General features: G+C 51.0%; 1 protein-coding gene across 1 annotated transcript; it reads right to left on the reverse strand.

The window, feature by feature from the left end:
- Window positions 1–12,496: 12,496 nt before the first annotated feature.
- Window positions 12,497–41,266, reverse strand: LOC112664939 (uncharacterized). Its single transcript, XM_035700965.2, has 5 exons — window positions 41,259–41,266; window positions 31,556–31,793; window positions 14,992–15,128; window positions 13,522–13,682; window positions 12,497–13,053 (listed from the first exon to the last, which is right to left on the reverse strand). The coding sequence occupies exons 1-5, from the start codon at window positions 41,264–41,266 to the stop codon at window positions 12,956–12,958; spliced, it is 642 nt and encodes a 213-aa protein (XP_035556858.1). The 3' UTR covers window positions 12,497–12,955.
- Window positions 41,267–71,274: the final 30,008 nt, after the last annotated feature.

Below are 71,274 nucleotides of genomic sequence, written 5' to 3' on the forward strand. Positions count from 1 at the left end.
ATCAAAATCCTAGAGGAGAACACAGGCAACACCCTTTTTGAACTTGGCCACAGCAACTTCTTGCAAGATACAATTATGAAGGCAAAGGAAACAAAAGCAAAAATGAATTATTGGAACTTAATCAATATGAAAAGCTTCTGCACAGCAAAAGAAACAGTCAACAAAACCAAAAGACAATCTACAGAATGGGAGAAGATATTTGCAAATGACATAATCAGACAAAGGGCTCATATCCAAGATCTATAAAGAACTTGTTAAACTCAAAACCCAAGAAACAACCAATCCAATCATGAAATGGGCAGGAGACATGAACAGAAATTTCACCAAAGACACACACATGGCCAACAAGCACATGAGAAAATGCTCCACATCACTTGCCATCAGGGAAATACAAATCAAAACCACAATGAGATCCCACTTCACACCTGTGAGAATGGGGAAAATCAACAAGACAGGAAACCACAAATGTTGGAGAGGATGTGGAGAAAGGGGTACCCTCTTGCACTGTTGGTGGGAATGTGAACTGGTGCAGCCACTCTGGAAAACTGTGTGGAGGTTCCTCAAAGAGTTAAAAATAGACCTGCCCTACGACCCAGCAATTGCACTGCTGGGGATTTACCCCAAAGATACAGATGCAGTGAAACGCCGGGACACCTGCACCCCGATGTTTCTAGCAGCAATGTCCACAATAGCCAAACTGTGGAAGGAGCCTCGGTGTCCATCGAAAGAAGAATGGACAAAGGAAATGTGGTCTATGTATACAATGGGATATTCCTCAGCCATTAGAAGGATGAATACCCACTATCTGCTTCAACGTGGACGGAACTGGAGGGTATGATGCTGAGTGAAGTGAGTCAATCGGAGGACAATCATCATATGGTTCCACTCATACGGGGAATATAAAAAGCAGTGAAAGGGATTATAGGGGAAAGGGGAGAAAATGAGTGAGAAATATCAGATAGGGTGATGGAACATGAGAGACTCCTAACTCTGGGAAGCAAACAGGGGTAGTGGAAGGGGAGGTGGGGGGGGGGGACGGGGTGACTGAGTGATGGGATGTGAGGGGGGGCACTTGATGGGATGAGCAGTGGATGTTATGCTATATGTTGGCAAATCAAACTCCAATAAAAAAATATACCAAAAAAAGAGCTAAGCCAAACAGGAACATTAAACATTTTCTCTTCCTCAGCCACCCTAAAGGACAGCATTGCAGACTGCCCAGCTGACCGACCCATGAATCCAGGAGGAAGTGAGCATGCCTCTCCACAGGTCAATCTAGAACTGTTTTCTGAAGGAGACTTGCTTATTCGGGTACTGTATGACATTTTCCAAATCTATCTCCTGTCAGTGGTTATGATAATAGCAGAATTGGGGCCTCAGAGGTTTTCAAAAAACATTTCATTTCAAATCTTGTTGAATTTATCTTTAATTATCAAGTCAATTTTCTGGTTGGATAAAGTATTCTATATCTATTCCTTCCATTTTTCAGACAATTCTATAACCAAAGCGCCATGTGGGTGAGAGTCACACAGGGCAGAGTCAGAAACCCTTGATGTCCATCCCTGAGAGCCAACGGCTAGTCAAAGAGCAGCCACCTCTCCCCACAAGGGTGATGCTGCATGTGTCCTATCTGTTTCAGGAAGTGTGAGACTCAGGGGGAGGGATGTATGTGTAAATCATACCATAAGCCATCAAACACAAGAAAGGAAACAAACGTACAAAGGAAAAATATCTTTTGTGTATATGGAAATATTAGCAATATTAGCATACCATATTTCATTTTTACTAACTTTGGGCACTTGAACATTTTCTTTCTCTGAAATTTTCTATCTAAATATGATATGTTGGGCAGCCTGGGTGGGCTCAGCGGTTTAGCGCCACCTTCAGCCCAGGGCCTGATCCTGGAGACCCGGGATCGAGTCCCACATCGAGCTCCCTGCATGGAGCCTGTGTCTCCCTCTGCCTGTGTCTCTGCCTCTCTCTCTCTTTCTCATGAATAAATAAATATTTAAATAAATAAGTAAGTAAGTAAGATATATTGCTGGTACCTTAGCAAGGAATCCAGGTTCTGGGTGGCTCAAATGTAACAGATCTTTACCTGCCAAACCAGAAGTACAAAACTTCCACAGACAGTTCAGGAGGAACATGCATCACCACTGGGTGAGTGGCCACAGAAGAGGCGGGGTCTCCTCTTTAGGAAAGAAGGGGTGGCATGAAAGATCACCGCATCTTTATTTGTATGGTAAGGGCTTATCTAACTATTGAGACAAATCATCACTTTTCTCAGAGTAACTTAAAAGTCAATCTGTGATCTCTCCCCACTCTCAAGCTGAAATAACTACATTTTTAATGCTTCAGATCTTAAAAAAAAAAAGAAAGAAAGAAAGAAAGAAAGAAAGAAAGAAAGAAAGAAAGAAAAGAAAAGAAAAGAAAAGAAAACTCCAAAAGGCGTTTCGCCAGGGGAAAAAAATCCTGACCACGTGCTCTGGGCAGGGAAGGCAGGGCTCCTAACCTCGGCGGGAACCAGAGAAACAAAGATACAAGTGACTTTGTCTAGGAAATAAACACAATCCCGGGGTGGGAGTAAGGACAAGGAGAACCGTGTGGGACCCAGAAAAGGCAATCGAATGTGAACGGAGGCTCACCCTTCTGGAAACACGCAGCCAGCACGGAGCGGCGGGCGCGACCGCAGGCCCCAGCAGCGCCCGCCGCGCACGCGGAGCAAAGGGCGGGGAGTCTCGGGGCACGCGCTACCGCAGGGGCTCCGTGTTTCAACAGAAAAACCACTTCCGCCCTCCGCAGAGGCTGAATCTTGTTCGTATCCCAAGAGGCCTCATCCACCAGGGCGGCCTCGGGCCCGGGGTCCCCAGGGCGGCCCTCGCGGGGCGGGCGTCAGGACGGACACGGGCCGCCGCCGGCAGAGCACAGGACTGGGCGGGGCCTGCGCGGGCCGCAGCGGGACGGGGCGGCGGAGCACTCGGCGGCCGCGGGCACGAGGGCCCCAGAGCGCGGCGCCCCGGGGTGGAGGCGCCTCCGCAGCAAGCCGGCGGGACCCAGACGCGGCCGCTCGCGCCCCCCACGGCACCCACGGGGGACCCCGACTCGTCGCTCCCCAAGGCGGCGTCTGCGCTGCGGGCTGCGTCCTCGTCGCTGGAACGAAGCCGCCGCAGGAGCCGCCGAGCCCCCCGCGGCTGCCCTCGCTCTCGACCCCTGCCGGCGCCAGAGCCGCGCTCCCAGCAGGCAGGGGCTCCGCGACGCCGGCACACGGGCCCCAGGCACCCGCGGTGAGCGGAGCCCGCGCCGACCGAGGGACACCGCGGCCCGCAGGACGAGGGGCGGAGGGAACGTCCAGGGGCCCGCGTGGCGTCGGGCTGCCGGGCACGGGGGGGGGGCACCTGCGGCGACCAGCGCGCACCGGGTCTGGGCGAGCGGCCGCGTGTCCTCCGGAGAACTCCGGGCTCCCGGGAGGGTCCCGAGGGCGGGGCGGGAGGACGGGCCGGGCACGCCCCGGGCGCTGGGAGAGGCCGGGCAGCTCGGGGACACCGCGGGGGCCGGGGCGGCCGACGGGGCCTCTCAGGGATCCGTGTCCGGCCTCGGCCCCAGGTCTGCGGCGACCGGTCAGGCCCTGGGCAGGCGCACGCGGGGGCGGGGGCGGGGCCCTTCCGGCGGCTCAGGCTGGCCCCGGCCCCCCGCAGGCGGCCCGGCGTGGTCGGCGCTGGGCACGAGGCCTCCAGCCCCGGGGGAGGCTCCGGCGGCGGCGGCGCGGCCACGGGGACAAGCGCCGCCCTCGGCCGGGTGGGGCGCAGGGAGCCGCGGGGCGGGGCGGGGCGGGGCGGGCTGCACGGCGGGGCCTCACCCCTGCGCCCCCGAGGCCGAGGCCAGGGCTTCCCCCGACGGGCCCGGCTCCGGCCCCACTCCCGGGGCTGCAGGCGCGGGCCTCGCCGGGCGCTCGGGGTCCTGAGGGCGCTGATCCCGGCGACGCGCCCGCCCCCGCCCTCGCCCCAGGCCCGTGCTTCGCGGCGAGGACACGGGCCGCCCGACAGGGACGCGGAACACGACGCAGCAGCCACGGCCCGACCCACGGGGAGCCGCGGCCGCCGAGGAGCGTCGAGGTACGGGCGGCTTCGTCCCAGCTGCAGGCGGCGGCGGCCGACACCGCCACAGCCGGGCACGCGGGGCCACGCGGGGGCAGGACGTGCCGGAGCCGCGCCGCCGTCCCCGTCCCCGTCCCCGTCCTCGTCCCCGGGGGGCCCCGAGGGCCGCTGCGCCGGGGAGGGCTCCCGCGGCGGCCACGGGCGGGCCCAGGGGGGCGTCTGGGAGGCCGGCCGGAGGCAGACGGGGCCGCGGGACGGGCGCGCCACGGGCTCGGGGCCCAGGTGCCTCCACCCGCACAGCTCGAGGCGGAGGCCGCGTGCTCCCCCTGCCCGCCCCGCGGCGAGGCCCCGAGCTGCTCCGCCGCCCGGCCGGAAGCCAGGGCTCCACGGGGCCTCCGCGCCTCCCCTGCTGCTGCCCCGGAGCCGGAGCCGGAGCCGAGCCGGAGCCGAGCCGAGGAGACCTCGCGGGAACTGCCGTCGGGACAGCCTCAAGCGGAAACCGGCCTCACCCGGCCCAGGGCGGCAGGAAGCGCCAAGACTTCCGGGCGGGCCGCCGCCACGCTCAGCCAGTGAGAAGCCGCCGCCATCACCTGCAGCCAATGAGAAGCCACCACCATCACCGGCAGCCAATGAGAAGCCGCCGCCGCACTCAGCCAGTGAGAAGCCACCACCATCACCGGCAGCCAATGAGAAGCCGCCGCCGCACTCAGCCAGTGAGAAGCCGCCGCCGCCCTCCAATGGGCTTTCCTTCCATACAGCCCCGCCCACCCCCCTCCATATAAAAGCGTTTCCCGCCCGCCGCTTCCAGGCTGCAGCGCCTCTGCTGCTCCTGGGGAAACCCGATTTGCCGGTAGAATAACCGTTTTATCTTGCAAGGTCGACCCTTTCCGGCCTGCGAATCCTCCAGCCCTGCGTGGGAAGCGAAGAACCCAGCTCGAAGACTATCTTTCCTCTCACGGATCTACGTGGCGCCCTCGCCCGAGGAGGCCGTTAACCCCGTGACCCGCCCTAAGTCACTAAAAGCCATTTTCGTGGGCTCCGGGGCCCCGGAAGCGACCAGTAAGGAATTCTGTTCTTCAAAAACCGTTTCTGTTGCTCAGAAGCCAGTTTCCGTCAGATGTTGATTTGGGCTTTGCAGACTGTAACCCACGCCCTGGGTTTCCTGACAAAACACCGTGTTCTGGAGGACGCGAGTCCCAAGGAGTGGACCCGCCCCCCCCGGCCGGACCCCCGGGCGGCCTCGCGCTACCGAACTGTGCCCGTGTCAGGTTGTACTTGAGAAAAGTGCAAGACATTTTTGAATATTTTCTGCGGAGTTTCATGAATATGCTTTTGCGACGACTTAATGTGAATCTTTTGTAACCTGCCAGTAATCTTAATGTGCGACCATACTGTATTATCAGGCTTGTAAAATGTATGGACTATAAAAAAGAAATTCTGAAAAGATGCAAAACTAATGCTGTACTCATGCATTAATTACTTAAAAGTTGCACTGGCTCATCATTCCATTGTTGAATGGAAGCGTCGTTCAAATTTATGAAATGACTATTCACGACTCAGTATTTTCTGGCAAGAAAAACAATTATTCATTCAACAAATATTAGTGTTAGAGGTGTTAGGGTGCGTCACTGAAATTCTGCCCTGTAGAGACTTCGGTCCTAGAGCAGAGATGGGAATGCAGAAGGAACAGCTGGCTTATTAATGTAACAGCTGAGGAAGCAGACGACTTTTATCTTGGATACAGAGAAAGTATAAGGTGCACTTGGAGGATGCTGAGAAGAATTTCAGCAATACAGTTTTACCAACACAAATTCAAATTGTTATGTACGTTTTTTTATATGGAAAATCATAATGTTTTAATAGGCTTATTTATATTTATATATGTAAACATGCAAATTCTTAATATTTAATAGGTTTATTTATTGTATACTTTTATTGATGAAAGCATCTACACATACACAGAATAGAGCAGTGGACTTCATACATGTCACCCAGCTTTGGCAATCATTAGCATTTTGCCATACTTGTTTTACTGATCTTCAGTTTTCTTTTTGCTGGAGTAATTTCAAAGAAAACCTTAAACACGTCATTTCACCTGGAAAACCATCAGTCGCATCTCAAATAAAAAAGGCATTTTCCAGGGCTCCTGGGTGATTGTCTGACTCTTGGTTTCAGCTCAGGTCATGGTCTCAGGGTCTTGGATTGAGGTCAGACTCTGCCCTCAGCAGGGAGTCTGCTCGTCCTTCTCCAAGCCCTTCCCCATGCTCTCTCTTGCTTGCTCGCTCACTCTGGCTGTCTCTCAAATAAATAAAATCTTTTAGAAGAAAAGACATTTTCTTACTTGTGGCATTTTCACACCTATGAAAATTCACCATGATTTCTTTTTTTCTTAAATATTTATTTATTTATTTATTTATTTATTTATTTATTTATTTATGATAGACATAGAGAGAGAGAAAGAGGGAGAGACAGGGGAGGAGGGAGAAACAGACTCCATGCCGGGAGCCCGACACGTGACTCGATCCCAGGACTCCAGGATCGCGCCCTGGGCCAAAGGCAGGCACTAAACCGCTGAGCCACCCAGGGATCCCCTCTCCATGATTTCTTAACGTCAGTTTGTGCCTATTTCAAATTTAAACTTGCCATTTCTGAAAAAGAAAATGTTCCTCCACAGTTGGGTTTTTTTTTTTTTTTTAGTTTATTTATTCATGAGAGATACTGAGAGAGAAGCAGAGACATAGGCAGAGGGAGAGGCAGGCTTCCTGCGGGGAACCTGATGTGGGACTCGATCCCAGGACCCTGGTATCATGTGCTGAGCCAAAGGCAGATGCTCAACTTCTAAGCCACCCAGGGGTCCCTTGACGGTTGGTTTTATTCCCATCAGGACTCAAACGTGGTGCACACGCTGTATTTTGTTCCTGTGCCTCCTAGACCTCTCTCTCAGCCTACCCTCTCTGAGTGGAGACAGGATCTGTGCTGTCACTGCCACAAGTGACTGAGCGGTGTATCCATCCCCCAGAATTCCCCAGTTGGGACCTGGCGTCAGTGGACTGCTGTTTCACTAGACCTTCTACCTGCAGAGTAGAAGTCAGCTCTAAATGTTTGACTAGGGATCCCTGGGTGGCACAGTGGTTTGGCGCCTGCCTTTGGCCCGGGGCGCGATCCTGGAGACCCGGGATCGAATCCCACGTCGGGCTCCCGGTGCCTGCTTCTCCCTCTGCCTGTGTCTCTGCCTCTCTCTCTCTCTCTCTCTGTGACTATCATCAATAATTAAAAAAAATAAATGTTTGACTAGATGCAGGATTCTTTTGTTCAAGAATATTTTAAAAACCAAATATATATTTTTTTAAATGAGTGACACTTGTGATGGTTAATTTTGTGCCAACTTGGCTAGGCCTATTTAGTCAAACGTTCTAGATTTCTCTGCGAAGGTATGTTCTAGATGTGATTAACATTTAGATCATTAGACTTTGAATAAAGCAGACGAGGCTTTCCAGTGTGATGAGCAGTCACATGAAGTCACTGACTTCATGCAGTCAGTTGAAGGTCTTTTTTTTTTTTTTTTAAATTTACTTATGATAGTCACAGAGAGAGAGAGAGAGAGGCAGAGACACAGGCAGAGGGAGAAGCAGGCTCCATGCACCGGGAGCCTGACGTGGGATTTGATCCTGGGTCTCCAGGATCGCGCCCTGGGCCAAAGGCAGGCGCCAAACCGCTGCGCCACCCAGGGATCCCCAGTTGAAGGTCTTAGTAGAGATGAGACTGACCTCCCTGAGAAAGGGGATTCTGATGGCAGACAACCTTGACCTTCGGACTCAAGCTGCAGCATGACGTCTCCTGGGTCTCCAGCCTGCAGGAGAGAGGCATGATCCACATATACAGATAGTGATGAAGGATAAACATAGAGACGCTGTAGATCGAGAGAGATGACGTGGGTAGCGCACGTAAATCCTATTGGTTCTGCTTCTTGGGAGAACCCTGATAAGACTTCTTTTTTTTTTTTTTTTTTTTTTTTTTTTTTCTGATAAGACTTCTTAAGGGAGAATATTTTAGGAAATACAGCTCCCCAAAATATAAAAAGGGCAACATGAAATGTCAAATTAACAAAAAGTAATGCTGAAAATATTGAAGTTATGCTTGCCTCCAGTTTCTCTCTTCTGTGTTCAAACTGAACTTTGATGAATTTCAGAAGTGAGCTGTTGCTCTTGGATGGAAAAGAGTAGATTGTGGCTGGCTACAGCCACATTTTCTTAGTTAGTTAGTTTACACGTCATTTAATATTAATTATGTTCTGGTACATTAAAAACAAACACATTTATTCCTGATAGGGCCCCCACTCAACCTCCACTTTTATGTATTTTTTAATATGTAGCCCATTTCTTTTTTGTAAAATTGGCACTAATACCTATTTTGGGATGCTGCATAAAGTCTGGCCCAAAATAGCAATAAATGTCAATGGTCATTATCACCAGCATCACCACCGTTTGCTTTGCTCTGAGTCCACGTGGAGCTCCTCACACAGCAGAGAATGCATTTGCTTCCAGGGTGAGTTTATGAAATGACATTTTAAAAATGGGACTCATTTCCCAGGCCTCACTTAACAGTACTCCCAGCTGATACGGTCCGTCTCCCCCAAAAGCCGACCCTTTGCTTCCCCCAGAGGTCCCAGCTCCTCCCGGATTATTCACGGCCCTCTGGGCTGTGCGCAGTGGGGCAGAACAGCTCAAATGAGGTTCGTGCATTAGGGAGAAAGCTGCAGGGCAGTGAAGAAGCCTGCCCATCCCTGCCCCTTCCCAACCCACAAGGGGCCTTCTTTTAACACACCCGAAGTCACCATCCAGTGCCTGTCACAACACATGGTCATGCCGGCACCTGCCTGGCAGCTGCATAACCTTGGGGAAACCTCTTAACCTCTTCAAGTTCCATTTATTAGTCTGACAAAAGAGGGACACTGATTTCGGGGCTCTGTGAGCATCTGCATGCGTGAGCGTGAATGAAAGCTCAGTAAAGACAATAAATAGACAGACGGATGGATGGACAGATGGCTGGCTGGCTGGAGTGTGTCTCTTACAGATCCCAACACACTTCCATATACCTGATCCTCGCCACATCCTTGTGATGTGAACAGGGAAAGTAAAGTCCCCTTGACAATGAGGCAAACGACGCAAGACCCTGGCAGGATGGAAGTGGGTGTCAGTTTTCACAGTAAAGTGCAGTTTATCCTGGTTGCCTCTCACCATGGTGCGAAGTTGAGGTCAGGTGTCTTGTGTCAGGTCACTATTTCCTGCATGAATAATGTATGGACAATTTCTAAAGAAAAAATTTCTATCCCACTATGTCAACCTAAATTATCATATACCTTAAATATAGATTAGTGTAAACTCCAAGCAAATGTATAAACTGACTATCTATAGAGCCCTATGCCGGTGCCTCTGGCTGCCACCAGCGCCCGGGGCAGGGCTCCAGGGGGGACTCACCCCGCCGGCGGCCCCCCACCCCTTGCTCAGTCCAGGCCAGGCCCCAGGCTCCACTTGCTACTTTCAATATTTCCTGTGGAAGCAGAGCGGCCAGGGAGACCAGCTGGGGGCAGGATACAGCAGCCATCCCGGGGGCTTCTCTCCACGCGGGGCCATTGCAAGGCCGAGGTGCTGAGCTTCGGCTCCCCAGGGGCGGCGAGCAGACAGACCGGGGCAGCCCAGCACCCAGGCGCCCGGCGCATCCGGGCCGAGCCTTGGCTTCCTCCCGCCGTCTGCTCACCGCCCTCCCCGCTGCTGGGACGGTGGCCCGGTGTGTGCCCGGGGCAGGGGTGCCTGCAGGCCTCTAGGGGCGCAGCAGTGGGGACAGGGCCAGGAGGCTGCAGGGCAGCAGGCCTGGCCCAGACGCCACACCCCTCCCCCGGCCCCCCGCAGGCTCCCCGGGATGCACCGGCCTCATTCCCCCTCGGTCTCCTGCTCCTGCAGTGCCTGCCACGTGCCAGGCCCCGTGCTGGCCTCAGAGGGGAAGGCTGGGAACGCTCAGAACCCGGGCTGGCTGGGCTGTGGTGGCCGGAGGCCGGAGCCTGGAGGCTGGAGGCTGGAGGTCAGAGGCTGGAGGCTGGAGGCCAGAGGCTGGAGCCTACCCTCAGGGGCTCCGATGCCACAGCAGGGGCAGCAGGCCACGCTGCATGCCCACGAGTCGCCCCCACCCAGTCTGGGCCCTGGGCACTGCCGCACATGGGCACAACACGTTTTGTAAAAAAGCAGACAGATGCAGGTCAGTCAAGGTCTTCCTGTTGCAACGATGACCTTGCCTGAGCCTCCAGGTCCACCACGGGGTCAGCTCCGGGGTGCAGAGGGCACGGGGTCAGGCCAGGGGGTCGGCCTGGGGCTGCTCCCCCCACCCCCCCACAGCGGGGGCAGCCCCGCTGAGCAGATACCCCTAAAGCCACCCCACCCCGAACACAGGCCAGCTGCCAGGCCTCCAAGAGGCGCCGGGATGGGGGCTGGCAAGCTGGTGGCCCTGTGAGCAGTGCGGGGTGGGGCTGTGCCACAGGAGTGCCAGGCGCCCCCACAGGTGCCCCTGACATCCCCTGTGGCCCCCCATCATTCAGGGGTCCCCAACATCCCCTGCCGCCTCACCCCCCCATCATTGAGGAGCCCCTGACATCCCCAGAGGCCCGCTCAGCAGTGGGGGTTCCATCCCAGCACGGGGATGTCGGGGGTCACAGCAGGGCCCCGCAGTGTGACTGCATTGCAGATCAGGGCCTTAAGGACATGGGTCAAATGAAGCCGCCGAGGTGCAGCTGTGTCCTCGGAGGCCCCGCTCCCTCCCTTGGCGACTGCCTGAGGGGACGAGGAGGCGCAAGTGGCCCAAGCATCGGGCCCGAGCGAGCAACACTGCTGCCCGAGCCGATCCCGGCGACATGGTGGCCTCCGCATCATCCGACAGCATGACGCACATTCAAGTCCTTGTGACCTCAGGGGAGTGAGATCACTCCGGTCGTCTTCTGAGCACAGTGACATTCAGCTAGAGATTAATAAGAAAAAATACCTAGAAAATTCCACCTTTGGAAATTAAGCCACAATTTCTAAATAGCCCTGGGACAGCAGAAGAACTCATAATGGGAATTAGAAAATACTTGGAACTGGGAGATACTGGAAATAAATCAAAATATGCTGTTGCCGCCGCAGCAGCTCTAGAGGAGAAAGCAAGGGTGCGCGCAGCAGGAGAGGAAAGAAGCTGCAACTCCACCGCCGGAGCAGCCACCCCCGGGGACGCGAATCCCGAGCCCGCCCAGACGGCCCGAGAGAAACCGAGGCTGGGGGCGCTGAGCTGTGCGCCAGGGCGACCGACGGAGCCGTAAACGAAGAGCAGATTCCTTCCACCGGATGCAGCAAGTGTATCCTTAAGGAAAATAATGTCGAATCGGACAAAATTAACACTTAAGAACTTCTGTTTATCAAAATAGAGAGAAGACTAAGCCACGGAGCAGGTGTTTGCAGAACAGGCCTATGAAGGGCTTCTAGCCGGGCCCGCCAAGGACGCCGACGCTGAGGACCCGGGCTCCCGGGAGCCCCACGGCGGCCGTGCACCCAAGGGGAACGCGCGGGCCCACACGCACCACCTGCCGCACCTGCCGGGGCCGGCCCGGGAGGCCACCCACTGACCACCCGCTGACCACCAGCGGGGCAGGACATGGCGGGAACCTGCAGCAACACGGGTCGGGGCTCACAGGTGCCCGTGAGCTGAGCGACGCCCACAGCGAGGGACAGGGCCCGGATGGCACCAGCCCGGCGGCTTCAACGGCCCGGGGGCTGGAAGTCCCCCAGCCCGGCCGCCTCCCTCCTGGGACCTGGAGACCCGGCCCAGTCCCCGGGCAGCCGCCTTCTGAGGGGCTCTCCCCCGGAAGGGCACGAGTCCGTCCTGGGGGCCCCCCTCGAGGCCTAAGCACCTCCCAAACACCTGCTCCTAAGGGCGCCCCCCGCCAGGAGCCTCAGCCTAGGAGTGTGAGTGGCACAAGCTTCAGGCTCCAGGAAGCAGCCTGTGTGCCCCACCGGCCCCAGGAAGCTGCGCGTCACCGGGGGCACCACCCTCGGAGGCACTGCGTGCTGGGCACTTGGGGCAGCCGCTCGTGGCTGACGGTCTCGGTCGAGTGCTTGTTACAGAGAGATGCACACCTGCACACCCGTCACTCACGCGGTTGGGATATACCGTTCATATTGCAATGTAAAGTCAACTAAAAATCAAAACAATACACACCAAAAGACGTAGACCTGGACCTACAGGCAGGGACGTTCCTTCACACCAGGTGAGAAAGGCTACAAAGCAGCACACGCGGTACGATCCCACGCTTGCCGACACAGCACACGCACATGGAAATGGGATACACGCCAACACTCATTTCTTTAAAATTATTTATTGAGTATGTGCTATGCGCCAACACATAATTTACGTGGAAGACATCTCTACGACTGTACTATCCATGCAGAGTCCCGTCACATGCATCACCGCCTCCAGGCCCTGCACGGCTTTGGGGAGCCCACCTTCGCACGACAGGGAGGGACCCAGGCAGCAAGGACACCATGACACATGATACGTGAACAGCCACTTTCACAGGAGTACGAGGTTGATGCACGTGTGCCCTACGAGTTGAGATCTAGACCTAGCTTAGGGACACGGTGCCACCGACTCGGCCACGAGCCAGACTGTGGACACCTGGGGACACAGCCTACTTCTAGAGCACAGACACGGGCAGTGACAGGGGTGAGGGGTCCCCACCGAGCCCCACGCGGCGCCTCTGGAGGCCCCGAGGAAGGTAGCGTGCACGCACACGGGTGTCCTGCCGCCGGGCAGGGGAGCTCTCAGGCCACAGGAACGGGGGCTCACATCCAAGCGCGTCTCCGCCCGGGCTCGTTCCTGCAGCACCTGCTTCCCACAACTTCGACCGTCATCTCCAGATGGGAAAGACCTTCTCTCCAACCTGAAAACAGACAAAGCAAATCAGTCATAATAAACCGCTTGAGTGTGACTCACACGCAGCACCTCCTGATGACGACTCAGGATGGCACCCAAGAGCGACTTCCAGGAGGAGAAGTTTTCTTAATGACCAAGATTAAGACTTTGACATAAAATTAGCACAAAGCAGGTAGGAGACCAGAGGAGAACCATCGCGTCCCCTCTGCCATCCTGCACCAGGTGTGGGAACGGCAGCCCGGCCCACTCTCCACCGGGGCCTCCTGGACACGGGAAGGGTGGCCTTGGGCTGGGCCCCTGCCCTCAGACTCACCTTCCTGCCCCCGTTTCCTGTTCTACCAATAACAGCACCCAATTCCCGTGAGGAGGGTGAGAAAGCAGCGCAGGCGCGCGAGGCCGAGGCCGTGGCATCGCGACCGCCACGCCCGTCTCCCAGCACCAGCGCCCAGCACCCGCCCTGCAGCACAAGCCTTACTTTCTGCGATGTGGGGTCTTGTGTGGAAGCTGAGCGCCACGGACATGTGCCTCCTCCACACGGGGTTTCTCTGCAGCACAACCAAGCCTGTGACCACATCTCCCGAGACCATGGACATGGGTTCGTCCATCATAAACAGCACCTGCTTCCAGTGGGTGGTTCTGCAAGACACGGGGCACGCATCACCTCTGTGGGGTGGACCCCCAGGATCCCCCGTGGGGCAGATGCACCAGGCCCACGGCGAGGCCTCTGTGGGCGCCAGGGACTGGGCCACAGCCCAGTGAGCACGCTGCTCTAGGTGCTCCCAGGCCCCTAGACGGGCGTCTACCGCATCCCTGCCCAGTCCCTAGGCTGCCAACGCCGAGTTCTAGTTTCCGCAGTGCAGGAAGGCCACTGCCCCTGGGAGTCGGGCTGGAGGGGGTGTGGCAAGTGCGACATCTGGGACAAACCGTCACGTTCCGCGCTCTCTGGGTTCTGCAGGCCCTGAAGACACGGCTCCACGGCCTCACGTCCCTCCGACCCCAGCCGCTGTGAGGGCCCCTGTCCCCGTGTCCCAGAGCGCTGCCCGGGCTCGGCACCTGCCTGCCCCACCCCACCGTGTGCGGGCGCTCGACTGCCCGGGGCCTGAGTTCCCGCCGTCGACGGGCGACAGCTCGCATCTGTGCGCCGGGACCGGGAAGGGCAGCCGGAGGCCTGGCCCCGCCACCTCCACGGACGCTCCGGCCAACAGCCTGGCTCCTGTGGTGCGGACGGATGCGAGGCCCTGAGGACCCCCACTGCGGCCAGTGTTGACCCGAGCAGCGCGGCTGCCCGCCCCGGCCCGGGCACCTACCGCGCAGGCCCACGGAGGCCCCATGAAGGCAGCTCTGCACCGGGCTGCTGGGTCCAGCTCCGAGGCAGACCGCAGCGCCCAGCGCGCCTGAGCAGCTTGCAGCATCAAAATGCTACTGCACAGAAGTGTCCCAGGGGCGGCTGGGGGCTCAGTCCGGGGAGCGTCTGCCTTCGGCTCAGGGATGACCCCGGGGCCTGGGATCGAGTCCCGCATCGGGCTCCCTGCTCAGCGGGGCGTCTGCCTCTCCCTTCCCCGCCCCGCCCTCTGCTCATGTGCTCTCTCGCCCACTCTCTCCCTCAAATAAAATCTTTAAAAAAAATTTGTCTCAAGAAACACTGACCTTCCTCAAGAAAGTCTTGGGGAGTTAAAAGCCCCTACAATTCCATGGGTTGTGCTTGTATTAGACCATGGGAAGCTGAAGCAGCGTCCAGGGCAACTGAGGCAGGCAGTGTGCTCCGCCCGTTCGTGCAGGGGTCAGAGGACAAGCAGGGCAGCCCAGGGCAGGGGCGAGTGGGGCACGGTCCCGGTCCCCCGCCCACCGCCCACACACGCCACTGCCTCCCCAACGGCTGCGCGGCAGGGAACCTGCACCCGCTCCTCCCGGGGCAGCGGAGCCCCTGCGGGTGCTGCACACTCACGGGTGAAACGGGCCTGTGCTCGGCACCAGCTGCGGCTCGTCCTCCTCCAGGCTCTGGAACCGGACACTGAACCAGGCCGTGAATCCATGCAGCGTGCCGGCCTTCCTGATCTCAAAGTGCAGCTCGCCTTTCACGGTCTGTTCAGGCAAACGATAAGGAAGGGACGCGGCTCCCGTGAGCGCGTGACAGCAGGCGGCGAGGGCTCCGGGGCAGGAACTAGCAGCTGTCCCCGCCAGCCCCGCTCAGATGCAGCTGCACTGCCCGGCCCCACGTCTAGTCCAGTAACTGTGGATGCAACTTGCTAGTGTCGCCAAACACAGCAAACCTGCTCCTCAGGAAAGAACTACTAAAGCTGGCAGCACAAATTCACATGCTGCAGATAATCAGAAAAGGTTTCAAAAAAAAAAAAAAAAAAAGGAAGAAAGAAAAGGTTTCAAGCAACGTGGGCCTCACTTGCCTCATTTTCTGGCCCCATATTTGAGTGGAATCCTATTTCTTCTCAATTCTTGGCATAAAGAACCAGGCCTCTCTATACTGCGAAACTAAGTGCAGAGCCAACAGCTTAGCTCCCGGCTGAGCTCCAGGGGGTTCCAGGGACCCGCTCCCAAGCTCTGCACCTTGCACCTCCGAGCACACCCTTAAAATGAGACCCTCCTGAATGCACACGCGCCACCTCGTGGCAACAGGGGGAATGTAAGAGTGAGAATTAAGAATTTTGTCATCCACGGTAGCACAACTTAGAAAAAAAATTTTTAACTTGAAATCCTTGAAGAAACTAGATATAATTTATTAGAATCTCAAGATGCTGAAAATATTAAACATAAATATAAAAATGACTGATTATGTTAAAGAGGTCCGTGAAAAAATAATGTAAAAATATAAAATCAGAGCATAAAAAAGACAAGACTCGGGGAAAATCAAAGGCAAGGTTCCTCAATCTGTTTATTCGCACAGAGTCTGGTACGTGCGCCGCCCACTTAGCCTCCGGGGCTCTCACCTCCAGGTCAGCGATCTGCACGGTTCTCCTGCCCAGCTGCAGGATGGTGCACGGTTCAGACAGTCTTCTAGCTTCAAAATGTGGTTGTACTTGGGCTTTGAAAAAAACTCCTTAATCACTAAAGATCTAGGGAAAAAGTAGGAGTCGCTCAGAGGCGTGAACCAATAGCTCAGGTTCTGACACACAGACTCGCTTTGTCTCCAGCGTGAGCAGGAATTCCACGCCACCGTGTGCAGCACGAGGGCCCCAAGGCAGGGCCGGGGGGTCCCTGGGGCGGCCCGCTGAGCGTGCACGGTGTGCGAGCACACCTACGCCCTCCTCACGGGGCCTGAACACACCAACACCCTTCCCACGCAGGCTGCCCGGCCCACCCCACCGCCGTGGCTCCGGTCACTGCGGCCCCCTCCCGACACGTGGACAGGAGGTCCATGGGAGCCGAGCGCCGGGTCACCGCGTAGACACTTGGTTGTCTCATGGCACAAGCAGGGTGAGGACGGTGAGATGTGCACACATGGCCCTGTCTAGGTGGCTCCGTAAGAAATGCTCTGAAGTGGCAGGACTACGGGCCACGGGCCGATCGGGGCAGCCCTCACCCTGCGCCGGGTGTCCTGCCGCCGTCACCTGCACTGCCCGGCACTGCCCCTGGGTGCAGACGGGTGGGGTGGCTGTGGGGCCAGGGCCTCAGGGCTCTGCGTCTCTTGCCTTCCAGGGACAAGGAGCTGCCCGGCCCCAGCCCCCGCGAGGCCAAGGTGAGAGCCTGTCCTGGGCCCCGGGCAGGACGTGGCGGGGGGGCTGGGGCCAGCTGTCTGCACCCTGTCCCCCAGGACATCCCCGGGCGTCTCCCCAGTCCCCCGTCCCAGCAGTGCACGGGCTGCCAGGAACGCACCCCAGACCCGGAGCCGTGGTCCGCGGGGGGCCCTGTGCCTTCCTGACTCCTCCGGGTCCCGCGGGGGACTGGACGCGGCCCGAGTGCCCACCTCCCGGGCTGGAGCCTCACCTGTGGCCCCCGCTTGTCCTCTTCCAGAAACTCCACCAGGAGACCCGGCGCGCAGACAAATGGATAAAAATGCTCAAGCGATGGGACCACTACCTCCCCAGCGAGAAGGTGGGGCGCTGGGTGCCCCCGAGGGCTCTCCGTCCTGAGGGGCTGGGGGGCCGCCCTCAGTGTCCTCCTGCCCTGTCTCAGGGGAGCCCCCTGCCTGGGGAGAGTCTGCTGGGAGCCCGAGCCTCCCCAGGCCCTGGGTCGGCGGTGGGGGAGTGTCAGGTCGGGGCCACGGTCCCTGCTCCTCGTGGGGGACGGGGCCCAGCTCCAGGGAGACCCAGCCTCTCCACAGACACCCTGGAGCCGAAGCTGGAACCTTCTAGATGCCTCGTGCTCCCTGGGCTCCAAGGGGCCGCCCTGGGCCCCTCTCACCAGCGCTGCCTTCCTCCCCGCAGCTGCGATGCTGAGTCTACAAAGGGGTCCCGCCCCAGGTGCGGGGACAGGTGTGGCTGCGATTGCTGAACGTCGACCAGGTTAAGGCCAGGAATGCCGGGAAATACCAGGTGGGGCCCGTCCACTCCCCGTGGACCCTCGGTCCCCTCCCTGCCCAGGGCTGACTCTCCATGTCCCCTCCACACCGGGCTGAACTCCCGCGTCCCCTCCCCACCCGGGCTGAACCCCCGTGTCCCCTCCCCACCCGGGTTGATCCTCCATGTCCCCTCCCTGTCCAGGGCTGACCCCCCATGTCCCCTCCCCACCCGGGCTGACCCTCAGTCCCCTCCCTGCCCACGACAGCTGGGCACAGGCCCTCACGCAGGCCCCGCGGGCACGGTGGGCACTCCCGCCATCCCCGGCCCCCCAGGGGAAGGGTGGAGGTTCCTGCAGGACACACTCCCATGGTGGCCCCAGGGCTCCCTGCCCAGGACGGCAGCTGTTGACAGGTCGGGGTCTGTGTCCCTGACACCGGCTCCTCCTCCCGGGGTCTCCCCGCAGGAAATGAAGGAGGAGGCCCTGGTCTCCTCCCGGGACATCATGCAGATTGACCTGGATGTCAACGGGACGTTCCGCAGTCATACCATGTTCTGGGAGGGCTACGGGGTCGGGTGAGGTTGTTGGGCCTGCGGGGTTTGGGGGCCCGGGAGAGGCCCGGGGGCTTCTGTGCAGGGGACACGGGGTCTCCGAGGCCAGGGGGAGCGACGGCAGCAAACAACACACTGCCACATGGTAGGGTGCTGGGGATGACCCCCGTGCCCCCACCCCCAGGGTCTCGGGGATGGGGAGGCCCCGTCCTGGGGTCACCGTCTGAGCTGAACCCCAAGGGGGTGAGGGGCAGACCCATGAAGAGCAGGGGTCGGGGTGGGGGCGTGGGGGGCAGGAAGGGGACCTGGGGGCCAGGGTGCATGGCCGCGGCTGGACCGGGACACATGGACCCGACGAGGGTCGGACAGGTCAGGGTGACACCCACCCTCGGTGCTTTATGTACTTCTGAATTCTGGGCATTTTATTTTAGACAATTTGCAGTTGGTGAGCACACATAGCATGACGACCCCCAGATGCCGCCCCGGTCCAGGCAGGCCCTGCGCTGAGCACACGGGGCCCCAGGGGCAGAGGCAGGGGTCACAGCAAACCCCAGACTGGGGTCGCCTTTATCTGTAGATGTCTCTGTGTGCACCTTAGAGAAGGGGGTGCCCTGTGTCTGCAGCCCCCCACCCCATCCCCTCAACCAACGCCCCCATGCCATCCCCCACATCTCCCCCATACCATCCCCCACACCCCCACACCCCCACACCCCCAACCCCTACACTATCGGTTCCCCCCCCACAAGGACGCAGTGCAGCTGCCCCATGTGGGACATGCTCAGCCTCCCCGGCCACCTTGACGTTCTCTGGACGGCCTGCTCCCGTCAGAAGCCCGGGTGTCCCGTAGAGTCCCCAGGGGCCGCGGGGAGGTGGGGAAGGCAAGGAGCCCCCGACAGGGGGGTGCCGGTGGGTGGACCAGAGGGTGAAGCTACCTCTGTGCGCAGCGGGCAGGGTGTGTGGGAGCCCGGGACCCCAGGGGTGACCTGCAGGGGCGCCAGGGGCAGGGCTGGGGGGCTACCAGGCAAGGGTGGCTGGGCTTCCCAGGGGGCCGCTCGGACCGTCTCCCCACGAGAACTCGGTGCTCCTCCCTGCAGGGAACCTGCTGCCCCCTGGGGCCCCCGTGGCCCTCAGAGCGCGGCAGGGTCAGGCTGACCTGTGACCCCCGGCCCAGGGGGAGCCGGCCTCCAGCAGCCCGGGCCCAGGGGCCGCGGAGCCGGGGTGCAGACTCAGGCTGCCATGCGGGGGGCATCCGGCGGCTCCTGGCAGCGCTGAGGGGCCGCACCCCGTACCCCCCGTGCTCAGATAGTGACCCCAGGGGTTCGCAGCCTGTATCCGGGTCACACCTGCACGACGTTCCCTGCTCTCCTCACAGTGGCTCAGACCTGGAGCCCCGAGATGCTCTGGGATGGGCGGGCCCGGGGTCCCCCCCACAGAGTCCAGCCCAGGGACACCTGGGAAGGCGTGGGGGTGTGCTCAGGGCCACGGATGCCCCGGCTTCGTGGGCTCGGGGCAGGGGCCACGTGGGGCTGGTGGTGTTCCCGGGACACGGGGCCAGGCCAGGCCAGGGCAGGGGAGGAGAGGCGTCAGGGGCTTCGGGGACCGGGGCAGGGGGAGCGCTGGCTCCCAGGGGGCGTGCAGGGGGGCCGCTCCAGGGCTGGAGGGGGCGCTGGCGGTGCTCGGGGAATCCAGAGCTGCACACCCCATGGCGGGAGCCTCTCGGAGGCGTCGGACACCCCAGGGTGCACTTAACCCCAGGCACGCTGCACGTGTGAGGTCGCCGCCTGTCCCCGTGCACAGACCTGACCCCAGAGATCAGCCCCCGCGGAGGGGCCCTGCGTGCCGCGGGGCCTGCAGGGCGGGTGTCGGCACCTCGGTGGTCTCGCTGGGGGGGGGGGCTGACTGAGCAGAGCCCCCCGCTGTCCCCCCTCCTAGGCAGCGAGCCCTGTTCCTCGTGCTGGCGGCCTACTCGGTGTACGACACCGTGAGTGTCCCTGCCCCTGCCCCCTGCCCCGCAGGCGGCCTTGTTGTGCTGGTGACCAGCGGGACTCACAGTCAGGGCCCCAGCTCCACGGCCCCGAGATGCCGGGGAGGGTCTCTCTCCTCCAGGACGGGCAGGGGGCGGGGTGCAGACCTCCCAGGGGAGGCAGGGCCTGCGTGCCCGAGGGCCGGGGCTGCCCGGGGCCCCCGCGTGCACCGCGGCCGTCCTAGAGCTCGGGTCTGGACCCTGACAGACGGCACTACTGACGAGAACCCGGGCGAGGAAGCCTCCCACTACCCTGAAGGGCACGAGGCCGAGGCGCCCACGAGGCCGCCCCCTTCCACGGCGCATTCCAGAAGGGTCCCCGAGGACCCCAGCTCACACACTCCCCGGCTCTGCGGGGTGTCCTGGCCCAGCTCCCCTCGTGGGACATGCCAGGGGCCACAGTCAGGCCCGCAACCTGCCCTCCGGGGGGTCTCCACCCTGGCGGGTCCCCTGCAGCCTGGCACAGCTCACGGAGGCCCCTCCTGCTGGTCTGAGGACAGGGACCCTGGCACGGCGGCCACAGGGCTCGGTAGCGGGGCCTGGGGTGCTGGCGCCCGAGCTGGTCCGGGTGGCCCTCACCTGCCCCCCACCCTCTGGGAGCCCCCTCCGGGTGCCTGGGCTGTGAGGGAGCCGGGGGGAGCCTGACGCCCGCGGGGAGGGCTCAGAGGGGGCCTCGGGGCGCACGCCCTCCGTGGGGCTCTGGCTCTTGCAGGAGGTGGGCTACTGCCAGGGCATGAGCGAGATCGCGGCCATCCTCATGTTCCTGCCCTAGGAGGACGCCTTCTGGGCGCTGGCCCAGCTGATGACCGACGACAGGCACGCCATGCACGGTAGGGGCCCGCCGGGCCGCCGGGCGGGAGGGGAGTCGGAGGGCCTCCCTGCAGGCTCCTGCATCGGGGGGCAGGCGGGGACCCCCCAGCCCGACCCCCATGGGCAAGGGCCCCGCCTCCCTGGAGGCCTCGGGGTCCCGGAGCCACGGCCACCTGCCCCACCGTCTGCAGGCCTTGCACTCCCGCTACTCCCCCAGCCTCCCGCCCGGCTGCCTGCTTGCCCCCCAGGCCCCCCTGCCAGCCCATGGTCACACGGGGCCCAGGGGGCAGCGTCTCCCCCTCCCGGGGGCTCCCAGCCTCACTCCCAAGCCCCACAGAGGGCCGTGCACACCCATCACCCTCCCCGTGGCCTGCACCCGCTGCCCCTCGGGGCTGGGGACCCGCCTGTCCCCGCGGCGGCCCCTGCAGGAGAGAGGGTGCTGGGTCAGCCGGGCCTGGTCCTCAGCCCCCAGCCCACGCCCCGCGTGGTCTCTGTGAGGACGAGGGTCCCCGGGCCCCGCGCCCCCGGCCTGGGAGGCAGCCCTGCCCTCTGGGAAGAGCGGGTCCAGTCAGGGCTCCGAGGGCGGTGGGCACACGGGGGTCAGGGCGTGGGGGGGGGCCCCTGCCCCAACACCCCCCACCCCGCCTGGTGCAGGAGGAGGGCCTGACCGTGGGGGCCTGGGGCCTTCTCAGGCTTCTTCGTCCCGGGCTTCCCGAAGCTCCTCAGGTTCCAGGCTCATCACGAGCGCATCCTCCAAAGAGCTCTCCCTGACCTGAGGAAGCACATGGCGAGTGGGAGCTCCTGAGGCTCCATTCCCGGGGCCCGGGGCAGGGGGTGGGGGGCACGGCCCTCCGAGCTGCCCAGAGTTGGGGTCACGTTCCTCCCCCTGGGGCCCAGGGGCGCCCTCGGGGCTGGGCTGGGCCATGGGGAGCGTGTCCACCCGGCTCCAGGGCCCGCGGCGTGGGGCCTGAGCACCTCCTGCCCTCCCGCCAGGACGAGGAGCAGATGTCCACCGGCATCTATACCCCAAAGTGGTTCCTGCAGTGCTTCCTCGGCCGGGTGAGGACCCCCGGGACCCCCGCTCCCGGACCTGCCCCCTGTCCCCGGGGAGGGCCCAGCTCAGTCCCACCCTCCAGACGAGCCAGGCCCGACCCCGGGGCCCTGAGGCTGAGGCTTGCAGCCCAGCCCATCCTGGAGAAGCCCAGAGGGTCCCTGGACGAGGTTCCGGGGGGCAGGCCGTCTCTGCCTCAGCTCCCCCGGGGGAGGCCGGGTCAGCCCGGGGTGTGGACGGGCCCTCAGCCCATCGGGCGGCCAGCCTGGGGTCCTCTCGAGGTGTGGTGTCGTCAAGTGCGGGCAGAGTCTGTGCCCCCAGGGGTGCGGGAGGTGCTGGCCAGGGTTGGAACCCGGAGCGGCCAGGAGCCCTGATCTCCCTGGGAGGAGGGCACGCACAGGGGGGCTGTGGGGCCTCGTCGGAGGCAGCGGGGGGCAGATGGCAGGCCTAGCCTAGCCCCGGGGGGCTGTGGGGCCTTGTCGGAGGCAGCGGGGGGCAGATGGCAGGCCTAGCCTAGCTCCAGCCGAGCCCTCCAGGGGCCCTGCTCAGGCCGCTCCTCCCACCCCGCTGTCCCCTAGACCCCCTTCTCGCTCACCCTGAAGCTGTGGAATGCCTACGTACTCGATGGGGAGAGGGTGCTCACGGCCATGGCCTACACCATCCTCAAGGTGCACAGGAGTAAGTGAGCCCCTGGGAGCCCAGGTGTGCCGGGGGCGGGGGGCAGGGGCGGTGACCCTGTGCTCTGAGCAGCACCCAGACCTGGGGCGGGGGGACGGCGGGGCAGGCGGGTGCAGGGGGGCTCCCTGAGAGGAGCAGCAGGCAGGGGCCACCCCGGCCAGTGCACTGCCCACGGCGCTCCTGGGCACAGCGGGACCCCAGCCGCTGGCCTGGGGGCACTGGGGGCCCCAGGGCGGGGCCCTCTGGGTCTGACTCTCGCCCACCGCCCAGAGCGCCTCCTGAAGCTGCCCCTGGAAGGGCTCCGGGAGTTCCTCCAGGACTCTCTGGCCCAGCCCTGGGCCCTGGAGGACGAGGCGGTGCTCAGACACCTTCGGGCCTCCATGACCCAGCTCCGGAGGACGTGGTGCGACCTGCCCCCCCCAGGTGGGCTCAGGGCCCCGGCCCCTCCCGACTCGGCCTGCTGGGGCCGCCCACAGGGGACAGAGCCCCTGGGGCCCCGTCCTCATCTCTGGGGCTCTCCTCTTCTGCTCCAGCCTCGGGGACCCCAGGCCAGGCTGGGTGGGTGGGCACCCACTGCAGGGCCCGGGCACCAGTGTGGGGGGCTGAGCACAGGGTCAGGCCGAGGGGCCACGTGGGAGCCGTGAGGACTCCCAGGACCCCTTGTGGGGGACACACAGCCTGCTGGAGACGCTGACTCCGTCGGCCTCTTTCCAGCGGGACCTTTCCAGCGAGGCCTCTGGGCCTGGAGCGAGTGTCCCCGACGCCCGGGCCTCTCCTCCCTTCTCCGGCCTCTGAAACACCGCCCAGGGTGGAGGAGCCGGCCTCCCCGGGCCCAGCCACCCAGCCTGAGCCGCCCGGACCCCCTCCCGGCCAGGCCATAGTCCAACCTCCCCCCCAGCGATGGAGCTCCCTCCCCACCCTCCCAGTGCAACAAGACAGTGCAGGCAGGCGGCCCCCGGACATGGTGGGCTTGAAGACAAAAAACGGGGTCCTCCCTTCGGCACCTGCCTGGGCCACCCCAGAGGCCCCGTGACGGACCAGGCCCTGGAGCACCCCCGGGACTCCCATCACGGGGTCCCCCCAGCCCCCTAGGGACGACCTGTCGGGTCCAGGACACCCTTCCTGCCCCGCGGCCACTGCAGCTCGTGCCCCTCGCTGGGCAGTGATGGGCACAGCCAGGGCAGAGCCAGGGCTGCGCTGAGCCCCCTGCCCCGAGGCCCCGCACAGGCCCGGGACCCTCTGCCCTCCGCGTCCACGGGGCAGCTCGATGCTCGCGGGCCTCGGGGGCAGAGCGTGGCGGTGAGGGCGGGGGCCCGGAGGCTCTGGCCCGCCGTCACCGTGCCCTGCCTCATCTTGCTGTCCCTCCCGGAGGGCGGCACCCCCCGCACAGGACACCAGCCCCTGACCCAGAGGGACCTGGGCTGGCCTGGCCCTGGGCTCTGTGGGGGCAGGGGCGACTCGAGCCCCCCCCCCCCAGGCCCAGCACTAATGGGATCCAGCGCCTCGGGGCCCTGGCCAGGCCTGCGTTCTGGCCCCGGGCTGAGCGAGCCCTCTCACCGCCGGATGTGGCCTCCTGGGCCCTGGGCGTGCCCCACAGATCCAGGTCGCTGACCTAGGGCAGCCCTGGGGATCCCAGGACACCCCAGGGCAGGGCAGCAGGGGCAGGCCCGTGGGCCCCACCCACACCCACACCAGGAGGCAGGCTCCTCCACGTGCTGGGGCTCCAGCAGTCAGTCCCCCGGCCCCAGGGGGCCCGAGGCCGGGGTCCAGCTGCCCTGTGGGGACCCAGCGCAGGAGCCCATGGGCCGCAGGTCCACGTCAGCCCTGCTATCCCCAGAACCACCTCTCAACGCCCCAACCTCAGGACACGCGCCCCCACCCAGAGTCGAGTCCGCACAGGCTCCCAGGTGGGGGACTCCGGCACCCGCACCCCTGTGGGATTCCCGCTTTCCTCTAAGGACAGGAAGGTCTCCCAGGCCTGGCCGCTCGGTGTGGTTCGTAAGAACATGCGACTCTTGTTCTTGGGGCGGAGAGTTCAAGCCCCATGTGGGTGTAGAGATGACAGAAAAATAAAATCTTAAAAAGAAAATCAGTCAGTCTGGGGGAGACACAGACCGGGATCCCACAGAGGGATCGGGTCCCACAGAGCTGACGACGGGTCTACGCACAGTATTAGAAGCAGCAGAGCACAAAGTCGGAACTTTCAGAAGTCTGCTAGAGTGGGGGACACGCCGGCCTTGACGGTGCTCGGGAGGTGAAATGGGGGGCGGCCCTTGGAGCGACAGGGTGGGCTCAGGGTCCCCGGGGTCCCAAGGACGGTGGCGCCAACGGTTCCCAGGCCCAGGAGCGGGGACCCCAGCCGAGAGCCGCGGGACTAGGGCCAGCTGTCTGCCCTGTGTGGCCACAAACTGCAAACCCCTGTGCAGTCACGGGGCCACGTCCCTGGGCCGGGCCAGCAAAGGCCAGAAGTGGGAGGAGACCCTCCCGGGCGGGAGGAGCACGGGTCTCCTCCAGGGCAGCCCCTAAAACTTGGAGGTGTGAAACTCAGTCACTTGTCCGAGATCAAAAACCAAACAGAAGCTGGGCCGCAGGCAGGGTGAACGCAGGGTCTGCAGAAGCGGCGGAGGCCCGGGGCCCGGGGGCTCCTCTGCGGAGGCCCCTGCAGACCAGGGGGGGGGGGCGGGATGCTCAGCCCCAGGCCCAGGGGACCCGGCGCCCCTGCCGCATCCCGCCCTCAGCGCCGCCGAGGCTCGGGGGCAGCACAGCGCCGCCCGCGGGAGGCCAGACTCCGCCTCTGACCCGCAGGTGCATCGCCCCCAGGCAGGTGGATCGCCCCCGGAGGCAGGTGCATCGCCACCAAGGCGGTGCGCACCTGACGTCAGCGCCGCGGCCCCGCCCCAAGACCCCGCCCCGCCCCCTCGCTGCCGCCAGGTGGATGGACCGCAGAGGAGGCCGCAGAGCTCCAGCTCCGCAGGGAGAGCGGGGTCGAGCTTCCTCTGTACTTTGTGCTTGCTTTATTTTCATTTCTTTTCTTCGATTCTTTTTTATTAATTGTTTGATTTTAATTTTTATGTATATACCTTATATATTACTTATTTTTGTTTACTTTCATTGTACTTTGATTTTCTTTCTTATTTTGGAATTTAGATTCTTTTAACAAGCAGGCCAAAACACACACAGGATCTAGTGGGTTTTTTGGGGGGTGGGTGGTTGCTGTTGTTGTTATTTTTTTTAATAAAATAATTTTTATTGGTGTTCAATTTACCAACATACAGAATAACACCCAGTGCTCATCCCATCAAGTGTCCCCCTCAGTGCCCGTCACCCACTCACCCCCACTCCCCGCCCTCCTCCCCTTCCACCACCCCCAGTTTGTTTCCCAGAGTTAGGAGTCTTTATGTTTTGTCTCCCTTTCTGATATTTCCCAAACATTTCTTCTCCCTTCCCTTATATTCCCTTTCACTATTATTTATATTCCCCAAATGAATGAGACCATATAATGTTTGTCCTTCTCTGATTGACTTACTTCACTCAGCATAATACCCTCCAGTTCCATCCACTTTGAAGCAAATGGTGGGTATTTGTCGTTTCTAATGGCTGAGGAATATTCCATTGTATACATAAACCACATCTTTATCCATTCATCTTTCGATGGACACCGAGGCTCCTTCCACAGTTTGGCTATTGTGGACATTGCTGCTATAAACATCGGGGTGCAGGTGTCCCGGCGTTTCATTGCATCTGAATCTTTGGGGAACTTCTTAAACTCAACACCAAAGAAACAAACAATCCAATCATGAAATGGGCAAAAGACATGAAGAGAAATCTCACAGAGGAAGACATAGACATGGCCAACACGCACATGAGAAAATGCTCTGCATCACTTGCCATCAGGGAAATACAAATCAAAACCACAATGAGATCCCACCTCACACCAGTGAGAATGGGGAAAATTAACAAGGCAGGAAACCACAAATGTTGGAGAGGATGCGGAGAAAGGGGAACCCTCCTGCACTGTTGGTGGGAATGGGAGCTGGTGCAGCCACTCTGGAAAACTGTGTGGAGGTTCCTCAAAGAGTTAAAAATAGACCTGCTGTTGTTGTTATTGTTGTTTTTCTTGTTTTTTTCTTTTTCTTCCTTCTTTTTGGATAAAATAATGAGATGGAGAAATTCACCTCCAAAAAAACCTCCTAGTACCCACAGCCAGGAAGTTCATCAATACACATATATGATGTCTGACTAGAACTTAAAACAATGATTATAAAGATAGCAGCTGGGCTGGAAAAAGAGCACAGAAGAAAACTCCAGAATCCCTTACTGTAGAAATAAAAGAACTAAAATCTAGTCAGGCCAACGTTAAAAATGCTATAACTGAGATGCAGTCCCAAGTGGAAGCCTTAAAAACAAGAAAGGTTATGGACCACAAAGGCAGACGTAGGGAAGTCAGCCACTTATTAAAACAATAACATTCATATCATAGGAGACTCAGAAGATGAAGAGAGAGAAAAAGGGGCAGAAGTTTTTTTTTTTTTTAATTTTTATTTATTTATGATAGGCACACAGAGAGAGAGAGGAGAGAGGCAGAAACACAGGCAGAGGGAGAAGCAGGCTCCACGCACCGGGAGCCTGACGTGGGATTCGATCCCGGGTCTCCAGGATCGCGCCCTGGGCCAAAGGCAGGCGCCAAACCGCTGCGCCACCCAGGGATCCCAGGGGCAGAAGTTTTATTTGAACAAATTATGTAAACTTCTTTAACCTGAGGAAGGACACAGACACTGAAAACGAGAGCACAGAGAACTCCCACTAAATTCAACAGAAGCCGACCATCGCCAAGGCACATTGTAGTCAAATTCACAAAATACACAGACAAGGAAAGAATCCTGAAAGCGGCGGAGGCGGGGTTTGTGGGAAGAGGGAGTCCTTAACCTACAAGGGAGGATGAATCGAGTTTGCAGCAGATCTGTCCACAGACTTGGCAGCCCAGAAAGGAGTGGAAGGAAATATTCAATATACTGAATGGGAAAAGTATGCAGCCAAGAATTCTTTCTTCAGCAAGGCTGTCATTCAGGACGGAAGGAGAGATAAAGAGTTTCCCAGACAGGCAAAAAATAAAGGAGTTCATGACCTCTAAACCAGTCTGGCAAGGAATTTTAAGGGGGACTCTTTTAGTGGGGGGAATAAAGAGACCAAAACCAACAGAGACTAGAAAGGACCAGAGAACATCGCCAGAAACACCAACGCTACCGGTAACACAAAGGCACTAAATTCATCTCTTTCGATAATCACTCTGAATGCAGATGGAATAAATGCTCCAATCAAAAGATATAGGATATCAGAGTGGATTTAAAAAACAAGATCCAGGATGCCTGAGTGGCTCAGGGGTTGAGCCTCTGCCTGCGGCTCAGGGTGTGATCCTGGAGTCTGGGATCGAGTCTCATATCGGGTTCCTGGTGGGGAGCCTGCTTCTCTCTCTGCCTAGGTTTCTGCCTCTCTCTCTCTCTCTCTCTTTCATGAATAAATACAATCTTTAAAAAAAGAAACCAAGATCCATGTATATGCTGCCTATAGACACTCACCTTAGACCTATAGACACCAGCAGATTGAAAGTCAGGGGATGGAAAATCATCTATCATGCTAATGGACATCAAAAGAAAGCTGGAGGACCCATACTTATATCAGACAAACTAGATTTGAAACCAAACACTGGGGACACCTGGTGGCTCAGTGGTTGAGCATCTGCCTTCGGCTCAGGGTGTGATTCTGGGGTCCCAGGATCGAGTCCCATATCGGCCTCCCCTTGGGGAGTCTTCTTCTCCCTCTGCCTATGTTTCTGCCTCTGCTTCTCTCTGTGTATCTCTCATGAATAAATAAATAAAATCTTTAAGTTAAAAAAAGAAAGAACAAATACTATAAGAAGAGATGAAGAAGGGCATTATTTCATAATTAAGAAGACTATCAATCTCTGATTATCAGATCAAACAACTGTAAATATTTATGCCGCCAACATGGGAGTACCTAAATATAGAAACCAATTAACAACAAACATACAGAAACTCACTGATAATAATACAATGACAGGGGATTTTAATACCCACTTACGGCAATGGACAGATCATCTACGCAGAAAATCAACAGGGGAACAATGGCCTTGACTCACTGGACCACAGGGACTCAACAGATATAGTCAGAACATTTCATCCTAAAGCAGCAGAATACACATTCCTTTCAAGTGCACATGGGACATTCTCCAGAACGGATTTCATCATGGGCCACAAATCAGCCCTCAACAGGTACAAGAAGATTGAAATCATACCATGTACATTTTCAAACCACGACACTATGAAACTCGAAGTCAACAGCAAGAAAAAATTTGGACAGACCAAAAATACATGGAGATTATGAGCATCCTACTAGAGAAAGAATGGAGCAATCAGGAAATTAAAGAGGAAATTAAAAAAAAAAAAGAAACAAATGAAAATAAAACACGTTTCTCCAAACCTCTGGGATGCGGCAAAGGCAGTCCTACGAGGGAAGTACATAGCAATACAGGCCTACCTCAAGAAACAAGAAGTCTCCAATACGCAACCTAACCCTACACCTAAGGGAGCTGGAAAAGGACAGCAACAAAGCCTAAAGCCTGCAGCAGAAGGGAAATAATAAAGATGAGAGCAGAAATAGACAATACAGAAACAACAAAACAGTAGAATGGAATAGCGAAACTAAGAGCCGGTTCTTCAAAATACTTAATAAAATGGATCAAGCCCTAGCTAGCCTCATCAACAAGAAAAGAGAAAGGAGCTAAATAAATAAAATCACAAATGAGAGAGGAGAGATCACAATCAACAGCAGAAAAATAAGACAATTATAAGGGAATACTATGAAAGATTATATGCTAACAAACCGGGAGACCTGGAAGAAATGGACAAATCCTTAGAAATGTGCAAACGAGCAAAACTGAAATAGGAAGAAATAGAAAAAGGGGAACAGACCCATAACTAGCAAAGGAATTGAATCAGCAAGGCACCTGGGTGCCTCGGTGGTTGAGCGTCTGCTTTGGCTCCAGTCAGGATCCTGGGGTCCTGGGGGATTGAGTCCCACATCAGGCTCCCTGCATGGAGCCTGATTTTCCCTCTGCCTGTGTCTTGGCCTCTCTCTCTGTGTCTCTCATGAATAAATAAATAAAATCTTTTTTTTTAAAAGAAAGAAAGATGAGAAAGGACCCAAATAAAATCACAAAAGAGAGAAGAGTAATAAGAACAAACACCACAGAAACACCAACGATTATAAGAGAACATTATGAAAAATTATATGCCAGCAACTTAGAACCTGGAAGAAATAGATCAATTCCTAGAAATGGATAACATAGCAGAAATGAAAAAGGAAGAAATAAGAAACTGGAACAGACAGATAACCAGCAAAGAAATTGAATCAGCAATCAAAAATCTCCCAACAAACAAAGTCCAGGACCAGATGGCCTTCCCGGGGCAATTCCACTGGACATCTAAAGAAGGGTTAATATCCGTTCTTCTCAAATTATGCCCCCCCTAAAAAAAAGAAAAGGAAGGAAAACTTTCAAATTCATTCTATGAGGCCAGCATTACCCTGATACCAAAACCAGAAAAAGACCCCACTACAAAGAGAGAGAGAGAGAGAGAGAACTAAAGGCCAATATTCCTGATTAACAGAGATCAAAAACTCTCGATAAAAAACTAGCACAGTGAATCCAACAATACATTAAATAAATTACTCACCATGATCAAGTGGGAATTATTTCTGGGTTGCCAAGATGGTTCAATATTAACAGATCAATCACTGTGATACACCACATTATTAAAAGAAAGGATAAGAACCAAGTGACCATTTCAACAAATGCAGAAAAAGCACTGACAGGGGATGCCCAGGGTGGCGCAGCGGTTTGGCGCCTGCCTTCGGCCCGGGCGTGACCCTGGAGACCCGGACCGAGTCCCGCGTCGGGCTCCCTGCGTGGAGCCTGCTGCTCCCTCTGCCTCGGTCTCTGCCTCTCTCTCTCTCTCTCTTCTCTGCGTATTCTCATGAATAAATAAATAAAATCTTTAACAACCACAAAAACAACAACAACAAACCACGGAAGATCGAAAATAGCCAAAGCAGCGTTGAAGACAACCAGAGCTGGGGTTCCAGGTTTCCAGTCCTCGTACGGAGCTCTGTGATGCAGACTACGGCGCGGGCACACGAGGGAGAGCCTTAGGCCAACAGAACAGAGTGGAAAACCGGAACGAGACACACTGTGACTCCACGGTCAATCACCCTTCAACAAAGCGGCAAAGAAACCCGCTCCGCGCACCGACCGCGACCAGAGCAACCGGGCGGTCGCGTCGACGGCTGCATCCGAAGGAGCAACCGCGGAGCAGCGTCAAGCCGGCCCGCGCCTCTCCCCGACCCGCACCCGGGACACACACCCGGGGAGACGCGCGCAGCGACCGAGCCCCGAGGCCGGGGCAACAGCGCTCCCGAGGCCGGCACGCAGCGCGGGCCTCGCGACCTCCCGGCGGGGCCCCGCACGGAGCCAGCGGCCCAGCGGTGTGGACGCGGGGGGGGGGGGGGCGGGCGGAGGCGGCGGCGGCGGGAGCCCGGACTGCGAGCGGCCTGAGCGCGCGGGAACCAGACCCGCCCAGGGGATCCCGAGCCGAGACGGGGAATCCCCCACCCCCGGGCACAGCCCCGCGCGGGACCCCAGGTCACCGCAGACACCGCCCGGAAACCCCCGCGTCCACGCAGCGCGCCTTCCTCCGGGGGTCCCGCGAGCACGCCGCCCCCTGCAGCCTCCGCTCGGGGCTCCTCGCCTGCTCCGCCCCGGCGGGTCCCGCGAGGGCTCCCGTCAGCGTGGATCCAACCCACCTCCTCCCAAAGCCTCCACAGGGGACCCGAGGAAGCCCAGCTCCTCTTGGCGTGGACACAGCCTTACATGCTCCGCAGTGGGCTCTGGGGAGGCCCAGCTCCTGCCGGCGTGGACGCTCCATCTCTCAGCAGCCTCCGCGGAGGATCCTGGAGGCTGGGCTCCTGTCACGAGGGGTGCGCTCGCCTCCCAGCGGTCAGGGAGCCGGGCACAGGGCGCCCCCTGTAGGCGGTGCAGGTAGTGCAGGGTGTGGTGACTCAGGTGGGTGGCGGCACCTGTCCTCCACCCCACCCCTGGGCAGCGCCGGCTCGCAGGGAGGGGCACCTGGAGGCTGACAGTGCGCTGGGTTATATGAATCCACCCGTGTTTGCTGAGTGCCCTTGGTCGGGGCGGTGCTGAAGCCTGAGGCTGCCCAGGCAGAGTGGGGGCAGCAGCGCCTTTCCCAGGTGAGGGAGCGGAAGGATCCCCGAGAGCTCTGAGACCCTCCATACCCTTGACTAAGGTCGAGCTGGATTTGAAGCAATCAGAATCCAGGTGGATATTTCACCGAACTTCTATCAGAGCCCGACTCTGAGGCAAAACGCAGTGCTCCCGATCAACCCTGATGCACATGTGACCATGACCAAGACCTGTACATCCTAGACGTCCAGAGACATGGAGGAGAAGCAGAGAAGAGACAGGAGATAGGAAAGAGGCCGGCTAAAGCTAACCCTGGCCCAGGCCCTGACCTAGCCAAACACTGACCTTGACTCTGACCGAGGATGTAAGGCCCACACAGAGCCAAACTGAGACACTGAGCAGAAGCTGCCCCAGACCCTGTCCTGGAGTCTGACACTGAGCAAGACCCTGAGCCTGATCTCAAGCCTGTCCCTGACCTGAACCCATGACCCCAACCCTTAACCCTGACCCTGACCTTAACCCTAACTTATCCTTGACCTTGCCCCTTACCCTGTCCAACAAATATGGAATATTGAGTGGGAATAATGAGAAACTAGACTGTGAAACACAGGTGTAGTTTGGATTGCGGAGATTCAAATGTCTGGCTGAGCATTAGGGGCAGTGATGTTTGAGCAAAACCACTAAAGGCCCTCCATGGGGGTGAAGATGTCTCATATGCCAATGTTTCCAACTAGGGATGGATGGAGACCTGGACCAAAGAGTCTCTATTCTGGGTGATTTCCAGAAGGATAAATCAGCCATTTCCACCAACGTACAAAGACAGACCGTCTTACAATTGTGACCTATGGGCAGCTCTGCTCTGCCTCATTCTCTTCTCAGTGTTTTAGGAAAGCATATTGTGCTCTTTATAGACCTAAAATTACTAAGCTATCCTCAGAAATTTTTTTAAAATTGTATTTATATATTTGACAGACAGAGAGAGAGTGAGAGAGAGAGAGCACAAGTAGACAGAGCAGCAGACAGAGGGAGAGGAAGAAGCAGGCCTTCCACTGAGCAGAGAGCCAGATGCAGGCCTCAGTCCCAGGACCCTGGGATCACGACCTGAGCCAAAGGCAGACTCTTCACTGACTGAGCCACCCAGGTGCCCCAAGGTCCTCATAGATTTGAAGAATCTAGTGACTAGAGGATCTGAGGCCAATGGCAGTGCTCAGCCATGTGTGTTCAGCAGCAAAATGACTCATACTCGCCAGGACTTGTTCAACACAGATTTTCTGCAACATCGGTAACACGTAAGGTTTGCCCTGCTGGCTTGTTCATTAACTTAGGGGTGATCCAGTGAGTCACAGGGGGCCAGGTGAACCTCAGCAAAATAAAGACTCATAAAAAAATCCATTGCCTGGAGAGGTACCTAGATAGCTTTGGATTTCACTCTGGATTTCAGCTCAGGTCATGATCCCACGATGCTGGGGTCCAGCCCCATGTCAAGCCCTGGTTCAGACTCCACGCTCAGTGGAGTGTCTGCTTAAGGATTCTCTCTCAGCCTCTCCTTCTGCCCTTCCCCCCACTCACATGCTCTCTCTCTCTCTCAAATAAATACATCTTTTAAAAAAACTATTGTCTGGAGATGACAGTTTGGGCAGTGCTAAAACATGTCTGGAGGGCAGCAAAGGGAGGAGGAGACATGTGGGCCTCCACAGAGGGGTGAGAATGTTAGGGTCACTAAAGATCACTTTGGAGAATGTCCACTCAGATCTGTTGTAATAAAGAGAGAAACTAAAGCTGAGCCATAGGCTACAACTGACCTGACAGTCAGAGGAAAGCAGGGCATAGAGAGGTTTGAACACTTGCCCACTAAAAATAATGCTAGAATTCATAAAATTGATTCCAAGTAAATAATAATAATCAATAACAAAGGATCTACAGTAGGAACTGAATAGATCTCACAAATGGGTTTCAGCTTGGAAGGAGTTTCTCTGGCTCTACTTTATCTTCACATATTTGCATTGTGTGTGTCACAAAAGAAAGCATAGTTTGGTTGTGAGAAAGTTATTGGATTCTCTAAGAAGTCTGGGACTCCACTGCTGGAAAGAAAAGTTTGAGAAACACCGAATTGGAGCAGGCCGTCCCTGGAGTGGGGCAGAATGTTCCTCAGCAGTCTGCTTTTATGCATCCTGGGCTGGGGTTTAAGCAAAGGTCAGACTACGTTATGTGTGAGTGGGGCTCTCACTGTTCCCTGACTTCGGTGGACAGACAATGAATAGACTAGTTTTTCTCCCTCAGAACACAATTCACATCTACGAGTACCCAATCTCTGAAGGGATGTAGCTTACTCATTTTCAAGAACTCCGTTTTTAAAAATAAACATTCTCATATTGTTTCCCTTCAGCAAGACAGAACTTCATGTAATTGCTTAAGAATCTAAGAATGACTGAGATGGATTTTGGGGAACAAAATAACACCAGAGCTGTAACACTAAGCTGCAAGAGAATGGTGCTGTATTGTAACTCTAAGCTTTAGATGAAGTTATAGATACACGGGTTTGAAAGAAAGAAAATGTCAGGTGTAATTTTGCTATGAAATAAAAAGAAACTGGAAATAGAAGCAACCAGGCCATAGCTGTGTTGGAAATATGTTTGCTCACGTGTCACTGAGATTAAAACAGGAAACCACCAGTACAAAGGATGTGGCTCTCCAAAAACTGGCCCATAGGAGGCACATAGTAGGCAGGTAGTGGGCCCTAAAATGTCACCCCTGCTGGGCCCATTTCATCGTGACTTCCACGGAAATGCTCATCCTTGCCTGCATACAGACACGGAGGCCATCCTTCGAAGAGAAACATGCTCCAATAGCCTTGTACCTGGGAATTCTGAACAAAAGTATCTGAGTGGGATCAAGAGAGATGACTCACGAGTTTTGGTCTGAGGTAGAGAAGCTGTGATTCCTGCGGTTTGTGGAATTTAAGTGCGCTGCTGGGATCTATCAGGACTGTGTTTCCTACCTCCAGGAGTCCAACCAGCTCCTCTCCTGAGAGCAAATTCAGCAGTTCTCTCCACTCACTGAGAGACGAGAGTTGGGCCCATGTAGGAGGTGCTTTTCCTTAATTCAGACACTATTTAGCTAAATCTTACTTTTGAGAATACTGGTTCACATAGTACATTTTCAAATTTTTCTCATGTTATCGGAGTTGTAGCTACTGTCAATTGCTTGTGAGATAAGAAGGCTGTTTTTAAATAATTTTTATATATTTTTATTGGAGTTCGATTTGCCAGCAAATAGTATAACACCCAGTGCTCATCCCGTCAAGTGCCCCCTCAGTGCCCGTCACCCAGTCACCCTCACCCCCTGCCCACCTCCCCTTCCACTACCCCTTGATCATTTCCCAGAGTTACGAGTCTCTCATGTTCTGTCTCCCTCTCTGATTTTTCCCACTCATTTTCTCTCCTTTCCCCTTTATTCCCTTTCACTATTTTTATATTCCCGGCAGGAGTGAGAGGACCACATCACCATGTTACACATCTTAATGTTCCAGGTTACAAACTGGCCAACTGGAAAGTACACAGGCCCTCTCCCAGCCCCATCTCCCACCGACAAAATACCTTTCTTTTCATTTTTTAGACCTGGAAATTGCTGACTGGCTGTGGGGGGCCAACAAGGCCAACAAGGCCAACAAGCATCTTTATCACTCAGGCCACACAGGTGACAATACGGCCTGGGGCAGCATGGATGCTGAGGTGGAAGCAGCCGACCTGGGTTCTAGACTCTCTCTCCCTGTCTCTCCCCTCTGTGTTTCTGCCCCTGCCTCTGTCTCTCTCTCTCTCTCCCTCCTTCCCTAATTTTTACATTGTCATCTGGGCATAGCACAGGTGCCTCAGATGTGGGGCTCGGGAGTGCATCTCCTTCTGGACAAGCACACTGGCTTCTCTGAGCTTATTTATAATAATTTACACATCTGCAACAAACGAGTTGCCGCGCGAGAAGCCTCTTATAGTGTTTTTCTGATACTTTGAATATAAGATCATATGTTTCCCCCTGATTTCTGAAAAATCACCAGTTGCACAGTCAACACTAGAGCCAACTTTAGTTTCTATGATCTGTAGGCTTTGGAAGACGGGGGTCTACATGCCCGGGGCAGGTGGTTCAGCAGCAACGGCATATGTGCAGGTGTCAGGCCACTGCCTGGCCCCTATCCCGTCGCACACGCGGACCTGTGGCCGGAGCACCTCCGCGCCCTGCTCTGGGAGGGGGCCTTCCTCAGGTTAGAACATGGTGGTTTGATCCTGCAGCACTGATCCTACTCAGCAGGGTTTTTTTTTTTTTTTAAGATTTTTATTTATTTATTCATGAGAGACACACAGAGGGGGAGGGAGAGAGAGAGAGAGAGAGAGAGAGAGAGGCAGAGACCCAGGCAGAGGGAGAAGCAGGCTCCATGCAGGGAGCCCGACGTGGGACTCGACCCTGGGTCTCCAGTATCAGGCCCTGGGCTGAAGGCGGCGCTAAACCACTGAGCCACCGAGCTGCCCACTACTCAGCAGGTTTGTGCAGTGTGAGTATAACCAGCCGGCAGGTCACAAGGGCTTAGCCATCACCCATCCCCAAAGGCAGATGGAATCACTCCTGTTCAGCATCCCCAGCCATGCATTCTTTACCCAGCCCAAGTGACCAAGAAGAGTTTCTCATCAGAATGCAATCTCAGGGGATAGTGGGGACTCACAACTGTGTTTTTCCCAGTCACATTTGTACCGGGCTTTGTATCTTCTAGAGGCAGAAACACCTGCGCTCTCTCCAGAATGCTACGGCTCAGTCTCTGGGTTCCAGATGTAGTTCTGGGTGCTCAGCATTGGCAGAGAGCAGCTCATCTCCAGTGCAGGGCACACAGATGAGACCGCATCCCCCGTCTCTATGTCTGCACCACCTGCACTAGGCGGGTACTTAGAAGGTACCAGCTAGTCAAATACCAAAAACAAAGCAAAAAATGTGTCTCCACTACTTTTGAAATCTACTGTTACCTAATTTTTAACTGATTTAAATGAATAAACTTCCTGTTCATCTTGGCAAGGTGCGTGATCAAGTCACAAATATTTCAAGCCAAAATTGTGCCAAGAGAAAAATATATTTTATGTGTTTTTAAAGATTTTTTTTAAAGATTTATTTTTGAGAGAGAGAGAGGGAACATGCACAGGAGTTGGGGGGAGGGGACAGAGAAAGTGGGAGAGAGAATCTCAAACAAACTCCAAACTTAGCGTGGAACCCAACACGGAGCTCGAACTTACGACCCTGAGATCAGGGCCCGAGCTGAAACCAAGAGTCAGATGCTTAACCAATTGTGCCACCCAGGTGCTCTGATGTTAGTTTGACTTTTTAAAAATCATTTAGTGATTTTAAGGTAAGAAAATTGAGAACCCTATGTCTCTAAGAATCCTTTAATATAAATATTTCTCCATTTTGAAAAAAAGTCAGTATATCTTCTATTGTACATGGACATCAATTAACTAATGATAACACACAGAAGATTTTAAAACGGCCTTCATCCTGGGATTTCATGGGCTACAGTAGATTGCAAGTCCTCGGTACACCAGGCAGGGCCAGTGCATCCCGTCTCTCCATCCAGCTCACACACACACAACTTCTAACAAGCCTGTGGAACGCTCAAGGATTGTTGCGTGGTGACGGTAGACTCTGGGACCCTGAGGGTGGATGTTCAGAGGGACCAGGGACACAGATGAGCTAATCCAGGTTGTGGGGAGGTGATCACCCAGACACCACAGAAGCCTGGGGCTGCCTGCCCTACAGTCTGTGGGACTCCCCTCGGTTGGGCTGACTCTGGGCTCCCTGACAGCTACTGCCGGGCTCCAGGAAGGCCTGACCCCTGCAAGCTCCTGCATGAGGCTGAGTTGCTTGCCTCGGCTGTTCTTTCACAAAGGCTCCACGTGGTTTCCTCTTCAGAGAGGCTGTATCCCACCCTAGAAGAGAAGGCCCATCTTTGCACTCAGATGGTGGTGCTGAAGCCAACAGAGGATTGGTCTCACTTTAGGGACAATTTTCCACACACACTGAAGCCTGGCCACACTTCCAAGCAGAACACCTGGGGGGCTGGGCAGGGGCCTGTCTTGTTCCGCTTGCCCTCCCTGTGCTAATGCCCCAGGCTGTGAAAGGGCCCCGGCCAGCTTGAGGACAGGTGACTCTATCGCCTGCATGACCTCATGAGAGAAATGAGGTCCTCAGAGCAGCCACGTTGTTAGCAAAGGATCTTATCGACTCATTAGAACTTTCTTACTTGTCTCAGACTTCTTTTCTGGTGGGCAGCCTGGTTGAAAGAGGAACATGCTTAGGAAGCGAAGGGCCCAGCATTCAGGAGACACCTGCCTCTGTGAGAAGCCAGGCCGCCCTTCCTCTGCCTGGTTGCTCATCAGGAGCGTCCTCTCCTTCCCCTATTTCCAGTTTGGATGCCTGGAAATGCTCTCTAAACAGTGACTTCCTATCATTGAAACAGGATATATTCTCTCTGGAGGGCCTTTTACATGTAGAAAAAGAGTTATTGAAAACTTATCACCACTAAAATTTTGGTAACTATTATTCCCGTTTTTTAAACCATAAAGAGAAATCTAAAACTACACTACAAATAAAATTTTCTGTTCTCTATTTTTTTTCCACTCAGTATTAGATCATGAGCATTTATATGCCATTTAATGTATCTGTAATCAGCAATCTCCCTGCTGCATACTCAGCTTAATCCTTCTTATGCTGTTAGCCGTTTACATGATTTCTCCCTTATCACAGGAATAACATTTTCAGTGTGTTATCAACCTCATATACAAACCATTTATAATCTTGTTGAGCATTTATTTATGATCCAGCTCTTTTTTTAAAGATTTTATTTATGAGAGACAGAGAGAGAGAGAGAGAGAGAGAGAGAGGCAGAGACACAGGCAGAGGGAGGAGCAGGCTCCATGCCGGGAGCCCTACATGGGACTTGATCCCGTGGCCCCAGGTACCCCCTGAGCCGAAGGGAGGCGCTCAACTGCTGAGCCACCCGGGCTGCCCTATGAGTCAGCTCTATATGGCTGAGCTGATGTGGTCGTATGTTTACATGCTTATTTCAAATAGAGTAAGACCAAGGAGAAAGTATGCGGGCTTCAAGACGAGAGGCAGCCAGCCCGCATCCACGTCCCCCCTCCTGCTGTAGCTAAGCCTCAGTGTTCTGACCCAGAAAACGAGGCCTATGCCATGTGCCTCCTGATGGCATTGTGAAGCCTACAGGGGAAACTGCAGGCGTGTGTTGAGCAGAAGGCATGGTAAGCACAGCTGGGTCCCTTCCCTGCCTCTAGGACAGACTGTCAGACACCCCTGAAATCCCATTCACAAGGTGAACCCCATACACTATGTGAGATCATGTTTTCCGCAAATATGGCTTTCCTCTGGATCCCTCTCAGCTGCCCTACAGCTCAGTTAACATTCCTGGGACCTGCTCGGGGAGGGGAGACAGAGAGTGACCCTCCAAGGTGTTTGTGTCCCTGTTGGGTTGCAAACAGCCCACTTGAGGTGCCTCAAGAAAAAAGGGAAAGCTACACTTCCAAGTTTCGTGTAGTACGTCTTTAATTTGTGGGCACAGCCCTCCTCAGTCACACATGTCAATGTGACACTGGGTCTACAGCCAGCAGGTTCCAGGGAACAGGATACGGCTCTTACCATTGGGGAGCTGGCTCTCCCAAGCCTGGTGAACACAAACTGGCTGTTGCGTAAGGAGGAAACAAAATGTGTGTCTTTTGGTTAAATATTAAACAGAAATAGAACAGGTGTTTAAGTATGTCCACATCTCAGGTAGAGCAGTGCCTGGTGCTGGCCTACATTACAGAGCTTCTCTGGCGAGAGGCCACCATGCCCACCGGAGGCACCACGACCTTGGCTGAGGACTCCCCACAGCACCAGGTTCATCTGCTTCCTAGATCAAGATTTTCTTTGAAGAATGATCACAACTCAATCCAGTCCCCCTGTTTTTCAAATGAAATATAAGGGAGCCCAGACGGTTGATTGACTGAGTCACTGATGCCTAGTCCATCCATCCATCCTCCTTTATCCATAAAAGGCAGAAAGGGGTAGAAGCTCCTCCGGTGGCAGAACCTGAATCCACTGCTGCCGGCTCCCATCGTCCAGCCAGCCCACCGGCTCACGTGGGGGCAGCGGAGTCCTTGTCTGTTGAGGGTGGTTAGGAAGGGACTAGATCTTAACTACCTGGGATGGCGCTCCTCTTCTAAACAACACGTTTCATTTCTTTACTCTTGTGCTTTTTTGTGCTGGCAATGACCAGCAGCACAGTATTTTTCACTTACCTTGCAATGACAAGACCCCATATTTTACACGACTGAATCTTCTGGATGCCCCTTGTTCCATTACAATGCAGCTTTACCTTGTTAATAGTGACACTTGGACAGGTAAAGTTCTAGTCTTAGATCAGAGTGAAAGCAAAAAAGGAAAGAAACACTCACACAGCGTGTCCTGGGCCACATCCAGCTGTGGCAGTGCCCAGTGCCACACCTCACTCCAATCACCTGAGCAAGGCCCTCCTCCTGTAGAGTCTTTCCAATCTGGCTTTGGTAGCAGGGTAACGCTGGCTTCACAAAATGTGTTCGGGAATGGTCCCTCCTCAGTTTTGGGGAGTGTTTGAGAGGGATTGGCATTAATCCTTCTTTAAATGTTTGGTGAAACTCCACAGCGAAACCATCTGGTCCTAGGTTTTTCTTTGGAAGTTTTTGATTAGTGACTCAATCTCTTTACCAGTCATTGATCTATCCAGGTTTTCTATATCTTCCTGATTTAATCTTGGCAGGTTGTGTTTCTAGGAATTTATCAAGTTTTCTCTAGGTTGTCCACTTTGCTGGTGTGCAGCTCCTCCTAGGAGTTTCTTATGGTCCTTTGTACTTCTGTGCAATGTCCTTAGTGGTCTTGTCCCTTCTTTCAGGTATAATTTTAGTTTTTACAGATCCATTCTCTTTTTCTTAGTCTAGCTAAAAGTTTGTCAATTTTATTTATATTTTCAAAGAACCAGCTCTTAGTTTTTGTACTGAGACTTTTTAGGTGCTAGTACTATGCTAAGTATTCATACGCACGAAAACATTGCAAACACTACCCTTTATAACACAACTATGTACTCATATTCCCATTTTTGAACTGGGCAAGTGGCATGTTGGGGAAATTAAGCGATTCAATGATATCATGTCTTTACTTGCTGGAGGGGATTGGGATTTAAATCTGGTCTATGTGACTCAAATGCTTATGTCTGTAACCACAGGCATCATTATATCACCTATATAAGAATCTAGATTCTAATCCAGGTTTACCAAACTAGAATCTCCAGTGGCAGGCCTGGAATACTCACTGCGACATTACCCCGTGTGATTGCTGTGTGCCCCGATGTGCAAGAACGAATGTACTGCCTGTATCACACAATATCATGGCTCTTCCTGTCCTTGGGCCTTGTGTGTCTCCTTCCAGCTTGAATGTCTCCTCTCTTCACTCATGACTCCTCCAGAGACCTTTAATTTTTTTTCAGATATGAATTTTTCTAATTTAAATTCAATTTGCTAACATATACTATAACATCCAGTGCTCAACTCATCAAGTGCCCTCCTTAGTGCCCATCCCCCAGACACCCTATCCCTCCACCCACCTCTCCTTCTGCAATCCTTTGTTTCCCAGAGTAGGAGTCTCTCGTGGTTTATCCCCCTCTCTAATTTTTCCCACTCAGTTCCCCTCCTTCCCTTTATAATCCCTTTCACTATTTTTTATATTCCACTGTGAGTGAAACCATATGATGATTGTACTCCTCTGATTGACTTATTTCACTAGCATAATACCCTCCAGTTCCATCCACGTTGAAGCAAATGATGGGTATTTGTCCTTTCTGAGTAATTCCATTGTATACACAGACCACATCTTCTCTATCCATGCATCTGTCGAAGGACATTGTGGCTCCTTCTACAGTTTGGCTATTGTGGACATTGCTGCTATGAACATCGGGATGCAGGTGTCCTGGTGTTTCACCGCATCTGTATCTTTGGGGTAAATCCCCAGCAGTGCAATTGCTGGGTCATAGGGCAGGTCTATTTTTAACTCTTTGAGGAACCTCCACACAGTTTTCCAGAGTGGCTGCACCAGTTCCCATTCCCACCAACAGTGCAAGAGGGTTCCCCTTGCTCCCCATCCTCTCCAACATTTGTGGTTTCCTGCCTTGTTAATTGTCTCCATTCTCACTGGTGTGAGGTGAGATCTCATTGTGGTTTTGATCTGTATTTCCCTGATGGCCAGTGATGCGGAGCATTTTCTCATGTGCTTGTTGGCCATGTGTAGGTCTTCTTTGGTGAAATGTCTATTCATGTCTTCTGCTATCTCATGATTGGATTGTTTGTTTCTTGGGTGTTGAGTTTAATAAGGTCTTTATATATCTTGGATACCAGCCCTTTATCTGACAAGTCATTTGCAAATATCTTCTCCCATTCTGTAGGTTGTCTTTTAGTTTTGTTGACTGTATCTTTTGCTGTGCAGAAGCTTTTTATCTTGATTAAGTCCCAATAGTCCATTTTTGCCTTTGTTTCTCTTGCCTTCATAGATGTGTCTTGCAAGAAGTTGCTGTGGCCAAGTTAAGAAAGGGTGTTGCCTGTGTTCTCCTCTAGGATTTTGATGGATTTTGTCTCACATTTAGATCTGTCAACCATTTTGAGTTTATCTTTGTGTCTGGTGTAAGAGAAGGGTCTAGTTTCATTCTTCTGCACGTGTCTATCCAATTTTCCCAACACCACTTACTGAAGAGACTGTCCTTTTTCCAGTAGAGACTTTCCTGCTTTGTCAAATATTAGTTGATCATAGAGTTGAGGGTCTTTTTCTGAGTTTTCTATTCTGTTCCATTGATCTAGGTGTCTGTTTTTGTGCCAGTACCACACCATCTGGATGATCACAGCTTGTAATACAGCTTGAAGTGAGGCATTGTGATGCCCCCAGTTTGGTTTTCTTTTTCAATATTACTCTGGCTATTCAGGGTCTTTTATGGTTCCATCCAAATCTTAAGATTATTTGTTCCGCTTTGTGAAGAAAGTCCATGGTATTTTGACAAGTATTGAACTGAATGAGTAAATTGCTCTCGGTAGCATAGACATTTTTGCAATATTTATTCTTCCAATCCATGATTATGGAATGTTTTTCCATCTCCTTATGTCTTCCTTGATTTCTTTCAGAAGTGTTCTGTAGTTTTGTAGTACAGTTCCTTTCCCTCTTTGATTAGGTTTATTCCTAGATATCTTATGGTTTTGGGTGCATTTGTAAATTGCATTGATTCCTTAATTTCTGTTTCTTCAGTCTCATTGTCAGTGTACAGAAATGCCACTTATTTCTGTGCATTGATTTTGTATCCAGCCGTATTACTGAAGTGCTGTATGAGGTCTAGCAATTTTGGGGTGGAGTCTTTTGGGTTCTCTATATACAGGATCATGTCATCAGTGAAGAGGGAGAGTTTGACTTCTTCTTTGCCAATTTGAATGCGTTTTATTTCTTTTTGTTGTCTGATTGCTGAGGCCAGGACTTCCAGTACTATGTTGAATAGCAGTGGTGAGAGTGGACATCCTTGTCATGTTTCTGATCTTAGGGGAAAGGCTCTCAGTTTTTCCCCATTGAGAATAATATTCTCTGTAGGCTTTTCATAAATGGCTTTTATGATATTGAGGAATATTACCTTTATCCCTACACTTTGAAGAGTGTTAATCAGGGATGGATGTTATATTTTATCAAACGCTTTCTCTCCATCAACTGAGAGGATTACATAGTTCTCGTCTTTTCTTTATTGATGTGATCTGTCATGTTGATTGTTTTACAAATGTTGAATCACCCTTGCTTCCAGGGGATAAATCCCACTTGGTCATGGTGAATAATCCTCTTAATGTATTGTTGGATCCTATTGGCTGGTATCTTGGTGAGAATTTTTGCACCCATGCTCATCAAGGGTATTGGTCTGTAATTATCCTTTTTGGTAGGATCTTTGTCTGGTTTTGGGCTCAAGGTAATGCTGACCTCGTAGAACAAGTTTGGAAGTATTCCTTCCATTTCCATCATTGAAACAGCTTTAGTAGAATTGGTATTATTTCTTCTTTAAATGTTTGGTAGGATTCCCCTGGGAAGCCATCTGGCCCTGGACTTTGGTGTCTTGGGAGGTTTTGATGACTGCTTCAATTTCCTCCCTGGTTATTGGCCTGGTCAGGTTTTCTATTTCTTCCTGTTCTAGTTTTGGTATTTTGTATGTTTCCAGAAATGCATCCCTGTCTCCCAGATTGCCTAATTTGTTGGCATATATTTGCTCATAACACATTTTTAAAATCGTTTGTATTTTCTTGGTATTGGTTGTGATCTCTCTTCTTTCATTCGTGATTTTATTAATTTGAGTCTTTTCTCTTTTGTTTTTGATAAGACTAGCTAGGGGTTTATCTATCTTATTAATTCTTTCAAAGAACCACCTCCTGGTTTTGTTGATCTGTTCCACAGTTCTTCTGGTCTCTATTTCATTTAGTTCTGCTCTAATCTTTATTATATCTCTTCTTCTGCTTGGTTTAGGCTTTATTTTCTGTTATTTCTCCAGTTCCTTTAGGTGCGAGGTTAGCTTGTGTATTTGAGGTTTTTCCAAATTTTTGAGGTAGGCTTGTATTGAGATGTAATAAAATCCCAAAGATTTTGAATGGTTGTATTTTTCATTTCACTAGTTTCCATGAATATTTTTAATTCTTCTCCAATTTCTGGTTGATCCATTCATCTTTTAGTAGGATGCTCTTTAACCTCCAAGTGTTTGAGTTTCTTCCAAATTTCTTCTTGTGATTTTTTTTTTTTCTCTTCTTGTGATTGAGTTCTAGTTTCAAAGCATTGTGGTCTGAAAATATGCAGGTGACAATTCCAACCTTTTGGTATTGGTTGAGACCTGATTTTTTTTTTAAATTGGTGTTCAATTTGCCACCATGTAGAATAACACCCAGTGCTCATCCCATCAAGTGCCCCCTCAGTGCCTGCCACCCAGTCATCCCCACCCCCCGCCCACCTCCCTTTCTACCACCCCTTGCTCGTTTCCCAGAGTTAGGAGTCCGAGACCTGATTTGTGACCCAGTATGTGGTCTATTCTGGAGAAAGTTCCATGTGTACTTGAGAAGAATGTGTATTCAATTGCATTAGGATGGAATGTTCTATAAATATCTGTGAAATCCATTTGGCCCAGTGTATCATTCAAGACCCTTGTTTCTTTGGTGATATTCTGCTTAGAAGATCTGTCTTTTGCTGAGAGTGCCATATTGAAGTCTCCTACTATTAATGCATTATTATCTAAGTATCTCTTTACTTTGGTTATTAATTGATTGATATACTTGGTGGCTCCCACATTAGGGGCATAAATATTCATAATTGTTAGGTCTTCTTGTTAGATAGACCCTTTAAGTATGATATAATGTCCCTCTTCATCCCTTACTACATATTTGGTATAAAATCTGATTTATCGAATATGAGGATGGCTACCCCAGCTTTCTTTCGAGGACCATTTGAATGATAAATGGTTCTCCACCCACTCATTTTTGGGCTGGAGGTGTCCTTAGGTCTAAAATGAGTCCCTTGTAGACAGCATATAGATGAGCCTTACTTTTTTATCCAGTCCAATACCTTGCATATTTGATGAGATCATTTAGCCCACTCCCATTCAGGGTAACTATTGAAAGATACGAATTTAGTGTCATAGTATTACCTCTACAGTCCCTGTTTCTGTGGATTGCTTCCTTGCTCTCCCTCTTTCTTTTACAGGGTTCTCTTTAATATTTCTTGCAGAGCCGGTTCAGTGGTCACATATTCTTTCAGTTTCTGTCTATCCTGGAAGCTCTTTATCTCTCCTTCTATTCTGAATGACAGCCTTACTGGATAAAGCATTCTTGGCTGCATGTTTTTCTTGTTTAATATGCAGAATATATCCTGCCAGCCCTTTCTGGCCTGCCAGGTGTCAGTGGAGAGGTCTGCTGTTAATCTAATATTTCTCCCCATAGAAGTTAAGAATCTCTTGTCTTGTGCTGCTTTTAAAATTTTCTCTTTATCTTTGAAATTTGCAAGTGTCACTATTATATGTCGGGGCTTTGATCAGTTTTTGTTGATTTTGAGGGGGACCTCTCTATCTTTTGGATCTGAATGACTGTTTCCTTCCCCAGATTAGGGAATTTCTCTGCTGTGATTTGTTCAAATATACTTTGTGGTCCTTTCTGTCTCTCTCTATTCTTCTGGAATCTCAATAAGAGAAGTATTATACCTTCTCAAGCTATCATTTATTCTTGAAGCCTTTCTCATGTGTTCTTGTTTTTCTCTTTTTCCTTGGCTTCCTGCCTTTCCATCAACTTGTCTTCTATGTCACTCACTCTCTTTTCCACCTCATTAACCCTAGCAGTTAGAGCATCCAGTTTAGATTGCATCTCAGTTAAAGTATTTTTAATTTTGGCCTGATTAGATCTCAATTCTGCAGTTAGAGAATCTCTAGAGTCCTTTATGCTTTCTTCCAGAGCCACTGGTAATTTCATATTTGTACTTCCGAATAGTATCTCTGACATGCTACTTAAATCCATATAATCCATATCAAGTACATCTGCGGCAGAGAGTATCACTTCCGGTTCCTTCTTTTGTGGTGAATTCTTCCTTTGTCCAGTGCAGAATGGCCGTATGAGTGAGCAGAATCAAGAATATCAGCTACAGCCTACTCTCCAGGGCCGCAGGGTCTCCAAGGCTCCAGCCTCTTGCCTTTTCTGTTATGTATGTCACCAGACAGATACTGGCCTCCTGCTTCTCCTTAAATACCTCCACTGTGGTTCTTCTACCTCCCCACCTACCACTGGCAATGATTTCATGGGTCCATAATATAGCACGTGCCCACGTCACCCTGTGAGAAACAAAACCTCTACTGTAACAAAGCAAAAACAAAAATAAAAAACAAAAAAACTTTCAGGGACAAAGCCACACAGTGACTGGGATTCCCCCAGGCCCAAGGGAAGCCAGAGACCTTTCATTCTGATAATGCCCCACCTTTCTCCTGCATGGAGAACCTGTTGATGGAACTTTATAGAAGGGACCCCATCGTCCAATAGCTTCTTGAGAAAAGATACTGTGTATATCTAAGAATGCTTTTTCTCTGTTCTTACACTGGATTGATAGTTTGGTTAGGGTTAGAAAAATGACACTATTGCTTAGAAATTGAGACCAAGTTCCATTTTCTTATTATATGTAAAATTACTATTGAAAAAGTTCAGTGCAAGAGTCTTGATCATAGTGACTTTTTCTTCTGCCTTGCTGAAAGCTTTTCAGATCTTTGTCCCCAGTGTTCTCCAATTTCACAATAATGTACTTTAGTATAAACTTCTTCGACATTTCTTTTGATGAGAACTCAATAAATATTTGTAATCTAGAAACTCATAAACTTCATTTGTGGAAAATGTTCTTGTTTTTAAATTGAGGTATAATTAATATAACACATAAGTTGTTCATTGAAAGGGCATAGTTCACAAGGTTGTACTTAATTCTAGGATCTCCTTATTGCTCCCATGAAGCAACTCTGACCCATCAGCAGGATTCCTTCCTTCCCCTGTCTGGAGCCTATCGCTTTCTATCTCCATGGATATGCCCCTTCTGCACATATCATTTCTAGAAATGGAGTCATGCCATATGGAAACTTTTGTATATGGGGTCTTTGACTTACATAAATTTTTCAGAGTTCATTCCTGTTATAGCATGGATCAGTACTTCATTCCTCTTTATGGCTCAATATTACATTATATTGCATATAGCACATTTTATGTATCCATTCATCAGCTTATAGACATTAGAGTTGTTTCCATTTTTTGCCTATTATGAATGATACTGCTATGAATATCTGCATACAAGTTTTTATGTGGACATGTATTTTCAATTATCTTGGGTATAAACTGAGTTGTAAAATGGATGGGTCAGATGGTAATTCTGATCGACTTTTTGAGGAGCTACCAGACTATTTTCCCAAGACACCCTACAATTTTAAATTGGGGTGATTATTCAACTCTTTTCCTTTTTCTCTTTGTGAAATTATGTTTTTAAAATATAAAGATGAATCAGCAAAATCAATATAGTTTCAGTACATAAATTACCAAAAACAAGAGACAGAGGGGAAACTTAAAAATTATATAGACGTTATCAAATAATTACATAGTGAGGTCAGGGGCACCCGGTTTCCTGAGAATGACAGTGTTCTTCTGGATGACCAATCATCCCAAATTTTCAAGACGGTCCTGGGAAAGGCAGAGCAGTTGGTCACCTACTGTGACCTAACCTTATACCACCAATGGAAATTTAACTGGATCAGAGTGTCTTCCAAGTCTTTATATCTATTCTGCTATGTACTGCACTTGTATTCCTGTTTATAGGAATACTTTCAGCCCCGCACAGTGAAGTCAAATGGAGACTCCACTGCCTGTGTCCAACTGAGTAAAGTAGCAAATATACAGAAAAAAAGATGCTGAGGGTTTTTCAAATTCCACCACAGGAGACCCTCCTTGTACACTCTGTGGTACCTCCACAGAAGTCAGAGGCGCTAACCTCACAATTTCATTTGTAAATTAGCAAATTTAAGGGCAGTGAAGCCACGTGAACTCCTTGAGGTCTGAAAGCCCTTTATTTCCTGGTTGGCAACATACACACATGACCTCTGAGGCACCACTGCCGACTGTGTTCTATTCCTTAATTACTTTACCTGCCTCCTATTAATTATTTGGATCTAGTCTGGACTTGTCATTCAAAGTAGGTGATTCGCAACAACCTGAGCATGGCTCTCCTGATTAAAGATAAATTATTTCTAAATACTAATGGTATTAGAGCATGCAAAAAGCTGGAGCTACAGGATAATCTTGGCACTCAGGAATGGGGAGAGCTAGGTTCAAAATGTTGGGTGGAGACAGATAAAGATCTTATTCTCATGGATTTAGCTATTTAATTCAGGGGTGCGGGGACACGGGCTTTCCAGAGCTTCTCTCAGAGAGTCAATGAAGAGACATCTCCTTTTCAGCATGTTTATTTTAACTCTCTTCCTTCATCTCTGTCAACTGAACATGGGGATAAGATGGGGGCAGGAAAGTGGATGGAGGAAAGTTAAGATGCAGTCTGCATCCAGCATTTCCTGAACATCTACTAGAAATGACCCATCATAAATTGGTCATTGCCTGAATGATCCTGCAACTGGATCAGCAGCTGGGATCCCATTTCTGGAAGATTCTTTTCAACCAGTCCTATTCTGAAAGCATTTTCTTTCCATTTCTCCATTTACTGCATACCTCCCCCAGTGCACACAGACATATATATGTGCACGCCTGCACATACATGCACACACACTGCTCCATGGGAGGTTACAGTCTTATCCTGGGAGTCACCGTCACAGTCAATTCAGACAAGTGTTTCATCTTAGGTCACTTCAGACATTAGCTTCCAATTGTACTGTGTTATTTGTCATTCACTACACTACTACTAAAGACCTCATGCCTGTCAGCTTTTGGAAATACTGCAGTCTCTGTCTCAAATGCAACTTTCCCATTCCCTCAAAACTGATTTCCCTTTATCCTCTTGGACATAGAAACAGTACATGGTTGTGGTGGACACCCATAATTTGGAATGAGAGGTCCTCAGTATGAACATGGTTCTGCAGGTGAGTAGCTATGTGGCCTCAGACCAGTGGCTTCACCTTGGTAGCCTACCTTTTCTCACTTACTAATGGGTGGCTGTAATAGCTGTAGCTAATAGCACTGCTGAGTGAGGCACTATGAAGGCTCAAAGAACACTAGGTATCTCTAGCTTTGGTGCCTCAATACAGCAACTCTGTGGTCTCATCAGCCTGTGTCTCCTTTTGCCACGCTCAGACTGACTTTAATATTCTTGAAAGTTTGACATTCTGTCCTTGTAAACTTTGTAAACTTTGCCTCAGAGTTTCCTCCACAAAATGTCTTCATAGTAGTACTTGCAAGTTCCAGCTCAAAATTGAAGACATCAAAGTGCAGTCTGGGGATGAGAGATCCCATCACTGGGGATGGGAAAAAGGGAGCTCACTGCTCTAGAAGACACCAGAGATGAGAGCCCACCCACCTGGTTTGCAATCAGCTAAATAGGCTGAGTGGGACCAGAGAGAAGGTCCATTTCTTGGAAATCTTTTTTTTTTTTAATAAATTTTTATTTATTATGATAGTCTCACAGAGAGAGAGAGAGAGAGAGAGAGAGAGAGGCAGAGACACAGGCAGAGGGAGAAGCAGGCTCCATGCACCGGGAGCCCGACGTGGGATTCGATCCTGGGTCTCCAGGATCGCGCCCTGGGCCAAAGGCAGGCGCCAAACCGCTGCGCCACCCAGGGATCCCTTTTTCTTGGAAATCTTTAATGATGGTACAATATATCCAAGAAATTGATAAAATAGGATTTGACTTTAACTCAGGCTCAATTCTCATGGTATCTGTTTCCCCATGGAAAGCTCTCATCAACAAATTTGAACCTATTTCTTGAGGCTGAGAACATATACAGCTTTATAGATTCTCCTTAATTTCAGTATACCATTAAACTTTTTAGACTTTCCTATTCTGAACATGAATATAATATATTAATATATTTAACCCTGACTGTGATCTGAGTAGCACCAAGTTGGCTAAAAGGCATGTTAGTGAGAGTTTACCTTTTCTGGATGATAATTCAGGGAAATGAAATGGATCATCCATGTCTGAAAAAAATAAGAGACACTGTCCTTATCTGCATAGGAATACACGTTGGAACAAAAAGAAGGAGAATATGATATAATAACAAAGCAATAGTTGTGATGCACATTGGCCCCATTATGCAAGGGATAAATGGCTCACAAAAGAAGTTAATCCCTTTTGCTTTTTATAAACACACACACACATACACACGACTGAAATCTGGGATAGATACAATGCTGATTAATCATTCCCCAAATACTTTACGATGCAGGTCTTGTTTTGAATTGTCCTAGCATTAAGTAAGAATCTCAGCTTTGGAAAATACTGTTTCTGAGCTCTTAAATTGTAGCAGCTCATCCCTCTAAGTGAGGTTCAAATCCTCACAATGCTCTAGGCTGGAAAGCTTTCTCCTGGATGCCGTCACTGGGGAATCTCAAGAAGTGCACAGTGTGTGTGCTTTGGATACACACAGCACAGGAAATACTCTGACACTACAAAGGTGCCCGACATGTATCACACAGACCCAGTGAGTGATATGAAATTAAATAGAAGGGGAATTGGAAATTAGAAGCTCAAGGGGGGGACACGCTAGGAATTTCCTGAGTAACTTCTGTAAGACTCCACCGAGGTCTACTGGTTTCAGCATTTTCACTTTTTCATCCCAAAGGAAGGAAGAGGAAGACCTGTATCTTTTGCTAATAGATACAAAATAACACAAGAAATTAGCATTGGTGGGTGAAATCAAGTCAATTCTGTTTCTAAGTGAAGGCTTTTAAATTTTTTAAAAATTTTTTGAAGGCTTTTTAAAAAAAAACAGACTAGCAGCAACTGTCAAGGGAATAATTATGTTTCTTCACCACTTAGACTTCTAGTTGCTTTTTATATACTTTTGTCTTTAAGCTCTGCTAACCCAAAAATGAAGACAGAGCTATAGAGCTTCAGGTGAGCAAGTTACGGTCATGACAAGGTGATGTCATAAAGGCCATGAGGGGAAAGAGAGAGACTCAGAACTCTGTGGATAGAAGCCACGGAGCACAGCTTTGCAGGCATCATTCGGGAGAACAGGGGCGGGGGCACCTAGCACCAGCTTGGTAGATGCGCTAACCTGCCCTCTCTGCCGGGCCCCGCCCCTAGCCAAGTGCGCTGGTGTGTGGTTCGAAACAACAGAAGGAAAGTCATACCACATCTACTCCGGGCATGACAGGATGGGTCCAAACAGTCATACATGAACTCCCCAAACCAAAGGAGCCTTCACTTCATATGTGGGAATATTGTACAATTGTGAATAATAAAAATGACCAAAAACAGTGCTCTGAGGGACTGGCAAGATGTGGGGAGAATTCTTCAGCTGTCCTCATGGCTTCTGACTAAGGCAGCTCTCTCTTTCATAATGATGAAACCACAGATGTAAAACAGTCAGAAAATGTACAGAGGGCACCATTTCTCCACTGGAATGCATGCCTTCACAGCGGCTGTTGTTTATAGATTATAAAACTGAGGAGCAGGGTAACACCCAGTGTTTATTCACTTCAGATGAATGTGAGCACCCAGGACTTTGTTAGGGGAATAATGATTCCTGGTTGGATTATTTCTCATATCAGGAATGGAGGACAAAAATCAAAATCTGAAATAAAAGGATACTATTTTGATAGTTTTGAGGTACATGACCAGCTCATACTAAGGTTACGTGTTTAGGTTGCAAGCTGGTCATTTGTGGGCACGAGGATCTGAAATGTAGTTCTTTGCCAGACAAGAAGTATTTTGAATCTCAGCCTTTCAGGCTAACTTTTCCCTGACCAAATTCTATTAATCCACTAATTAGGTCATTCAAGGGAGTCATATTTATTTAATAGCTATAAAGTGTTGGCATGCCACACCATGATGATTTCAACCTCTTCCTTGCTCAGGGCTTCCTAAGGCTGGTTGTTTCTCTTAGGGTCCCTTTCAGAAAAGTGTTTGGAACAAATATTGTATCATGACCTTACAAACTGAATTTGAATTTAAAATTAAACTGATAAACCTGTTTCCTATAGGAGTATTTACTTCAAGATCTTACATTTATGATAAAATGAAAAATAAATAATAAATAAATAAAATGACAGTAACTTGATTATTGTGTAGTATAATCTAGTCCTTTTGCATTTTCAAGATTATATTTTTGATGCTTCTTAGAATAATCTTAAATTGGCATCTGGATATAGAAATATGTATTTGAAATGTCAATCCAAAAATAAACAGCGTGTTCTTTTTACCATATGTTTACTTTCCTTCTAACAATCATGAGAGTTAAACCAAAAAAACAACCAATCAAACATGAAAAAACAACCAGCATTTACTTTACACTGGAAAGGAGAGTTGGTTATGAGCAAGCTGCCCTGAATAGTCACTTCACAAACAGCCTGACTTGGGACAAGTTTTGTTGCACTGGTGGACTTCTGTGTCTACAGAAAATTTTTGTGCCATGGCAATAACAATAGCATGCATATTATAAGTAAGTGAACATTAACACAACAATCCAAATTCAACTACCCATCTTTTGGGTGCAGAAGGATTGAGTGTTAACCTACCGAAAATAATAGTCAGAGGCCACACTTGTATCAGAGGCATGAGGGGAGGTGTTGCAGCAATCATGTGCCTTTAAGCCAAGAGGGCAGCTGAGGTGCTGTGTTCATCCCAGTGCTCCAGCTCCTATAGACTTTGGGTCTCAGGCAGCCTCTACAGCTCAATTAAAAAAAAAAAAATCAGTAGTGTGTGCACTTCCTGTACTCTGGACAGGTAATAATAAATCCAGTTGGAAGGACAGTAAATTTTGCCTTCTCCAATCAGCAGGCAGTCTTTCTGTTTCTCTAATTTCAAGCATGGAAATAGGACGCAATACACTGTGGATGAAGAATTCATTAAAGCTATTATGTAAGATTGTATGCGTCCAAACCCAACCGGTTTCTGAAGAGCTCCCCTCTGAACTCCCGAGGGCGAAGCATGAGACCCAGATCTGGATGTGGCCTCTGTGTCTTGTCCTCCACCTGAAGCCGAATGTGACCCCAGACCTCTGGCAGCCCTGGCTCTGACCTTGTGTCTACCTGTATGGATGGATGCGTCAGTCTCCCTACCTCTTCAGAACTGGACTTTAGTCCTCTGTCCTGTTCTCCTTTTGCCCGCGGCCAGATAGTCAAGGACCGGTGCCTGATAACAGACCTCTGACCCGCTTGGGCTGTTGGAGCCCCAGGCCTTCACTTCCATAGAATGTTCTTCAGTTAGCAAATGTATTTGGCCACAAAGCCAGATAAAATCTCCACATGCCTCTCAGCAAGTGCTTCAGTTCTGAATGCCATTAGCTAATATTTTTTATTCCCAAACATGATTAAGAATGTCATGAGTTGCTGAGCAGATTGAAGGCCAGGACATCAGAGAAAGTCAGTGTCCAGGACGAGGGCCCTAACTGCCCCATTGAATAGACTTTCAGGTCAGAGGGTGTTCTCCAGACCCACTGTAACCACAGGATGCCCGCAGCATGGCCCTCTCAGGCTTACGGCTAACTTACCTGTCACTGGTATACTCCAGGTGACACGCAAGGGGTGTGATCGCCCAAGGCCAACAGTTTATGTCTGTTTTATATTCACACAATGTAATTAAAGATGCTATAAATCAATAAAAGATAAACATGGAAATGGCATTGCTATCTGCCAGAAAACTAAGTTTAGAGTTTTGTAAAACCAGATCAAGGTGAGATGCTGCTGAATTATAAGAGTGAATAACAGTTGTCAGTTGGGGATAAATGGAAGGGTGTGCACTCATGTTACTGAGCAGGTGCCTTTAATTCCTTGCTCTACATTATAAACCTCAATATGGGTGTGGCATGTGCAAGAAAGAAAATGCAAACTTTGAAGAGGACTTCCACTGAAGGATTGGCAAATGAATGTACATTTTGTACACTCAAGTGAGAATACTGTAGATTAAACATGTATGTTAGTCTATGTATGGACTTTTTTCCTATGACTGGGTGTTTAAAATATAATTGTAAGGGACTGGAGAATTTCTCACAGGAAAGCATGTGCTGAATTGGAATCTCTGAGGGAAGAGGAAGACCTCTGCAAGGTTGCCTCTATGACGAGGAAGCAGTCCTGACAGCATCTTGCTCTCGAGTAGACTGGTTGTCTTGCAGGAGAGACTTGGGCTCCCCCAGGACGAGCAGCAATTGGGCCAACGTTGGATTGCCTGCTGGTCTTCTTCCCCATCTCTTTTTGAGATATTTCCTTTGGGCTATTCAGAGGCTTATCTTGATGACCAGGTACCTACTATCCTGACAAGACTATTTCTGGGCTCCCGAGCAGCTCACCTACCGAGTTCAATGAATCTTTATTGATTTTATTGAATGCGGTGCTCCTGTTATCCCCAAGGAAGCAGAATCGTGAGTTTGTAATATGCCAAAGATTCGGGAAATAATTAGAAAATGTGTTGTTTGCATCTGTCCCTCGAGCAGGACCAGGTGGCAGTGGTTCTCACTTGAGCGACAAAGTATCCTTTCCAGTAATTTGATGCCAGATATAAGCCATTTCTCCCCCTTCTTCCCCGTCCTCCAGATTAATAGTCCCTTTCCTAGAGGACCTGGACCCACGTAGGCACATCTGCTCTTCATTGCCAGGGTGCCTGGGCAGGACCTGAAGGTGCTTTCACCCGGGAGGGTCCGGGTGTGGCTGGTAGTCTTCTGGCCACTCTTTGTACAGAATCAACTGGCTCCATCAGCCACGCAGGTTTCAGTGAATATACTTGGGCATGGTTCATAGGGACTATTCGATTGGCGGCTCTGCCAGGAAGACCTCAGCCTTGGGACCATCCACCATTTCAGCCTGGGCTTATGTCCAGATGTTGCTTTTTTGGCTGTCCTTCCCAGCTCAACCTCTGATCTCACCAAGGCTCTGGGCTTCATTACTTAGAGAACACAACCACTCTGTTCTATCTTCTTTTGACCTCAGGAGCCTGGCCTCACATCACATCTCTAGGTTTGTTTCTGACCCAACCTTGTGCCCAGGCCTGACCCTGTGCACTGAGCTGGTTCTGCCCCAAGGGCTCCCTGACCCAGTGGGTAGTGGGTAACTTTTTTACCAGTGGTCCTGCAGAGAAGGAACAAGACCAGACAAATCCTTGCAGGTGGCCAGGGAGCAGGCGGGAATCTCCATTTGGAGCTTAAGGGGTGGTAGGGACAGGTGAGTATGTTTAGGAAAGCTGCTTCGACATGAGAAGGCACCTGCTGTCCATAGACCCCACTGTAGGTGTCTCCCAATTAGAAGTTCTTGCTCTGCCACTGACTACTCCTATGCCTTGAAAATTTAACTTCAGGGAATTTCTGTGATTTCCTTGGTCCTCAGTGTCCCCGTCTGTACAGTGTAGGCATTGGGTCTTGTCTGGTTCTAATACTGCACAATTCACTGAGACAGTGTCTGAGGGAAATTGGCTTTTTGGTCATGCTGTGCCTTTGATGAAAGTAAATATTTCTCTGTCTCTGCAGCAAGAATATGCAACGGGACTCTTTTCACTTCCACTGTAGTCAACTCTCATTCCAATACAAACATTTTCATATGGTACAAATGAGACGGAAAACGAGCTGGTGAAAGAAGTCTGGGAGTGTCAACACCTTGCTCGCCGAGTTACTGCAGCCAACCACAGAGGACCTGTTGGGAGTGATGGGACCAGCAGCGGCTTGATGAAGGTGGCAGCCATGGGCTCATGTAACAACCGCTGTTACACACCAGAAAGGAGCACGGCGGGGCTTCCGTGACTGTCTCTGCTTCCCCCGTGTTCTGGTTCTGTCCTGCACACCCTCCAAGGGCCCTGTTTCTCTTGCTCACCACCTTGTCCCAGACACCTTCTTCTCCGCCAGGTTACCCAGGTGACCAGGGCCTGTCTCTCCCACCTACCACGGTGGGCCTACCCTCACACCCTACCTCCCTCTTTCCAGGCATCACCTGCCCTCCTCTGAGCAATTTGCCCCTGACTCTCCATCTCCTGCATTCCCGACCGTTCCAGTCTGTTTTCCATCTTTCCAAAATAACACAAAAAACAAAATCTAATAACACATTAACAGTCTTTCAGGGACGCCTGGGTGGCTCAGAGGTTAAGGGTCTGCCTTCAGCTCAGGGTGTGATCCTGGAATCCTGGGATGAAGTCCCCCATCGGGCTCCCCTCAGGGAGCCTGCTTCTCCCTCTGCCTGTGTCTCTGCCGCTCTCTCTGTGTCTCTCATGAATAAATAAACAAAATCTTTTTAAAAAAACAGTCTTTCTAAAAATATTACAGTGGGCACTACTTGGGCACTACTTTGTCAAACCTGATACTTGGAGTCCTAACTTTACTAAGCACCCCTCCCTCAAGGATAAAAAAGAAAACAAAGCATCTGTCCTCTTGGCTTTCTACTTGCCTTCAGATGGCTCCTGCATCTCCCTTCTGGATTGTCCTTAGAATTATAAACAGTTTCCCCACTGCATTTAAGAAAAAAATCTGTACTCCTTACTGGGTCTGAAGACTGCAGTGCATAATCATCTGGCTTTCAGCTTTTTTGGGGTGTAGGGGGAGGCAGACTTGACCTGCATTGCCTCATCTGGACATCTGGACATGTGTGGAAATTTGGCTACTCCCCATTCTACAAATGGACCTTGAGAGGAGGTTCTAACAACGGAGAGCATTCATATGCATATGCATTCATATGCATCTGACCAGAAAGCTTGGAATGTGGCGGAGCTTTGGGAGGGCCTCATGCAGAACGCTGGGGGAGGAAGGGATGCTTGCTAGCCAGTCAGATCAGCCAAATCACCCCGGTGATGGTGGGGTGACAGACGTCAGCCAGATGGCCCTCACATCTTCTCTCTACTTTTCTGAAACAACCCCTCCAATCTCCCTGTCACCCTCTGTGTCCTGGTCACGGTAGACTCTTCCACATTTGAGCAGATCCAATTCTTTCCATCACAGGATTTTCTGGTATGCTCTTTCCTCCACCTGGATGTCTTCACTCAACTGTCTTCCTATCTCAGTCATTACTTTACTAAGAGGCTGTAAGCAAGAGAGGTGCGGTCCAGAGAAGGTCATTTCATGCAGGAAAAGACTTGGACGTGTTCCAAGCTGCTGAGAAAAAGGTCAAGATGCTGCCAGTAGGGTGATGGGTACTCTGAGGACCCGGGAGGCAGGGCTCAGGGGAGTCTGACCCTGCGAAGAGCTGGGGCAGGGAACAAGGAATGAGACTCCAGTGATGCAAAGGTGAGTAAGACCATTCACAGTCAACCCTGTAGTGTCACCTTTGGAGAGAGTGAGTCACACATTAACCAGGAACAGTTCTCTGCAAATGTTACCTGCAGTTTCTTTTGGACAGTCCCCACTTCTGTTTTTAAATAAATAGTTACAGCATTTTGTTGCTCTAGACACTAAGGATAAATTGTTTTTGTTCTGAAATTTAAAGTTTTCATGATATTACTGAAAGAGTAATCATTGATTCCAGGATGTTTCTGAAGAGGAAAGGCAGGAAGCGACTCATGGCAATGCCCTGGGAGTGGACCCAAGAGGCGTGGGTGGCAGTTACAGCCTGTCGCCAAGGATAACCATGGGCGTCAGGTTCCTCATCTGCAGATTGAGGGATGTGCACAGTTGACCTTGGAGGCCCTCGCATCTCATCCTTAAGTCTGGGGAAGTCTTTCGGCCCCTTATCACACAGATGGACAACAGAGACCACTTCATGTAGGAAAAGAGTCCCCTCTGCAGCATAAGTAACATGTCCACTCCCTCACATCCCAGGAGAGTCCCAACCTAACCTTGAAACCAGAATATGTTCAGTCCAGCCATGAGGTCCGGCTGGAAGCCTGTAGTACTCCATTTCCTCTGCCTCTGAGGTTTTGTCCAGGGGGGTTCATACCTTACAAAGTAGGGGGACCTCCAAATAAGCCAGGGAGCCAGGTAATGGAAGATGACTTTGAAATCTTCTGACTAATTAGTAATGATGTCTTTGAACAGTTTTTATACTCAAGTGTTCTAATTTACTGTAAACGGGAAAGGCTCTCTGATCAGAAATGAAGGGTTGTTGGAATAAGAATAAATTTTTCACCTGACTATGAACTGTTGGCTTTCACACCATAAGCTCTTATCCAGTATTATGTATTTTATATTTATTTCTAAAAATTCTGAATATAAAAATGACCTACTATGAAGAACTAGAAAAACAAAACAAATGAAAAATCAGATAAGCACCCTAGAATTTTGGTTACAAAGACTGTTGGATAGAATTGAGGATAGGAAGTGACAATTTGGCAACATTCAAAGTCAGTCCCTTTTTTCTGAGTCTGTCTGAAAATAGGTATGACCATTTCTACATCACCTATGCCATAGGATAGTGGCATTTCCCATGAGACAACAGTGTATATGAACACTTGTTAACGTGCTCTGCAAATGTGAGGTAATCTAGGCTTTGAATAACTCAACATGGGTTTCCCTTCCACTAAGAGTGAAGAGCTCTTTGTGTGTATGACACAGAAGCTGTTGTGTGCACGTGTGACCACTCAGAGCAGTCAAGAGGTCACGTCAAAATGGAACACGCTTGCATGCACACACACACACGCGCGTGCGCGCGCTCTGCACTCAATATACAACAGGTTTTATGTGATAGTATGAATTTGAAAATTTGGGCCTCTCGCCGAACTAGACAAAGTAATTAGTGGGGAATCTCATGAGAAACATCTAGGGGGTTTAGACAGAAAATTATAGGAAAACCCAACAGTCAAGACACAAAACAGAGCTTCCTCCATTAAGCTCTTGGAAGAGCCTTAGGTGAACCTGACAATTTAGTGAAGCTAATGGATTCTTTCTTACTCCTCCAACCACCTCTCAGTTATACCACTAAATGGTAGTGGACTTTGACTCTTGATTTCCTCTGTAAGAGAACCTTGTAAACTTTAAACTTCTAAACAAGTACGAGATACTATTACTTAGCCATTAATACCCATTCACGACTTCTGGATTTTTAAGTACACATGGTCAGCAAGTTTTGCAATCCTTCTCCAGAATTCCTGAGTGCTGCTGCAATGCTTTCTCTAGCTGGAGATAACAAATAAAAAGGGTTTGTTTCCTTCTGTGGTTCCTATTTTGAAACTCAAGCCCACCATTACTTTACTGAACTGCGGTGGTGAGGGGGCTTTCTAGACATCACTGACTCTTCTTCCGCTGAAGGCAGTCTCTATCTAGGGAATGATAGAGCTGACCAGCAAGCCCACATTTTAGAGCTGTGAAGGCTGGAGGCCTCCAAAAAGAGAAAAAGTATGAGTTGTCAGAGAAGTGACAGCAGCTTGACAATATAAACTGGCTTACACACATTTTATACAAATTAGTGAATGATAAATATGTATCAAAATCTTGGGGGACTGATGTGATTAGAATAATAACTGCTACTATGATCGGTGCTTCCTATGTGCTGAATCCCTTTAAATATACTCTCCATCACCTGATCTTCATAGTCACCTTCTAATGGGCAGGAAACGGAAAGATGTTTACCTGCTCCAAGTCTATCACCTCTGCAGCACACCGGCTCTGACCACATGGCAACTCTGTGCTCCTAAGGTCCTTGGCTTCTAAGAGCCTCTATTTCAACAGGAACCCGCTGTACTGTGTGTGTAGATGCATTTTTGTTTGAATGCATTCTTCCTCGGAGAAGGCTCTGTAGCTCTTGGACGGGGGTCCTGACACCATGGATCACTATGGTTTATGACGCTGACCGCATGGACGCATCCTATGGCCAGGACAGCCTTAGGTGAGCAATCCCGGGCGATGTTAGCCGAGCAAGCAACAACTTCCTTCAAGTCAGAGCTTTTCCCTCAGCTCCACCCTGAGACAGCAGGAAACATGAGTCATGCTGCCTTCACCTGTCCCTGCATGGTGGGAGCAGGACACTTGGCTCACTTTTACTTCTCACCCGGAAAAGAGTAATATTTGTATACTCTGGAAATGCACTCAAGAGGTTGCAAGTTGATTTTTTTTTTTTTTAGTTGATGTTTTGAATGTGCTCACCTTAGTCTTTTCTTTTACTACTGCTGAAAACAGATCACCCAAAGATGTACCAAACCTTTTAGTACCTCAAAGTAAATTTAAAAACTCTGCTTTTTACAGTTGTGGTTAGTTTCCATTTACCTAAAAGTCAATGGTTAGCTACCAGAATGATCACAGTTCTGCCAGACTTCTCTGCGGTGATCTAGAAGCTCTTGACCTTCTTATCCAGCCTCAGAATTCCCTGATACACACGCACTTTGGACTCACAGCTCCCTGCAGGGGCATCTGTGAGACAGCGGGTGACCATCCTCTAGTGGAGTGCTTCAGCCTCCCTGAGGCCTGGTCAGCTGATCTCACTCTTGGGACACAGCTTGTTTGCTTTCCCCTGATGCTCTTCATATTCCTCTTTTTAAAATGCATGCCATATTATATAAAATTATCAACAGAAAGTAAACCACGAGAGCATTTCCTGTAGTGTGAACACGTGCGTGCTGCTTGGAGATTTGGGATGTGGCGGCAGCAGCAGCATGTTCATCCTGGAGGCAGCCCTACCTTGCCTGAGTCATTCAGCGGACGGTAATCCGAGCATCCAGGTAGATGGGAGCGGCAGAGGTTCTGACCTGTTGAATCGGTCTGTGCCTTTGAGAAATTATGAAATCTGTTAAACATTCTGGTTGGCACTGACCTCTTAAAGCTGCCTGGTGCACACACGGGAGAGCCAGGCAGATTTGAGTTCAGACTCTCACATCTCCAACCTTCTCGTCCTTTGACCCGGGCCAGTAGCAGCCCTCTCCACATCTCAGCTACCTCCTATGTAAAATGATGATCCCCAGAGCCGGTCGTGAGGGTAGACTGGAAGAACCATATCAATGCACTGTTCCCATCCCTGCCGCCGAAGATGGCCAGGAAGTGCTGGCTTCCCTCCCGATCCGATCCGAGGTGACAAGCCTCTTCCCGCAGCCAGGTCCTCCCAGATTCAGGGCGGGAACTGGGCTCCATGCTTCCTTCCTATCAGAGAAACTTCCGATCCTCTCCAATCCTGACCATGTCATCTTCCCCCATTAGGCAGGAAACACCATTACCTGCCCTAATTTAGGGCAAGAGGGAAAACATGAAACCCAGCACTTAAAACTCTCATGCGCTCACAGCAGTTGGACTTCAATGTCCTCAGAGTGGGAGTTAAAGTGAAATGAAGAATCTGGCACCCAGATGGGGGTTAGTCAAGGCTCCCTGTCTTAGGGTGTCTGACCTTCCCAGCTTACCACAGACCAGAAGCTTCCCCAGGATACGAACTCAGTATTAACATCAAAAAGAGGGGCAACAGAACCAATGGGTTACCTTAAAACACTCACCTACCGCAGGCAGGGCTCAGGATAAGCCCTGGAGGATGAGGAGGGGTCCACCTTCTTGGCCCCGAGAACCAGGCAACTATGTGAGCTTGGATCTTGAGGTCCCCCAGGGAGTTGGGAGGGTAGAACCACGTCTCTAACTTACTTCCCGCCTTGGCTGTCTGCTCCTGGCAGGAACCGCCTCTTGTTGGCACCCACAGACACCTGGGAGGGAAGGTGTGAGAGGGCCCGCGGGCACTTTGGACGCGCTTCCTTCTGAGCTGTGGATGCTGCTGTCCTGACTCGTCGCATGGCTTAAAAAGGACCACGATCCCCGAGTAGTGGCAGCGTCAGCCTGGCTCTGCCCAGCCTGCCATTGACCTCCAAGGGCGGCCCCAGAGACCGCCTCGGAGACTGCTCGGAGGACACACCGCCGCTTCTCCAGAATTGGCCTGCTCTGCCCTCATTTGCTTTGTTGCCTTTTTTATTCCGTACCTCTGTTTGAAAAGTGGACTTCCTCTCAAAGCCAAGGGAAGGCGTGCAGTCCCTAAGCAGCAACCTTCCGACTGGATAGAGACCAAGCTCCAAAGTCCCATTTGTAATGTGTTCTGCTTTTATTCAGTGTAGACTTCAAAGTATTAGGCTGCAATGCTGGTTGGTGAGACTGGCCAGTGGTCATCCAAAGCGAAGGGCCTCGGGGATGAAAATATAATTCTCAGGGGGAGGGGGGCACATGTACAATTTACGTTTCCTTCTCTATTGCTTAATTCTCTTAATGCAATTTGGACTTTTGAGTTCCATTTGTGGTTCTGACAGGCTGGCCACCACATAGAAACCATAAAGCAAAAAGGTCATATTGAAATTCATAAATTGGGATCATAGCACCACTCAGCATATGTATTTCCTTTCTCTCCTTCCTTCCCTCCTTCCGTCCCTCCTTCCCTTCCTCACTGTGCCATCCAACTGTGTCATCTATCTGCCTACCTATCACACATCTGTCTGTCCATCCTTATGGAATATCATCTGACCCGCTCCTAGAATGTCAGCCCATCATGGCAGGGAGCTTGGGGACTCCTCAGTGCCTCATGAAGTATTTGGCTCCTCTGTAAATGCATGTGGGTGAATTCTGCTTGTTGTCATTAGAGGTCTGTCCTTGAGGACCGTCAGCATTGCTTAGGAGCACAGCTGTTCCAATACCACCCGGTGGACAGCAGGACATGGGGTTAGTTGGCAATGCGGTGTCCTGTTCTGGCCTTAAGCTAAAAGACTGACTATACCACAGGTTACCTTGAAGCCAGAATCCAGGTCTTTCCATTTCTATTCCTATGGTTCAGGTTATCATTCTGTAAGGAATTTAATATTCTTTTTTTTTAAAGCTTTTATTTACTTATTCATGAGAGACACACAGAGAAAGGCAGAGACACAGGCAGAAGGAGAAGCAGGCTCCCTGGGGAGCCCGATGTGGGACTCGATCCCAGGACCCCGGGGTCATGACCTGAGCCAAAGGCAGACACTCAACCACTGAGCCATCCAGGTGCCCAGAAATTAATACTCTATTTTGACCTCAAGATGAATAGTTACTAATGGTTTAATACATTTTCCCCTTCAGATAGAATTCTAATTTTATGAAAAATTTCAAGGAGATAAGAAAAAGATGACAATCAACTGAAGAATTTGGGTATTATAGTCGAGATAATGAGGAAAGTACCATTAGATAAGAACACATTTTCTGATGTGTCTGCATTTTCTCCCCATCAGCTGCTCCCTGACACTTCCACGGCCAGAGTTACGAGCTCTTGGTTGTGAGCTCAATTTCTTTCTTGTTCAATGTTTAATTTTTTTTATTTTTATTTATGATAGTCACACACAGAGAGAGAGAGAAAGATAGAGAGAGGGCAGAGACATAGGCAGAGGGAGAAGCAGGCTCCATGCACCGGGAGCCCGACGTGGGACTCGATCCCGGGTCTCCAGGATCGCGCCCTGGCCCTAAGGCAGGCGCTAAACCGCTGCGCCACCCAGGGATCCCTTGTTCAATGTTTACGATCTGGAACTCTCAAATATTACGTAAATCTACTTCATTACTGAAAATGCAAACAGAGTTTAATCTCACTTAATTGCTTCTGTTTTGCTGAATTTTTACAAAGAGTAACTGGTAAGAACTCAAGTTCCCCTGAAGTTTACTAAGTTTACCTGCTGTGTGCTAGCTGGAGTTTCTAGACAGCTACATAAGAGAGCTCCTAATGCTGCCTGGGGGGTTGTCCATCTGTCCATCTGTCTTCATGGAAATGCAGAACAGGTCATGTCTTCTCCAAAGCATGCCTGTCTCTAAATGCTGGCATAGGTTTGGGCAAAAGCCACAGGCAGCACTGAAAAGGCAGCCAGCGTGGCTCAGTCAGGGCAGATTTAGAGGTCAAGCTGCCCTTCTGCCTCCCTCCTACCTCTCCACTCTCAGCAGAGGCTGAGAGCAAACTTGGTATTTGTAGAATTTGTCTTTACTCATGAGTTAACTAACTTCAAAGGTTGTAAACTGTGCCTTCTTTCTTATCTTTGTGACCATTTTCCAATATTGATATTAATAAAAGATGAGTAAAAAGTATTTTTAAGCAAAAGATTGATGAAACAAAGAAAAATAATGTGTTAAATACTCAATACTGTTTGACCGTATTCCATCTGCAGGGAGAGCCAGAGACGTGCATGTCCTCTGATTTGCCTACATCACACTTGCCTACAATGCTTCCTCATTGCTGCTGACAATGTGACATTAGGGAGAAAGGGGAGGCACAGAAGACATGAATGACTGCAATATGCACACTCTGGCTTCAGTGTCTTTACACTGCACAGAGTTAAAGACAGTAATAAATGAGAAAAATATTTTATATTTTTAATACAGAATACATAATATTGCACTCTGGTTGCAAGTAGTGTGTAGAAAAAACTGTTTACAAAACCACCATAGTAATTGCCTGGGCCTCATATTTTATGGCATCATCAACTATAACCATGGCACTGAGCTTTGAACCTACTAAAAAGGGCAAAGTTTAATAAAGTCTTCTTTTTATTTCAGTGTCAGTGACCAGTAGTTTAAAAACTATACATATATATAAAATGAGGAAACTTTACAGTAACATAAATAGCTTTCGGTCAGAGGCACTGCTAATCTGTACCCATGCTTTAGTGAAATAGATACTGTCGAGCTATTTTTCTGGCTTTATCAATAATTATTTCTTTTCATTGTGTTAATCATTATTTTACATGCTATTCTTTCATGAACAAATGAAATTGTTTCACAGCAGTAACTATTGCTATTCTTGTGAAAAGCAATTACACACTTTTGCATTCAGACTGAGCTTCAAAGTTTGATTTTCTCAAAGTCACCCAGAAAATTGGGGTAATTCAGATTAGGAAAAGACTTCTCACCTCCACCCACACAGTAGGGATCTGATACTGAGGCATGAATCTCAATGGAGGAGAGAGAGCATCACTGGCTCCTCTTGGAGCCTGGGGACACCCTTTTACCCTTCTTCACACACTTCTCAAAAAGGGTAGTTCTGAATTCACTCCAGCTGAATTCTTCCCTGTGTCTCCACTGAAGCACAGATGCTTCTGGAAGATCTTGGTGCTTTTAAATGCAACCAGTTTGTTTATATATTTGTTATCTATTATATGGATTACGAGTATGCACTATCCTGACCCAAGGAAAATACCACCTAAGTTCTAGTTCATCCTCTTCTGACAGTAGAAAGGCACAAAACAGTTTCACCTAAAGCATCGACATATACAATTAACGGAACACCTGTAAGTAAGGGAAGTGGACATCTGTAAAGAGCCTTTAAAAAAATTCCTCTCATCTTTGATATTACCTTTTTAAACTATCTGCAATCCACCGAAGAGCAAAATAGCAGCATTTTGAGAGGAACAATTTGGGGGGAATTCTTAAAGCACGGAATCTGTTGTCTTTAAACAGAGTCTATGATGACAAAGGTACATTTGTGAGCCAACATATGACTTCCTTGAGAACAAATCGGTATGGTATGGTACTGAGCACTTTATAGAGTAGTGAATACTCTGCTTGCAATCACAAGTGAACATAACCAAGGAGAAAATGATTTTAAACTATGCTGATAAATACTAAAACCATATGATGTTAAGGAAAACTATTTGAAGACCAATAACTGTCAACAATAAATATTAACTAGCTCAAAGGCCTACTGTCACAGTAAAAGTTACAAAAACAGAACACAGTATTAAACAAGTGCATGAACATATCAAAATGCATTGGCTTATAAAATGTCCTACCATCGAGAAACCCATTTTCTCTCCTCCGTATTCTCCATTTTGCTCCTAAGGAGATGTATGTTGTTAAAACACAACAAACCTTGAAAGAGTAAATCAGGTCACAAATTTTCTTTGGGTTGTCATCACTGATATAAAATTTCTCTCCAAAGGCTGTCAATCTGAAATCCGTGTAGTCTGGGTGTCAAGAGCGGGCTAGGGTCACAGTAACTCCCCCCTTCAGCGTTCTGATCCTGGAGTCGGCCAGCCGCCCAGAGGCTGCCCCTCGTCTCAAACACATCCTCTGTAGAGGAGGGCGAGCTGGTGCCAAATCTGGGATGACTGCATAATCCATGGAGGTGGGAATTAGACAAACGGGCAGGGAGTGTTCTGTGTAACTGGAGGCTCCCCTCTGCTTTGGGCAGTTGGGTACCAGAGCCCCGTGGAGGCGTGGAGGAGAGTGAGGTGTGCTGCTGTGGTTGTGAGAGAGGGAAGCTCCCGAGTTTCCTGCCAGCTCTCAGAAAATGCATTTCTAGTGGTATCAACTCTAACTTCTCTTTCAGTAGCACGTCCACATGTCTGCAACCCAATGGGAGTGGCATTACTAAAATGACTTTGTAGCTGTCAGTGATTTTTAAGGTACTTTCTCAAGTTTAGGTGGCAGTGAGGCTCAGAAATGGAGGGGTTTAGTGTGAGCTTGTGTGTGTTTGCTCATTGTTAGCACAGTGTTTAACATCTTCTCATGATTACAGAACTTTCATTTAGTTGGTGTCAAACAGTCCAAACTGATCGAAAGCAGTAAATACTATGGCATCCATGCTTGGCTTGCGTACCCTTTGCCTTCTTTTAAAAATCAATTTAGATATTAAAATGCATCGTGGTACCTCTCTGTCACCAGGCCAGTCAAACAGATGTCCCTGAAAATATTTCCAAGCAGCTTTCCCTTCCTCTGTTGCCCTCCGGAAGCAAGGATAGATCCACCTCAAACAAGAAAATACCTCCCAGCGCTTCACCTGTTTATAAACAGCTACAACTCAGCTAATGTCCAAGTTCCATGTTGCCCTCTTCTCCATAGCATTTCAAATTCTTTGGAATTATGTAATTTTCTTCGATGGGGTGCTTTATTCCTGGGAAAACAGCAAGCATGTGGTCACCTGGGTGCACTGGACAAATCCTGTGGTGGTAAGGGTGGCCCTGGGGTCCCCAATCACCCATGACATGCTTCAAGGAGCCCCCACAGACTGGAAGACTTGCTTCCTGAGGAGAAAGAAAAAAGCAGTGAATCAACACCAGTCAGTCTAGGCAAAGGTTGTAAAGCCAAATACTAGAACTAGACTACAAAGCCTGGTCCTCAGTCTTTGGTTTTGTGATATTTTCTGCATTTTAAATTTTGAAAAAAGGTGGCAGCCTTAGCAAAGACAGCTGTCATCTGCTTTCTGCGGCGGAACCAACATCTATCTCCCTTTTGCCTTTTTCTGGACTTTGGTCGTTTCTGCTGCCTCCAACCACTCCTGAGGCAGTAAGAAAATTTCTTTTTAATGTTGGTACGACCAGTGTTTCCTATCACAGAATCGGACAAGCTGAAAGCAAGTCAGGTGATCCAAATACGCGTGCGAAGGCAAACGGACTCCACCCTTTCCACACAGCAGTCTCTCCGAGAGCCCGGGGCTAGGTGGCCTCAAGGCGGCCAGGGGTGGCCTTCTGGCTCTCCGGCCACCCCACCGTTCACCTGACACCCACTGTCGGGCGGTGACTCGAGAGCTGAGCCCCCCCGCCGGAAACCCGGGGACAGGCGGGCAGGGGCAGCCCCGGTCGCTCTGTCCCCGTGGCCTCTTGGCAGAGGGTGAGACGCAGCCCCCACCCAGCTTCCAGCGGCTCCGTCGTGCACCCAAGACGAATGTGAGACTATCTGAGCTTTTTGCCTTGAAACTGAGCAACGTTTATCCCTAATTACCATTATTTTACAACAACACTAACGCCAGTAACTTCTATGGGAAAGACAGAACCCCAGAGGGACGTGGCGGGCCGGCCGCGGCGATGAGCTGAAGGACGGAGGGGCCTAAGAGCAGCTTAGCCACGCGTGGGGCCGCACGATGCGGGTCACCCCTGGCGCCCCTGCTCCAGGCCCCGCGGTCGCGGGCAGGCTCCCCAGCTCTTGCCAGCTCTGCTAACCTCGACTTCGAAAAGGAAACATTTTTACTTTCTGTGTGTGAACTTCTTATTTAATTCTGGTTGGGATATCTTAAAATTTATCTCTACTCACCGAAGGGAAAAGGCCTCAACATAAAGTAGATTTGTTTTCCTTCCCACTTAAAAAGCACTTTTTTTTGTTCATCTCAGATTTCCTGAATATTTTTATGAAATCCTAAAATGAATCTATGCGGATTCCGGCACAAATATCATGATAAACTAGGGGAAAACAACAGCTTGCATTCCTGCCTCACAGCTTCCAGAAGCTGGGAGATGAGTCCAGAGACGACAGTGCGGCGGGGGCCAGTCCTCTCCAGAGGCCACCCGTGGGCGGCGGATCGAGGGCCCAGCCCAGCTCACTTCCCGTGGCTCCCGCGATGGATTTCAAAGTGGGCGAGCTCCGGCCTTCGGGGATCCGATCTGCAGAGCAAGTCTGCACGGCGCCGGCGACCAGGACACGGAGCAGCGGGCAGGCCCCGGGCCACGTCCGTCCCCCTTCTCTGAGCCAAACAATACCTCGGGAAGCCGCCGCATCTCCCACGGAACCCGCACGATCACTGGAGAGGGAAAGCTGTGCACTGCTGCATCGATTCTCACCGGCAGTTCCCTAAACCTGTCACCTTTCCTCTTGCCTCAATTACTTTTGTCACAAACTGAATGTTCTCACAAGCTAACCCACCTTCTTCCATATTTCACAGGCTTAAACCTAAAAATGGCTTCAAAGGTTTACTTCTTAGATGGAACCCTACAGTCTCTGACACTGGAGACTGGAGATGGGGCTGCATCTGGGTCTGGGTGGACCAGAGGGGAGAGGGTTGACTTTTACGCTGTCAGCTTTTATTTTATTTCGTGTGTCATCTTGTCACCTCAGCACTATTTACATCACCAATGCTACCCTGTGTGCACAAAATACCGCATGCTCTGGCAACCTGAAGGGAACCTATTTATAAGGAGTTCACTTTTTAGAGACAATAACGAACCACAGATATGCAGGTCATTCACCACAGTCAGAAGGTATGGAGGTCGGAAACCACCCGCCTATTTGCCTTCACTTTATGGACAATGGGCGGTAAGGGGGAGGAGTGATGTCTGGTGGAAGACACCCCCATTACCCCACGTTAGTGCTCTGTCTGGTAGATGGTGCGCTTCTGCAAACATGCCAGCCCCCACGACATTCCTTCTCAACACCAAGGGGTTCTGATGGCTCTGGGGGAACACATGCACCTCAGTTCAAAAGACAATTTATGAAAAGTACAAGTTAATGTGTTCTTATTATTTTTAATTTAAATGTTGATTGCCAGGGTGCTGGGTAGCTCAAGCCATGATCCCCAGAACCTGGGATTGAGCCCTGGGTTGGGCTCCCTGCTCCGCGGGGAGACTGTTTCTCTCTCCACCCCTCCTCTCTGCCCCCACTCATGCTCTCTCTCTCTCTCTCTCAAATGAATGAATAAAACCTTTAAAAATAAATAAATAGGGGCACCTAGGTGGCTCAGTGGTTGAGCGTCAGGCTTTGGCTTAGGCTGTGATCCTGAGGTCCTGGGATTGACTTGTGCATCGGGCTCCCCATGGGGAGCCTGCGTCTCCCTCTGCCTGAGTCTCTGTCCCTCTCTGTGTCTCTTATGAATAAATAAATTAAATATTTAAAATAAATATTGACTGCCTATATAGATTCTAAGGCTGGTGAAAAATACAGTAACATTCAAAAAATCATATAGAAAAACTTAAGTCATGATTCTTTTTTTTTTTTCAAGATTTTTAAGATTTAAGGACCCCAGGATCATGATGTGAGCCAAAGGCAGGCGCTCAACCACTGAGCCACCCAAGGGCCCCAATCATGATTCTTCTGAATCCAATCCATTTCTCCTTGTTAATTTTCTAGTCTGTACCAAGGCCACGGCTGCTCAAGGAAGTCTGGCCTTTTTTCAGTCCTCCAACAGGTGAGCTGTGTACAATCACATCTTGCAACAGCCTGCCCACCACTCTGAAGACTGATGCTGTGTCCTCAATTAGTTTCTATCAACAGCAGATGACATAGTTCCATCTCATGAATTTTGTTTTAATCTATAGCAAGTTCTCACTGAAGCGTAAGAGAAAAAATTATGGTGCAGTGTTTAAATTCTTGGTTCTTAAAGAGAACCCCAAAAAGGTACCTTCTCTTCCTTTTCCATTCACTACCCCGAAATGCCATCACCCCATGTGCTTGAAGGAAGAATAGAGGTCACTAAGGATAAACATTCCTTAGTTCCTCGGTGACAAAGGACTTGGGACCAACCCTGAGCTCCTGATGTCCAAGGGGAAGAACTTTATCGCCTGTACCATCTGAAGGGGTAAAGAAACTGCGAATCGCAGACAGCCCTGTGGAGTTCTGCAACACCCGTTGTAACTGAGCCCAGCCCCAGTTCAACCACCTGATGCACCTTCTTGTGAATTAAGACTCTTCTGGGAAAACTCTCAAGACAACTCAAACAAATTTTAGTCACAGGAAGACCTGTGCAGCTACACGAATGCTAAGCTGATAAGTTCTCCATCCCTGCCAGTTGGATGAAGGCGTCCAGGAACCAGCTCAGGGCCTCCCTTCCTGCTGGAGGGGTGCTGGCAGCCCCGCTCTAGGGCTGCGGGTGGACCAGTAAGCGCCGCTCCAATCTCGGGATGCCCACGGGTCAGTCCACGCAGACCCTGCGGCTCTCGGGCTATTTTCAACACAGGAAATAATTGGAGGAATAGAAGCTGCTCCCTGACTGAGCATTTTATAAAGGATTTCTCCTTTGATGAGAATTGCATTTCCAGGCAGTTGGAAGCAAAACGCTCCAAAGAAAGGGTCCTGGACCTGCAGGGGACCTGGG

Source organism: Canis lupus, chromosome 17, assembly GCF_003254725.2.
Source record: "Canis lupus dingo isolate Sandy chromosome 17, ASM325472v2, whole genome shotgun sequence".
NCBI classification, from domain to species: domain Eukaryota; kingdom Metazoa; phylum Chordata; class Mammalia; order Carnivora; family Canidae; genus Canis; species Canis lupus.

Bases quoted from the DNA above. Each gene is read 5' to 3' on its own strand.
- LOC112664939 (XM_035700965.2), bottom strand. The intron at 15,129-31,555 runs GTAAGGCTGTGT...TTGCCTGAACAG, and splicing joins CAGAGCCCACTGCGGAGCAT to ACCGTGAAAGGCGAGCTGCA. The intron at 13,683-14,991 runs GTGAGTGTGCAG...CGTGTCTTGCAG, and splicing joins AGCACAGGCCCGTTTCACCC to AACCACCCACTGGAAGCAGG.